Below are 72,089 nucleotides of genomic sequence, written 5' to 3' on the forward strand. Positions count from 1 at the left end.
GTTTCATTTCACTGGCGGCCTGAGCAGCAGGCAACCTTTGAGACCTTGAGGCAGCGATTGTGCAAAGCACCGATTCTGACCCTGACGAAAGGTGTTGAGGATTTTGTGGTATATTGTGATGTGTCGATCACAGGTTTAGGAGCAGTATTGATGCAGAGGGGTCATGAAATCGTTTATGCTTGGATGCATATGAATCCTCATGAGGCGAATTATCCAACGTATGACTTAGATTTGGGGTTGTGGTTTTCACCCTCAAGATTTGGTGGCGTTACCTTTATGGGGTCCTTTATACCATCTACACAGATCACAAGAGCCTGAGGTATCCGATGGATCATCCGAATCTGAATATGAGGTAGCACCGGTGGTTGGATGTGGTGAAGGATTATGATTGTGATATCCATTATCACCCACGGAAGGCCAATGTGGTGGTCGATGCTCTCAGCCGCAAGGCCGTTGCGGCTCCAATCAGAGACATATGTTTGAGGATGACCATGATTACTCCACTGAGTGGGTTCATGGGGCTCAAAATGGGGATATGAAGGAAGAGCACCATAAGAGTGAGATATTGTGGTTCAGTTGGCTTCCTTCGATTATGATATTCGTGGGTTGTTGACTCTGCATCGGCGGGTTTGTGTTCCGAATTAGGATGGTGTGCTTCAGGTTTTGACGGTGGAGGCACACAAGTCTAGGTTCTCCATTCATCCCGGGGCGATGAAGATGTATAGGGATCTTCATCCTGATTCTTAGTAGCCCCGCATGAACCGGGATGTAGCTGGGTATGTGGACTAGTGCTTGACTTAAAGGAAAGTCAACGCCAAGAATCAGAGACCTCACGGCAAGATGCAGTCGTTGGAGATTCCCATGTGGAAATTGGAGGATATTACTATGGATTTCATAACAAAGTTACCCCGGACTGCATGTGGAGTGGTTCCATCTGGGTCATTGTGGATTGGTTGACCTAGAACGTGTATTTCATTCCTATTCAGGAGTGTATTTATGCAGAGAAATTGGTTAAGACTTATATCAGGAAGGTTGTGGCACATACTTTAATTGTATGTTATGTATCTTTGTGAGTATTACATGTGTTTATATGTTTATATGCTTGTCAAGTGGGGCCCGATGACTGACAAATATGTATACCAGAGCGGGCCCGGTGTCGAGCGGGGATCATTACGTGTTTATTTATATATGTATGGTATGTGGTATTTTGGGGAACTCTCTAAGATTTGTGCTTACAGTTTTTAGTTTATGTTTCAGGTACTTCTGGTTTCAAATGGAAGAGTTCGGGATGATTATAGAGAACACACCACTCGATTCTACATTTTGCGATTTACTCTGATAAGTTATGATGATTGATACATTTGCTTTACCTGGATTTTTATGATGATGTATTTGAGATATTTGTTTTATTAATTTAAAAATGAAATTTTTGGGTTTTATTTTTGGGACGTTACATAATCGAATGAAAAGGTAAAATGGTTATGTATGCAATTTTATTAGCTTTGGGATTATGTTCTCTCCATATTTTCCATGTTATTCCAAGTTTGACAATTAAAGTATGTTGATATTTTTTGCATTTATGCCTATTTTGGAAGACTAGAAGTTCCATTGCTTGCTTAACATGTAGGTTGGAATGATGCTTAAGGTTATGGGTTTTGATAATAATATTGCAGTGGTAGAATATAAAACCGGTATTGTTCTTTGTTTTTCCATTTGTTATTATAGATAAAGTTTATTTATGTTTGATATTTAATTACCTACTTCTTAAATTATGCCTTATTTAATTGTATTTTCAATTTTCTTTATTTGTTTTTGAATAGGAAATTGCTAGTATTTGATTCTAGAAAAGACCTAACATGAGATTATTCAAGCTAGCATGAAGTTTATGTAATAAGTTCAAAGAGAAGTTTCAAGTTCTTTTTATTATTTTTGTCAGTTATTTTTATGTTTAGGGTGTATTTTGGTTCCTCGTAAACTTATTCGGCATTTATTTAAACATTTGATTCACTAAATTTTTTATTATTTTCCATGAACTATAATTTAATGAGTTTATAATATTTATATTATAGTTAAAAATGTGTTGATATATATAGCATGAATTCTAGAATCACATGGATTTTTACGGGCACAAAATATGTCATAAAATGTTTTCTTGTACCGTAACAAATAATAAGTGACACTAAAAGTGGCATAAATTCTAGAAGAGAATGAGTTATTACAGACACAAAATATATGCCACAAAATAAATTTCGTCTACTATGGCAACTAAAAAAATGTCACTAAAAACCTATAAAGTTGCAGCAGCAAAACCGGAAAGTGCTACTAAAGGGTTTTAGTGGGAGCGTTTCTAGTGACACTTTTCAATTGTGCCGTTGATTCTCTAAGAGACCGCACATTTTTAGGGATTTAATAGCAATTGTGTATGCCATTAAATGACTTTTTTTTGTAGTGACCGATCGGGATTTTTTTGATAGTTCGTGCTAGGTTGCATTACATCACACATTTATAAACACATGGATTTGATAAGACTATATTAATACTATGGTGGAGTTGCAACGATTTCATTTTTTATATTTGAATGTTATAAGCAAAAGTACAAAGTAGTGTCTAATAAAACAGTTTTTTCATAGAATTATAGAACTTGTGCTTATTTATCCTTTGGCTTCGTAAAATAAAATTTTGTTCTAAAAGAAAAATCTTGTTTAGATATTTTATACTATTATAGAATATTCCATATGCATGTGATTTATATTGTATCACTCAAATGCTATCTTTGGGATATTTATAATAAATTTTGTGGCTTAAACTATTCATACATGATCGACAGACGACACTTAGATTTTGTACTAATATGGACAAACTAATAAATCTATATACATGCAATGACCAAAGAATGTTAATTAACATCTATATCAAGCAAGATTCTGTCAGATTATTTCAAATTCAGTTATTTTCCAATCATAATTATCACATTTAACTTAAATATAAAATTTGAAAGTTGAATTTTGAAGGGACGAGTAGTGTCAAGTCGATGCTAATTCCCTTTTACACATTTCTTTAAGAATTGGTATTGTACTTTTCATTCCTACGTGGATTTTGTTATCACTTTTGTTTTTGGTTGGTGGATGTTAAACCTTATCTTCTTTTTTGGTCTCTTCATTCTCCACACCACATCAACACATGTGTCAAATATAAGGACCCAACAACCTCACATGTAAATAACAAAAAATAAAATCGATAAAAATTTAACATGGTTTTTTAATCTTAGTTCATATTAATTTGAATTACATTTGATCTTGGTGTTAACTCATATTTAACAAAATAAATAACAAAACAAAATGTAAGTACATAACTTTAGAAAGTAGTTGTATCATGTGATTGTTAGCTGAAATTTTATGTGGCTCTATTGTGTATTCTCATTGTCCAACAAAATATTTATTTACTTAATTCAAATATCTAAAGTTCCAATTACTACTTCATTATTAATTAAAGCACAACAAAAAGAAAAAAATAGTTATTGTAATTTTTTAGAGTATTCTTCAATCTATTTTTAAATTCTATATATCTATGTTTTGGACGGGACTTAGACTCCCAATCTCATGAAAAAAGACATGTTAGGATATTATTAGAATTAGATCAAAGAACTTTTGGTCATTGTAAAAATAAATAACGAATAATTCAAACACATTTGAATGGCTAGTATTTGCAATATTACGTGGAAATTCTATTTTATATTGTTAACTTTTCAATTTACTACAAATTGGTCACATCGGTGATGGTTTTCTTGAAAACACACGACACTTTTTCCGAATACTGATAAAATGAATTGTCACATGGTGGGCAGTTCGTCTACTTCGTTCGCCACCATTCGTTCCAAGTCACTTACACCCACATTTTTTATGCTTGGACTTGTGTGTGGCTTTAAATCACTGCAAAAGTTTAGGGTTACGTGGCATGTGTGTAAATTTAAAGGGGTGTATTGTAAAATTTGCTAACATTTCTTTCTCTTCGTGTCTAAAACCGATCTATGAGGTTTAAATTAGGTGTGACTAATTGTCCCAGTCAGATTACGGATAAGCATGACCGAACCGAAAGAACATTATCGGATTTCCGTACTAGCACCAGTACCGACGGTACCGAATCTCGGATTTCATGATTTTATAGTATCTAGATTCTAGTATCATCTCATATTAACATAAATGGTGCCAGTTTGGATCAGGAATTTTTGTAGTCTTGCTCACCTCTAGGTTGGACCGGGCCGAATTGTGACTGGTGCTGAACCGGGACCGCTTTTCCTTAAGAGGACCGGTTTTCAATTTTTAATAGTGTCCTATATCAGTTCCGATATAAACCAGTTTGGCATCACCAGTTCCAAGTAAAAACTCGGGGATGTCCTAGAAGGTGAGCAGACCAAATTTGTCATCTTCTATAAATTTTAATCACTCTATCTGTAACATCCAAAAATACCAATTAAATTTTCATTTTTAAATCATTAAATTCATTCAAACATTTGTTCCAAAACCAATCAGAGAAAAATATATCTTTTAAACATCAGAGTAAAACAATAGTGATCAGTACGGAAAATCAGGGGATGTTGTGCAATCAAGTTGGGCCCTTCCCTTTGGAACTGAAAGTATCTGAAAATGTTAAACCACAAAACCGTAAACACAAAGCTTAGTAAGTTCCCCAACATACCACATATCATACAAATGGGTCCAACCCAACATGCAAATATGCCCAACCTAACATACATACAAATAGGCACAACCCAACATGCAGATGAGCCCAACCCAACATACATACAAATGGGTCCATCCCAACATACATACAAATGGGCCAAGTCCAACATGCAAATAGGCCTAACCCAACATACATACTAATCCAACATAATATAGTGAATAGACTCACCTCAACCCTGAAGACAAGATAAACCACCCACTCGATCCGATGATATCAAGTCTCCTTTTGCTAACATATACATAATAAAAATCTAATTAACAATTAAGGTAATAACTAACTCACGAAAGGTCTAAGCTCACAATTAAACCTCCTTTGGGCAAAAAACCATTTTGCCATTCCAATAGTAAGTATCAACATGGTTGACCAAAAGTCAAACCGTACAAAAGTCAATGGTCAACCTTCAATTGACTTACGCTCAGCGTAGCACACTAATCTATGCCCAGCATATAGCTACGTTTAGCGTACATAAGTCTATGCCCAGCATAGAGCTACGCTTAGTGTACAAAATGCTACGCCCAGCATAGAGCCCTTGTTTTCCAAAAACTTATATTAAGCTCTTAATACAGCATACCACACTCTGAAACTTCCATATCTAATCTAAATGAATGTGTTAATGGATAAAGTCTCTAGCTTTATCCCTTTGCATAGCCAAGAAGAGCACAAAACCAAACTCTATGTTCGTATTGTCACTTTTTACTCAAGAGCACATGCATGGATGGATGAGAATGCGCAAGCTCTCATTTTTATGACTCTATGACCTCAAAAACATCATAAAGAGACATTCAAATGGTCTGAAGTAACCCATACTCACAAGGACCACAATTATGGGGAAAAAGCATAAAACTATACGCTAAACATACAGGCTGCATGACTTCTACGCTGCGCGTACTGGCTGGTACGCTCAGTGTACCCACACATTAAGCGATATCCCAACAAACTCTTAAATCCTTAAGACCTAGGGTTCCAAATAGATATTTGAGTCATATGAAACGTCTTAAACCATAAAGTCGACAACTTGATGGCTTACATACCCCCAAATGAACCCAAACTCGAATTATGACAATCTACCTCCACAAAATTGACTAAAACTATAACACCACTCCCATGTATAAAAATTTAAAGCTTATAGTCATATTCTTGGACCTACTCGACGAGTTGAATGCACCAACTCGTCGTGTAGAAGCGGATCGGGCCACGTGATTTAGGAGGTCTACTCGACGAGTTGGATGACCCAACTCAACGAGTAGGAGTTGGGGAATAAAACTCTAATTTCCATGGTTTTACACCCTATTTAAAGGGTTATTATCCTCCCTCTGCCTCCCTTAACGTCCCTCTTGAGCTCAGAAAACCCTAATCACGCCTACTCTCAATTTTGTATGTTAAGAAGCTAGGAAAGTGGATTTTGTAAAGAGAGCTTGAAGTCTAAGGAGCTTGGAGCAAAGAGAAGCTTATGGATCTGATTTCTACTTCATCTTGGCATCATCTTGAAGGTAACAAGTCGTTACCTTGACTTCTCTCTAGCTAGGTCTCTTCATGCAAAGGTTTAGGGCCATTTCTAGTTGGTTGTGAGTTATTTCGGGTATTCGGCATGATCTGAAATTGTAACTTCAGATCTGGACTCCTCTAAGTCCTTATAGTCATAAAGTTCTAGTCTTTAGCAAGTTATAGCCATCTCCTTACCTAGAACTTCTTCTTTGGCTTGGTTTTGGCCTTTAAGACCTTGCATGCACGTAAAGTTTGCAACTTTACGTGGTAACTATGACTTAGGAAGCTGGATCTACAATTTGGAGCTTTGGGGTAACTTAAAAACGTCTGAATGAGAAGTGGACTGAAGGGACTCGACGAGTTGCATGGTAAACTTTACGAGTCAAATGATGATTGGCTATTTTTGGTTTCTGCATGGACTCGATGATTCAGTAAGATTACTCGACTAGTCAGTTAGGGTTTTTCCCGACATTTGGACACCGCATGGACCCAATGAGTTGTTTGGAAACTTGGCAAGTCAACTAGGGTTTTCACGATTTCTCGAGTGCTGGAAGAACTCGACGAGTTAATGGGCTACACTCGACGAGTTGGGTCAACATGAGTTGTTGACCTTGACCATTGATTTTGACTTTAACCAAGGGTTGACCAATTTGACTTCTGGGGATATTTTATTAATTTAGGAATTTATGAAAGTGGATCATTGGTGGATGTAAGTGATTGAGTTTGGAGCTGTATTTGGGGAGTTTGACATTTATCATCCGGAGCACTTGTGAGGTGAGTTGTCCTCACTATACTAACAGGGTCGAAGGCACCAATATTGGCCCTTTTTGGATTTGTATATGCGTTTATTGCATGATATGCTTATTGATTTGCATCCTGGTAGTTAGGACGGTGACATGCTCAGTGACCTGGTAGGTTGGTATCCTGGTATATAGGATAATGTTATGTCAATGACCGGTTAGGTTGGTATCCTAGTTATGGGATGTTGCTATGATCAGTGATATGTTAGATCGGTTTGACTGTTATATATGCTAGCATATGATATTTATTTGCACATGATTGTTTGATTGGGGGTTAGGTTGAGGGGGACCTGCTTTGTGCTGAAGGCCAACATACCCAGGGCGGACCGGATAGAGTGTAGGCCCGGGAGGGCATACTAATCAGGCCGAAGGCCCGGTGAGCGGTCCGGATACGCTAAAGGCCCTAAGAGGTGGTCCAGACGTGTCGATGGCTCGGAGAGCGGTCCAGATAGACTTAAGGCCCTACGAGGTGGTCCGACTAGGCTGATGGCTCATTATGCATGTTGTTTGTTTATATGATATGATTATGATTCTATGGTGTTGGTATTTTAGGCAAACTCACTAAGCTTCAGGCTTACAGTTGTTGATTTTGTTTCAGGTACTTCTGATGATCACGGGAAGTCGAAGGCGTGATCGTGCACCTCCTTATATTTTTATAATTTGATTATGGTATACTCTGACATCAAAACATTTTGAAAACAAATTTCTAATAATTATTGGCTTCTGAATGTTTTAAAAAAATTTAAATTCGCTCAAATTTTATGGATGTTACAAAAACTCATGCATGGATGATTCAAAGCCTCAAAGATGGCAACTTTATGACTCAAGGACCAAATGAACACCAAGGGTGGCAACTCTAAGCTCCAGAAATGACAACAGCTCATCAGATCTCATTTGTGGGACCAAAAAGACCCAAAACTCAAAGAAAGAAGATCTAAGCATTAGCAAGGCAAGTTCTGAGATTTATACCTCAAATGAGTGCCAAAAAGATGAAGATAACCAGGATCTTCAAGCTCAACTCCAGACACTCTCCTTCCCCAACTTCTTCTTCTTCTTCTTCCCAAGGATCCAAACTACCAAAAATGCATTCCACAATGTCAAGAACACACCAAGATAACAATGGGGTTAATTTTAGGGTTTCTAAACGAGAAAGGCTGATAAGGGACTAACCCATGGGACTTAAGGACATTATATAAGGCTCGAACCCTAAAAATTAGGGTTTCTTGATCCTGAGCACGTACATTGCACGTACCTCCTCTTACGCTACGCGTACGTGAAATGCCTTTGCACTCCATAATTGGTCATTACGCCCAGCGTACACCAGGATTACGCCCCAACATACGGCCTTATCAAGCCCAATCAAATAAGGCCCAACACCACTAAGCCCATGCAACTTGTTTTAATTAAATAATTTGATAATGAAATAATTAAATAATACCTTGGAACCAACAAGCGTTGCAATTCTCCCCTACTTGGATCAGACTTTGTCCTCAAAGTCCGTTGTCTCAAATAACTCGGGATAATGCTCCCTCATCTCCTCCTCCGGCTCCCAAGTCCACTCAAATCTCTTATGGTGCAGCCATTACACCTTAGCCAACTTCACAACCTTATTCTTCAAGTTTTTCATCTTCTGATCTAAAATTATCATTGGTCTCTTAATGTAATTCAGGAGGTCATCCACCTGAACATCCTCCAAAGGCACAACTACGTTATCATCCACTAAACACTTCCGCAACTGAGAGACATGAAAAGTGCTATGAATCTGACTGAGCTCGGATGGAAGATCAAGACGATAAGCTACCCAGCCCACTCGAGCCAAAACCCTGAAGGGACCAATATACCTGGGACCCAGCTTTCCCCGCTTCCTGAACTGGAAGACACTTTTCCAAGGTGAAACCTTCAGGAGAACCATATACCCCACCTGGAACTCTAGATCTAAAAGGCACTTGTCAGCATAGCTCTTCTACCGACTCTGCATTGTCTGAAGTATGCTTCAAACCTGCTAAATCAGCTTAGTGATCTTAAGCACCACCTCAATACTCCCCATGACCCGTGACCGACCTCGCCCCAACAAATCGGGGTCCTGCACTTCCTCCCGTAGATCATCTCAAAAGGAGGTCGATCGATGTTGGACTGATAACTATTGTTATATGAAAATTTTGCCAATGGAAAATAGTATACCAACTCCCACCGAAATCCAACATGCATGCTCGCAGCTTGTCCTCAAGAGTCTCAATAGTCCACTCACTCTAACCATCGGTCTACGGATGAAATGTCGTACTGAAACAGATATGAGTGCCCATCTCGTCATGAAACCGCTTCCAAAATCTGGAAGTAAATTGAACATCTCGGTCTAAAACCACTGATATCGCACCCCATGACGTCCCATCACCTCCTAAACATAAATCTTTACTAACTTCTCTGCAGAGATACTCTCCTGGATCGGGATGAAATGCGTGCTCTTGGTCAATCGATCTACGAAGACCCAGATAGAATCGATGGTGATGTCTTCCCATTTCCATATAGGAATATGCAACGGCTGCATCTTACCATGAGATCGTTGATGCTCGGTCTTAACTTTCCTGCAAGTCAAGCACCACTGCACAAACCATGCTATATCTCGCTTCATGCAGGGCCACCAATAATCAGGGCAAAGATCCTTATACATCTTTGTCGCCCCGGGATGAATGGAGAATCTCGACTTGTGAGCCTCCTCCATCAGAACTTGGTGCACACCGCCCGAATACGGAACCCATACTCTCATATGCAGAGTCAACAGTCCACGGCTATCATAATCAAAGGAAGCCACCTGACCTACAATCCTCTCACACTTTCGGTGCTCTACCTTCATAGCCTCGACCTATGCCTCCCGAATCCGCTCCAACAACGGAGTAATCAATATCAACCTTAAGCATATATCTTGGATCATAACTGCGACCGCCTTGTGGCTGAGAGCATCGACCACCACATTGGCCTTCCCTGGGTGGTACAGGATCTCACAATCATAATCATTCATCACATCCAACCATCGACGTTGCCGCATATTCAGATTCGGTTGGTCCATCAAGTGCCTCGGGCTCTTGTGATCCATGTAAATGGTACATCAGACCCCATAGAGATAATGTCGCCAAATCTTGAGGGCAAAAACCACAGCCCCCAGCTCCAAATCATGCGTCATATAATTCGCTTCATGAGGCTTCAGTTGCCTCAAAGCGTAAGCGATCATGCGACCCCGCTGCATCAACACTACCCCCAAAACTGTGATCGATGCATCACAATAAACCACAAATCGTCAACACCCTCTGGCAGGGTCAGAATCAATGCCTCACGCCACCGCTGCCTAAGAGTCTCAAAAGTTGCCTGCTGCTAAGGCCCCGGGCGAAAAGTCGTCGATTTCTTGGTCAGTAGGGTCAACGGAACAACGATCTTGGAGAAATCTTGAATAAATATCTAATAATAACCAGCCAACCCAAGAAAGCTCTGAATCTCAGATGAAGACCTCATAACCTCCAGCTGAATCATGGCCTCAACCTTGGCCAGATCGACCAAAATACCCTTCTGGTTGACGAGATGGCCTAGAAATTGCACCACACGCAACCAGAACTCGCACTTGGAGAAATTTTCAAAGAGTTTCTCTCTCCTCAAAGTCTCTAACACCTCTCTTAAATGCTCCTCATGCTGCTCCTGAGTCTTGGAATAAATCAAGATATTATTAATGCTTATATAATAGTAATAATAGCTAGACTATTAAATTAGTCTCGTCAAGCGTTAGACTAAACTCTAACGAAGTGATGTCCGAGTATCGACTCACCACCTATCAAGTGAGTGCATGGTCCCTTTCATCTTACACATAGATATGAAGTATTTTAATATAAATTACGTGCTATGTGGGCATATTGTTTGAATATTTGTTGTCTATGCTGATGAAAGATTTTTATACATGTTTTAAATGATGTAAGTTGTATAAAGTATTTTATATCTACAAAATATGTTGGGTAAAACATGGCTAGATGAATGATGAGGGATAAAAGCTTAAATAGAGGAACATTAGTAGTACGGACCTCGTGCCCTATAGGTATACATTGGCAGCAGTGGACCTAGTACCCTATATATGAGCACTGGCAGCTGCGCCACAACCCGTAGATGATTTAGATCTACGGTAAACGTCCTAGCAGCTGTGCTCTAAGGACAGTATCGGCAACTGCGCCTAATAGGGAGCCTTATGACCATGACAGTAGCGTTTAAAGGTCAATACCGGCAAAAGCGCCTCATAGAAAATGTCCTAATTCTAGCAGCTGCGCCGAAGTGACAATATTAGCAGCTGCACTTGACCAATGTATCATTGGCAACAATGGACTTCATGTTGTTTCCTTAGGATGATCCTTAGGAATGAATGAATGAGAAATAGTTGATTCTTAGGGTAGATCCTTAAGAATAAAGAAGATAATGGGGATGGGTAATTGGGTTGATTGTTTGATTATTTAAACAAAATAATTATATTATTGTGGGTTGAAAACCCTATGTACTCACCAGGTTTCCCAACCTGACCCACTCAGTTTATTTATATCACAGGTGTTGATATGAAGTCACATTGCACTAAGAGATTTAAAAGAGATGTAGATCACTAGTGTAAATGAATGTAAGTTCTGTTTATACATATGTTTTTGTATTGACGATGACATCCCAAATGCTTTAAATGTGAATAAAAATATATTTCTTTAGAAATTCTTTGATAACGCGATTATCATGTTTTTCTGGGAACAAATTCCGCAACATTTTTTGTTAAAAGAGATACTCTGATTTTTATAAAGCATAAACAAAATCGGTCTTTTCTGTCTGTAAAAATGGGGATGTCACACATACAACCCTGAGAGTGTGCCCTAATCACACAAACCAAGGCTTTGATACCAACTTGTAACAACCAAAAACTATGATCCAAAAAGTTCGTTTTTGATTCAAGTAAAAACAGTATTCCAAACATTGTTTATACATCCTAAACAAATAAAAGTGTCAACATCATGAAAATCAGAGTGTGTCCCATAAAAAGAATCTTTATGGTGTGTGCGATGCAGTTAGCCTGAGCCCTTCCCCTTGGAACCGGAAGTACCTGAAACATAAACTAAAGACCGTAATCACAAAGCTTAGTGAGTTCTATAAGATACCAGATACCAGACATATTACATAACGGACCCCGCCCACACTCGGAGAATAGGCGCCACCTAATGACATACGGGCCTCGCGTACACTCGCATAACAGGCCCGCCCAATGAATCATACATATACAAAAACATACTAGTATCACACCGACAACAAATATATCAACTTAATCAAGTAAGGTCCGGCCTTGGTACCTTAGACTCATTAAACCCGGTGAGGAAACTCACCTCGAATAAGTTGAATGAGACCAATGATCCCTGACTGTTGGTCCTATAGCTCCCCGAGTCTTTTTACCCCTAACATAACTCGGTCCAAGAATGAAACCCTAAACCATAATTCAATTGCCCAAAAGATATAAAAATCCAACAAGGCCCAACATATGGCCCAATTTCCAGTTAGGCCCAATCCCTTTGCATGGGCCTTAGCCCCAAGGCCCAATAATTCTTCCCTATCCCAAAGATTCGATTCCAAATGGCCCACTAAGTCCCAAGACACAAAGTCCAAGAAAATAGCCCAAAAGACGCGAAGCCCAAATTCATTGAGTACGTTGGGCATACTCAATTGTACGCTAAGTGTACAGGTTGCATGTCTTGTACGTTGCGCGTACTGACTAGTACGCTCAGCGTACCCTTCTATTAAGCTATAATCCCAACAAACTCTTAAATCCTTAAGACCTAGGGTTCCAAATACAGATCTGAGTCATATGAAACGTCTTAAACCATAAAGTCGACAGCTTGATGGCTTACATGCCCCCCAAATGAACCCAAACTTGAATTATGACAATCTACTTCCACAAAAATGACTAAAACTCATTCATGGATGATTCAAAGCCTCAAAGATGGCAACTTTATGACTCAAGGACCAAATGAACACCAAGAGTGACAACTCTAAGCTCCAGAAATGACAATAGCTCATAAGATCTCATTTATGGGACCAAAAAGACACAAAACTCAAACAAAGAAGATCTAAGCATTATCAAGGCAAGTTCTAAGCTTTATACCTCAAATGAGTGCCAAAAGATGAAGATAACCCGGATCTTCAAGCTTAACTCCAACCACTCTCATTCCCCAACTTCTTCTTTTTCTTATTCCCAAGGCTCCAAACTACCAAAGATGCACTCCACAAGGTCAAGAACACACCAAGATAACAATGGGGGTCGATTTTAGGGTTTCTGGATGTGAGATGCTGATAAGGGACTAACCCATGGTACTTAAGGACATTATATAAGGTTGGAACGCTAAAAATTAGGGTATCTTGGTTCTGACCACGTACGTTGCGCGTACCTCCTCGTACGCGTGAAATGCCTTCACGCTCCATAATGGGCCATTACGCCCAACGTACGGCCTCAGCAAGCCCAATCAAATAAGGCCCAACACCACTAAGCCCACGTAACTTGTTTTAGTTAAACAATTAGATAATGAAAAGCTCGACATATAAGTTTTCCCATTTTACCCTTATGTTCCAATACACAAATCAAGGGCTTAAATCTCATAACCAATATTTATCAACATTCAATAAGGTCTAAACTTTATTCTCTTGAATCCCAAAGCCTTTACTTGATCGAATTACGGACCACAATCATGAATTAAGAAACATCCTGAAACTAGGTGTTACACTATCCTTTGAAGTTGGAATGACATTTAATTTTCCCCAACATATAGTTTAAAAACATGTTATTTTGGTACATATTGATTGAGTTATAGTCCCAAGATCATTGGGTATTGAAGCTGAATTGTTTTGTTTCGACATTTTCTACTTGTACCAATTGCATAAGCATATGTACCGGTTCCAACTGGATATTGATTGTGAAAACCAAGATCGGCATCGGTGTAGGCTAACCATTCTGGTTATCAGTCCTCTCGAATTATCAGTTTTTGTTCCGAATCCAAACTGATCGGTCGTATGCTCACCCCTAGTTTAAATGATGGAGTGTGAAGCCAAAAATCCATTTAAAGCTGACGGGTAATAATTTTTATAAAATTACATGGTTTGAGTAGATGTAGAATTTTTTTAAAAAATATTGGAGACTTTAATAAACTTCTAAATTAGCAATTACTAAATAAAAAAAATCTTTATAAACCCGATTCGAGAGCATCAAGTTATTTGAAACGATAACCAAAAAAAAATCTTTTTCTATTTTTTTATGAGACATTCAAAATATAAAAATATTGCAATATTTATAAAGCAACAATATTATTATTTTAGTTTTTCTTTTTTTTGACTTGGATATTAGTACGTTTCTCAGAATTTAAATTCTGTGGTTGAGAATTAAAAATGTTTTATTTTAGGCAAAATAACAAACATATAATGTTGTGAGCAAAGATAAAGTATATAATTGCCAAAATAAAATTGACATAATTATGTAGGTCGATAACTTGATATTGTCAGTATTTAATTCAAATACTTGCTTAACAAGTCTTATACCGTGTCGATATGTTTCTTTTTTTAATTTTAACTTTACTGGAAAACATGCTAGCCAAGTATATATTACACATGAATAATAATGACAAGAAAACGGTGACAATTTTATGACTAGACGCTTTTTTTTTTTTTTGGAAAATTTGACACCCTAAGGAAATATATATTTTTGTCGATCGTAATACTAATGGTCCCCAAAATCGGCATCTACCATTCTGACTTCACTTTTTTTCTTTTTTTTATATATAAATTGTGGTTATCTCTCGACGGAAACGTAAACACTTTATGTTCCACATAAATTATCTTTTCAAGATATTTTATTTTCACTCAGGTCCTGCAAAAAGGCTATGATACCAGATGTTGGAGCTATATATTATGAATGAAGATTAGAAAGAAAGCGGATCCGGAATATATACTTTATTGAATGAAAGAAATGTTACATAGCAACCAATCAGTAAAATAAGAAGGAAGATTTTAAAGATTTTAAATGAAATCGAAGATCAAATCAGCTAAAAATCCTTGAATAATAGGGAATTATTGAAGCTATGAAATATTCAAACGACATAACAATTAAAACATATAATTATAACCTGTATGTACTTATAGCTGTAATTAAGAAAAACGAAAGTAAAAAAGTAAATATGTATTCGGATAGAAATTGTAACGTTTTAAAGCATAAGGGCGAACAATGTATCTTGGTGGCGAGAAATCAATTTTTAGGTTTAGGTTGCGTTTGGCACGTTACAGTTAGCCGAAAAGCTAGCTTATTTTTTAATATTTTTAAGTTGTCATGTTTGACAAATTAAAATGTAACTTATAAGCTAGCTTTTTATAAAACTATTTAGACTATCTTTTTATGAGTTTTTCTAAAATTTTCCAAATATACTTATAATTACTTATAAAAACACATTCTTTTAAATGTCCGTCATTTCATATTTTTCAGCTTGTTTTACCAAACGTTATTTTTTATCAGCTAGTATGCCAAACATAACCCCTTAATTATATTTTCATCAGCATCCTAAATTGCTTTAGTTGGAAAAACTAGTTTGCACAAAAATATTTTGTTTACAAAAATTTTAAAAATAAATAAATATATAGATTAATATAGTATCCATCACATGATCAGTTCCAAAGCACACTGAGGTAACGTCGATGGTGGGGTTTTGGGTAGGGGGCATGAAAATATCTCCATGTTTTGTAAAAATCTAAAGAAATAAACTCAAAAGTCGAAAAGATGAAAATATCTACAGATATTTGTACGTCCTAGGTCCCTATTGTCGCTTTCATTTGTAAAGTGCTGAGAGCTGAGATGATATTTTCCAATTGTTTATGCTCATTTTAGCATCGAGGTTTGAGGAACACGATTAGATTAGTTTTTGAGAAAGCGTATATAGGATTTGTATCTTTCCAAAGTAAAATGATTTTTTTTGGTGTATGTATAGCAATAAGCAATGTGTCGACCATCTTTGGCAAAACCAAATTATTGCAAAATATGGAGTAGGTTCCTCATGAGGTCACCTCGTGAAATCCTATTTATGGCAATAATAGGAACTAAACACGGACACCTACTTAAAGGCTAAATGCATATACATTTGATAGTTTTAACTGAAAATGCATGTATCCATTTTACTCACTCACGAGGTTTGTTTATGTGCATATCTGTTGCTCGATCATCTTTATCTTTATTTCTTTTATGTACCAAACCAAAATTCAAAACGGAAACAGAAACTCAAGTTTTTGTACATTCTGTACAGAGTGCAATCAATATTGTTTTAGTTTTACATCAACAAGATGACGATGAAGCTTCTGACACGGATACTGATTCATCAATAACTCTCATAGCCTTCCATTCGGCTTCCTCTTTTGGTTGACGTAAGGCTACAAAATGAAGAGCCGGACTACGCACTTGATAAACACAACATGTCCATGGATACGACTCTGGTGCAGACCAAACCTGTTGTTCTTCAAATGTCGTCTCCTCAGCAATCGATTCCGCCGCACAGTACACAACATCAGCTTCTGGCTCTGTGAAACTCGACATAACAACACAACCACACGAAACATAACCTTCTGGGGCACGTGGTCGCCATATTGATACTGGACTTGCATAATCCTCAGCACAGTTTCTCCAAACCTAAATCCAAACAACCACTTCTTTATATATATAAAAAAAAAAAAAAGACGGGTGGATGTATGATAAAATGAATTGGTATTTGTTAGTACCAAATCGTAGCCCAATGGAAGTGCGAATAGTCTATCTGTGTTTTGATACACTGCAGCAACATTTGGAGGATGGGTCCCAATGCGAGCTATATCCCCAACTGAAATATACCCGGGTGGGCAGATTGGGCGCCAGAAGCTACATATTGTGTTGTCCTCTACAACCTGAGTTAAAAACAAAAACAGCATACAATGTTACATTTTTTAATTGGGAAACAAAAGTAGTAAAGATAAGGTTGAGATGGGGGGTGCTAACATTCTTTTTGGAAAAAGGATGTCGGGCTTTGGAATCTTGATCGCTGGTCCAGAGTTTGGAAAAATTGATAACATGTTTAACGAAACTGGTCTTGTCGGTGGCTGTGGACAGAACATCTCTTGATTTTATAATGGACTTATTTTGGTTACGGGTGTTGTTTCTGTAATCCGTCTCGTTCCAAGCAAAGGATACATGTTTCTGGCTGGAAGGGACCTTTAAAACTAGGCTTTTTAAGCTGGATTGATGAGTTTTCCACATTTTACGAACTGCCAAGCATATTTTAACAGCTTGGGGGTCGCTTTCATCCGATTCATCTTCGGTGCTACATTTGATGACTCTCACAAAGCTTTCGGATCTTTTGAAGTTTATGAGATGGAGGATTAGATGTGAAGGTTTTGGATTACCAGCTTTTGCTAACTCCAGTGCCATCAGATCTTCCCATGGGACATCCCACATGATTTTACATGGTTTTTTATCCATTTTATCAGGAGACAGACACTGTGTAATTAATGTATATGTTATATATATATTATATTGCGTTTCGAATTGGGGATAGGAGTTGGAATTAGGAAAGGGGAAGGTGTACCTGAAGCAGCATGACTCGTTTGCTGGTTACCAAAACAATCCTGTGGTATGGAACAAGGAAATGGTCTTCATAAAGATCAGACCATGCAAACTTTGATGGCTCCTTGAATATGTCGGTGCATCCGAATCGCCGGCTGGCTTCTGCTAGGTAAAGTATCATCTGGCCAACAGCTTCTCTCTCGCAATATTCTCTGAGGACATTGTCTGCGCGAATGGCACGTGGATTTCGAATCCTTTGTATGATGGTTTTGTTGTTTATAACTTCTAGACACCTGGAAAAACTTGCACCAATTCCATCCACAGTTAATGAGAAGAAATCCAGTGCTCCACTCACCGGTTGTACCACAAATCCAAGAAAGGCTCTCCCAAGTCCATGAGCAAGTCCAAGAATACCATTCTCTCTCGCACTTTCAACAGGTTTCCTCACTACGCCAGACACCCCAAAAGCAAAACCTTGTGCAAGAGCTTCTGTCCCTTGTAAAAATCCGTCCCCTACCCCTGTTATTCTTCTTGACCATACCTGCCAACATAATTTATTACTTAGGTATGCTGTCATTTCACTTCTACTATAATGTGTTTTCACTAGGGAAAAAGAAAAAAGTTAAACCTGTTTTGAGCGCAGTTGTAGAAACTGTCCATCTGTGGAGAGCTCAGCAAATCCTTTACTTAGAGAAGCCAATGTGGAGCTTGTCATACCCAACACATCCACGGAGAAAATTAAGTGTAAAGGATTATGGATAAGATCTCTCCAGATGCGGTTACCAATGGCAGGAATAACAGAACTTTTTCTCATATATCTGTCTTTGTGCATTACTTTCCTAAGGTGGAGCTGCACATAAAATACATTTTTATGAGTTCCAGTGGTATTCAGCTATAGACAATGCCACCAGAAAACAGAGTGGCTGAATCCATAAGAGTTAACCTGAAGTTTGAACGCATTCCCAATCGCTGATAGTATAGGACTCCATACACCTAGAACACCATGAGGTCTTTGAGCTGGTGCAGTCTCCAAGGATAATTTTAGCCGGACTTCTGAAACGTCTATCAGACTGTAAAAAAGAAAATCAAAATATGGTTTTACCATTTTGTTTGCACAACATGTATTGTTAACAAGTAAGTCATTATAGAAGATTTATTACTTGACACGTATCTCTGGATCAACTTGTGCCACACTAGATGTTTGGGGGAGACGATCAAGTTGAACATGTCTGAAGAACTCTACCGAAGCCCAGATTATTGGCTCATGAATGTTTATCCTCCAAATTTTGTCAGTTACCTACAATATTAACACCAAAACATGAAGTATTAATATATATTATATATTAGGGAAGTTTTAAAGACAACAAGGGAGCCGCTGATTACCCGTATGTAGACATATGGGTAGACCTGAATACCATCAGGGGTCTCATTGCATGTTGTAATTGTCATTTTGAAAACTGGGTGGTTCATATCAGAGGCTTCTTCAGGTGCCAAAAGCACAGGCATATATGTCAAAGGAAGTTGGTTGTCAAGCTGCAGATGGCCTAGTATCAGCTTGAACCTGCTTGTGGTCCCACTATCATAGCCAGTTGAATAAGATACAAAAACCCTCTCCAGGTAAAAGTAGGCAAGCTCTTTTGGTCTATGGTCCACAAGAGAAACCCCAACGACTCCCAGTTCAACAATGAGCTCCAAAGGAGCTGCAGTTTCCTTTTCTGTGGTTGGCATGTTGGCACTCTTCCAATTTTCAAAACTTGCCATAGATCTACTAAGTCCATCTGAATGTGAACCTGTTGCCACGTCATCCACAAACCTAGCAACCTTGATGTTACCCATTTCTACAACATGAAAGAGTAATCCCGTTCCTTCACAACATTCTGAACTAACTCCCAATTTATCCATATCAAGCTTACATACTGTAACCTCATTATTGTTGTGCACCTCAGTATCTATAAACTTTTCACCATACGGGTCCACCCATGAGAATTTGGTACTTGCACGAGGCTCTAACCGGATCCAATCATCAGTATTCAAACCAGACTGGCGAATTCTAACAACTTTACCAGCTGTTCTGTTTTCAATCCTGTCAAACATAATTTTTCCACAAGTAAGTAAGGCAGAAGCATGGAAATAAGTACAAGTGGGCTTGAATTATTCTTCCTGTTGATAAAGTTATACGATGTGTGTGTACCTAATAGGGCCATCTCTTGGTCCACGACGGAGTACAACAATGAAACGTGATCCCTCTTCATAACCTCGAATTTCAGTTCTTAAAATTTCCTGACTGCCATCTTCCTTCTTCAAAACAAGAAATATGGTGTCTTCCTTCTCAATTTGAACAGGAAATGACCATTCTGTGCCTTCAGCACGGATCTACCAGATAAACAATATGTAAGGAATGTATCACTATAATAAATAGATAAAAACTGCATAATTAAAGAAACACACACACACACACAAAGGACCCCTACTCACCTGTAGCTTGCTAGGTTGGTCAGTCTCACGGTAAACAAAGGAGACTCGTACATCAGATGCTCGCAACAATTTCGGTTCATCCTCGCTGCTTAGCTTCAAATATATATCTTGACCAAGTCTATTGGTGAATGTCATAAACGGACGCACACTGATTACCTAATGTGGACAATGAAAAAAGTTTTTAAGTTCTGGACAAAATGTAAACCAACTAAATTTTTTAAAAAGCTGTTGGTAACGAACCTTTGTTGGAACAGACTGATAGGGGGTTGCTTTTGATGATACGAACAGGCGCATGCAGTTCTTGTCGGCATCATAAGCAGAGACACCCAACGAACCATCCTAAGAAACCACATAGAAGATAAATGAATTCATAGAGTTCACAGAAAAAAAAAAAAAAAAAAAAAAAAAAAGCAAAATCATTGGTAAGTAGATAAAAATTAGTACCATGTCAGCAAGTGGAGAAAGATCTGTAACATCCCCAAAATGATCATTCCCATTGTCGCTAATGGAAGCAGAGAGGCCCAACAGTTTGAAGTTGAGAGCTGAAGCAATGGTATAGCCTTCGTGAAATTCCTCCTCAGTTATCTCCTCTAAGATTACCTCATTTGTCTTTTTTGACTTGAAAGGGTTTCGTTTTGCTTTTTTTGCAGACATATCTACAAGCCTGAATGTAAGTGGCGGACATCTAGCAATCGTCAACCAATATGGAGAATAAACTCTTAGAGCCTTGGGTGCCAAAGGCCTTTCCATTTCATAGTTCTGTTCAAGAACTACATGAACAACCCTGCATATACCAACAACAAATGCATATGAAAATAAGCATAAATAAATAAATAAATATGAACGAATGTGTTCGAACCTCCCAGAAACTGAACTTCTTAAACCTAATGTTTTTGCTGGATCAAGAGAATGATGAGATATGAGCACAGCCTCCTACAAAAGACAAATCATGTCAATTGGAGAAAAAATGTTTTAAGGGTTGAATGGGAAAAAGGAAATGTGAATGTAATATCTCACGTGTATTGGGAGCCACCCCCGTTGTGGAAACAGAGAAAAGTACAAGGGGTTTCTAATGTCGGCATTTAGGACCTTCACTGTTTCACCTGGAGTAAATACACCTCTAGAGCATGCTTTAAAATGGCCACTTCTTTGCATTTCAAGAACAGAAAATTCAGCTGTTAGAGGAAGATTATTGGTGATAGATAGAGGGGACTTCACCACAATATTCCAATCCTGAATAGGATCAGAACGGATGTCCTTAGAGATCTCTGATGCTTGAATGGCCAAACAAAGCCACATTCCATGTGACGGATTTGATGATGTTCCACTTATCTCAGAGCAGTATAGAAGTTCCTCAGACTCATTCAGATTTGAAACATGTATTCCAGAAGTTTCTTTGGGCCTACTATCATCTTCTGACACTGCATGCTTATCCATTACAGAGCTCCATGAATATTCCTTGTGATCATCATCTAGAGTAGGTCTTAATTGGAGAACATATAATCCAGAATGGACAAGTCCAAAAAGTGGAAGTGGAAGACTTTCTCCAGGTTTCAGTTCTCCAATGACAATCTGTTTCTGTACATCTGTCTCTATGGCATCTTTTGGGGAATCCGTTCTGGAATCTTCTAAGGTATCCAAATTCTCTTTAGAAGCATCAAGCTGGAGGCACAATTCGAGTACTAAATCTGTGTTGTTGGTAACTGAAACCAAAGATCTGATATTCACATATCTATTTCCATCCTCTACAAGGACTTCACTTGCAACTACAGCATTTCCTAATGGCCAGCAGGCAGCGTGTGCAACATAGTTTAGTCTCACTGTGGTCCAGGGGCCATCCTTGGTAGGCCCAACTTGTAGAGACCCAGAATTTCGGTCCCTAATGAAGCCTTTATCTGTGTTGGCTACCACTGATCTTGGTGAAAGAAGGACGGAACACTTTATTCTTCCACATGAGACTGAGGATGTGTCTGCTTGAGTTGTCTTCTGCAATATTAAGAATCAACAAAAGAGAGTTGAGTGGAGCTATTAACCAAAATATGGACAGAGATACTTGTAAAGATTACTACAAAGAATCTCACAGTGGAATCAGCTGGTGACAACTCGAGCCACTCAGATTCATTCCCTTCTAAATCACCTTGGGCTCCTAGTAGCTCCTTCAAAGAAGAAGAGTAGTATCCAACAGGAACACCTATAAGAACAATAAATGTAAGCTTAGAGCTGTGAGTGAATCAATAGATTAGTAGTCTTAATTGGCTAAAACATAGAGGACACCATAGACAGGAGAAGTATACAACTCTGTACAATTATTTCAGTGCACAGTGAAGTGAGCCAGTGTATGGTAGAACCACAAAAGATGGTTTGTATGCTACTCAAAGAACACTGGAAACAGATAAACTAAAAGGATACAGTATGCGTATGACGCACAATTCTGTTAGCATCATCCATAAACACTCAAAAATATTACGAGACTTTGAACAAAATAAAGCATGGCTGAGGTTAAATGATCTACCTTTCCCCATGTCTGTTGCTACTAACTCCAGCATATAGCCATCCTGCCCAAAATAAGTAGATAGTGATTAAAAGATTGATTTCATGTGTAAAATCTTGGTTAGTTGTCTATATTGGAATAAGAAATAAAACTGAACCCCGAACAGTGCACCTCTGCAATAATCAAAAGTTTATCCAAAGGCGAAAAAGCAACACAATTTTACAGAGTACAAATTTAAAGGACTGATACAGCCTACAGGGAAGATGGACATCATAGAAGTAGTAGATTAAAATAAGAAAGCACCCAGAGCCCAAAAACTACAAAAATTGGTCAATGATGTGTCGGTAATCTGCACTAAAATCAGAAACCATCATCTAGGGAAGATGGATATTATAAACGTTCATTCCATCATAAACCAGGTTGCTTTCAGTTAAGGACAAACATAAAGAAAAAATGTAAATTACTAACCAGTGAATCTGCTTTGAAGAAAAAAATCTCATTCCATGTAACCAATTCAAGATCAGAAGATTTGTCACTACTGGAGCTGGCACCACATGTACGTGCACTTTGCCGACCAAGAAGGATGCCATTGGAGGAGCTTTGGCCAGGAGTTAAACAGACGGCAATGCCATATTGGTGAGAACCCAGTCCTTCTACTTTAGGAAACTGATATGAAAGAGAATATAAGATCATGGAAACATTTAATATGTGGAACATTAAACTTGTACGAAAAATAACCCAACAACAAGTTTAGTAACAGCCCAGTTAACTAGTTTTTTTGTACAAAAAGGGAGAATGATTTGCTAATGAAGCCCAACAGTTAATGTAAATCAGGTTGGCTAATGAAAGCTCTGGTACCATTAATAAAGAAAGCAAAGATTGACAAGGGAGCACACCTGTGCCTGTGAGATGATGATTGTCACCATTGATCGTAGTTTCTTGTAAAGATTTCCTTTCAAGTGAGAATCCAACATGTTCTTGGAAACTGGTACTTTCAAAGACTTCTTTTCTCCAGATGGCATCTTGATTACATGTGGAAGTCCCCTGATTTCAGTAGCTCTAACAAAGATATCCTGCCCAAGTTTATTTTGCGGGATCACGAAATAATTTTTCTTGTGATGAACATCGATGATAGGCCCCTCATATGATGGAGAGATTGCTTCCTGTTATAAGGACCACATGAGAGAAAGAATCACTCACTAATCCAGGAATACTAAAAATTTGTTATGCACCAAGGAAACCAGAAAATTACCCTAACACTAGAGGGTTCATGAACTTGGCTAAGATTATTCCAGCTTGCATAAGCTTGAATAAGCATATTAGCATTAGACACTGTTATATTTATGTTGAGATCCCTTGTAGTGGTGAGCCGTAATTGAGATGCAGCACTTGGAGCATTGACATCATTTTGATACCTGTATATTGAAACCAAACAAGGAGAGAGAAAGAGAAAAGGGATCCCTTCAGAAATTTATCACTAAAATCTATTTGCAAAATTCTAGAGAAATAGATAACCTACCTTAAGACACCATCAACAGGTTCAACAAGAGGCTCCCAAGCTTCAAGTTTATCATTATATGATCTGGCGGCCAATGAGAAGCAAACAGTGGCGTTGAGGTAATCAGGCCTGCTATGGAGACTAAATCCTATACTGCTCAATGATATGTTAGACAATGGTGTCATCTGCAATTCAAAACATATGAAACAATTCAGATCCCAGTTATCAATGTGGAGGATAACACTAAACCATTTATAAATGCATAAAAATGTACTTTAATACAATAGGACAAGCAGTTTAAGGTTTAAAGGTTATCAAGAAGGAAAGGAAGTTCAGCAATGAAAAGTATAACGCTTACCATGCCACCATAATCGTCAAAAAGCGCGAGAGAGAAGGTTCTTATTTCTGCATCAACGACCGTGTCATCTGAACCAGTGGGTGTATCAGAATCCACAAGCTTTACAGCAAACCTCCTGGGAGGTTTTTTAAAGCCACTGCGGACCATGAAGGTTCCAAGCTCATTACCAACTCCCCATATGCTAAATGATTCTTTGGAGAACCGTATATCAGAGGTATCCCATATACTCTCCTCCAAAAACTCATCCCCGGTGACCATATCACTGCGCATGCATCTCAAACAGTCAAAATCAGATTGCTTTGGTGAGCCCTTAAAGGCTACACACCCCAAGGAAACATAGCCAGGGGGAGCCTGAGGCAGCCACAAAGATATACTTTCAGCCCCTTTATGTTTCTTTATTTGACCGACAATTTGAAAACCGATAGGAGCTTTAAAAGGCTCATCATCTTCAGGAAGAACAATGCATGTGTTTGGAGGCTCATAGCCTGTAACAGCAATATCACCAAAATACACCATCCCTTGAGGAATAATAGGGCGCCATATGGATAACTTCTTTCTAGATTTTGAACCTTGATTCCACCATACCAAACGAAAACTAGCAACCGCCTGAAACCGCCTGCCAGAAGTTGCAGTTGATGACCTCTCTGATTGAGTATTATCACGATTAGAAGGAAGTGCTGGGGAGTCTGAACCCTTTGATGATTTTGAAGATACTCCACGGAAACCAAAAAGTATATGATGCAACTCATAGGCTCTACCGGACATGTTCAAAGTCCCTGGATCTGCTGGAAGGAAGGTGCCAAGAGAATTATCCACACGCCAAAATCCCAATCCAGGAGAACTTCTGCAAAGTAAAGAATAAGTCAATAGAATACTCGATATCTAGGTTTACTGAATTGAGAATTTCACATACATGTCACCAAAGTTAATTGTGATACAGTCCCTTAGCGCACATGGAGATACCAAAGAAGCATGTATGCAGAAGGCGGAGGAGAGCGAAGGCTGTGTCTTTCCAGGAGAAACCACACATCCCAAGGCAACATATCCTTTTGGTGCAACCGGAAACCAAATGGAACAGCTTTCTTCCCCATCTTCAGGGACAAGCTCAAGGTCGCCAGCACCTTCGGAATCAGAAGGGGGCCAAACTAGTGTGAAGGCCTCGGGCTTCTTGATCTTTACATAGCGAGTATTCACAGCAAGAACTCCCTTTGATGGTGGCTTGTCACTGTAACAAAGAGGCAAATGATGATAATAAGAAAGAACAGTACACATACACAACTGTAATATGGAAAACCCTAAATCTTAAAAGATTCACCAACGTTGCTGTCATGTAGTCGCCAAGAATAGCAAAGCCAGGTGGTGCATGCGGTCTCCAAAATGCATATGTTTGGTTGTTGTGGGCACCTGGAACACTCGGAATTTTTAATTTAATTGACTGATAAACAAGTATTCTTCTCAGAATCAACAAAAAGTAGACAAGATCTTTACTTTGAAATGTGCCAAGCTTGTCAAACTCGGAGCAGGAAACCGTCATTTTCCTGGATGTCATCCTTAGGAACTTTAATATATCCTCCTCAACTGCTAAAAATAGCCGTAATGTGCTGAAAGAAAAATTCATGAATATATCTGAAACTGCAACATGGATATTTGTCTTCCCAGAGGCATTTGAGAACTTGACAGAAGTATCAAAAGGCTCTAAAATTCTGATCCCATTGCTCTCCATAGTTAAACCAAGAGCATTTGCACTCATTTCTATTGTATCGCCCTTCAGCACGAGCCTATAGACAGCAGATAAACATGAAAGCTTTTTTTAATACGTTGATCGTTTAAAAAGTAAATCATAAACCTAGAACAAAACCCTCAACCTCCAGCTTATAAACATGAACCAGAACAAAAAGTTATTCATAAAAGAATCATTCTATCTCTCTCTCAAAATATGCAGCGATTCCTCTCACCCAACCATAAGAATTAACCTACTCCTTTCAGATTTCTCTCAGAAAGTACTGGCCACTTTCCTTCAGTTTAGAATATATTGGATATAGGTTTCAAGGGAGCCAGGTTTTGGACCCATCCACCACATACAAACTAACACACACAAAATGGAATGAGAAAATAGTGCTTATTCATTTTATTAAACAAAAAGTGAAGATTGGTTAATCAAAAAGAGAAGATTTATGTTTAACCGTATTTAGAAGACAGACATTCATTTAGGGATAGAAAATAAGAAGAAAAATGATAAATAGACGATTGCAAAATCATGTTTGAGTTTCAGTACCTATATGCCATAGAAAGGAACAAATTTATAAGCATTTTTCTGATAAGCCCCAAGTAATCCTAGAGGGCTTTTAGTTGATCTGCTTTATAATTGTTATTCTGCTATCTTTTTGGCTTTAGGAATAGAATGGTCTTTTTAGGAGTTATGGTTGTTATTGGTTGTTTTGTTTGTGGGAGCACTGACATTGTCCTAGGTCTGTTTGGGGACCGCTCCCCTGAGTCTTGTTTTCTATTTATTTGCTTCTTGAGGTTTTTGTTGAGCAGTTAAGAATTATATTGTTAAGAACTTTGTTCTTCTTGGAGAGTCCATTTCTCTCGAATGAATGAGAAAACCCTAATCTATCTTATCAGTTCATAGTTTGATTATCAATGAAATCTGTGTCTTATTCAAGAAAGAATCAGGATTCAGGGCCTATCATTTTCCAATACCCAAATCATCCAGTAACATGCAACACTAGCTTTAGTATGAAAAGGACCAAATACAAATTTAGGGCACCCATGAAATTTAATCAACAAAATTCATGAAGGCAAGAAAGAGAGACCTGCAGAAGGCATCCAATCTTGCATGCAAAAACTTGTTTGTGAAGAGAGGAGACTCTCCTACATATTTTGATGAATTATAGAATGTAAGCTCGGGGCTTATAACCTGCAAAAAAAAATTATGTATAAGAACAGACATACTAGCAAATAAGACAGCAGAGAAGTAAGATGAGAAATATTGGCATGTCACAGCAGCAACCCTGCTGTTAGTAGCTTCATGAACAAGGTTATCATGAGTGTCTAAACAGAATAACAAAACTGGTTTAGTACTACAGTAGTCAGTCCTATTATTAAGGGTCAATCTAGAAATTGCAGTGGTGAGGGCACAAAAATGATTTTAGACTATTTAGCTTAGAAGCTTTGAAGTTTTTAAGAAAAAATGCTAAGGATATAAAAGTACTTACTACATAAATGAAATGAACTAACGTCAGAAAAGTAAATGATTACAGTTAAATTTCTTGATAGTATTTGTTTGTGCTAATGTAGTATAAATTTGCATCAATAGCCATTTAATGGCAATAAGGGAAGACCATCCACATATGGTAGAAAATAATATTATTGAAGAAACAAATAGGAGTTGACTGTAAGATATTAAGCCACATTATCACAACCCAAGGTGTACACAAATAATATCATACTCCTTCCTCCCAAGATAATGTAATGTTCAACATGACACATGGTTGAATAAGAGAGACTTTGTGGGACGAAAATAAATGTAATAGATATCTTCTCAAGATTGCACATGAGTTAAGATGTAAATTTAAACTGAAATAAGAGAGAAAATGTTGCATTTTTGGGACTGGGGGAAAAGTAAAGTGATCTTTGTACATCTTTTAGAGCCAATGTCTATGGATTAAGTGATATGTTGTAATGACAGATTATACAAGAGAAAAAGGATAACTCTAAATCGGCGTCATAATAGGAAACTTGGAGGGAAGAACATTAACATTGATGGAAGTATTGTCTTAAGTTCTCTCTTATTTTTCGATGGCCTACAATTCACTAACTGAGATGAGTTTTTTCTTTAGATGATACGAAAAAATTGATGTTAGAAGGAAGAACGAATGTAATGTCAAGTTCAAGTGGTGTTTGCTCGGGAAGCAAAAGGTTTATAGACCCAGGTTTGGTAATGATATAATCATTGAAAAATTAACCTTACGCTATGCTATGGACTGCTATCAGAAAAATACATTCACCTGCAACTCGATGGAAGTTTCCGTGGGTCTGCTCATTGTATTGTTTGGAGAAGGCAAATCTTTTGTAGTTTCCTCTTGAGTATTTGGTGAGCTACTTTCCTCCTCTTCCAAAAAGACTTGATCATCTTCCAAAGCTGAGAAACTGCTGTTGGACCCTAGGGAAACACATAAGTCCAGATATTCTCCATTCTGCATGAATAAATTTGATTTTCATAAGTTCGGAAGAAGAAAAACAATCAAACCAGCATCAAAAGCGAAAACATACCTTGATGGTGACATTTTTGAATTGCAATCGTTTACCACTGTCAACATGTATAATAGTTTCTATGCTTCTAGAAGAGATCATTTGTCCTTCTCTGTCTTGTAACAACAAAGTTCCACCTCTACCATCATAAATATAATGGTCAAAATCTTCACCATCAACCACCAAAGGCCTCTGAGGAGAGAGTATCAACACCTCATCGCTTTGACTAAAAACTGGTTTATCCAAAACAAGTGCATCAACTACATATAATGATGTTTCATCCACTTCATTTGACAGCATGCCACGTACAGTAGGTACAAAAAACTCAGCAACCGCCATTAGGAAGTCAAGTGCAACAAGCAATTGTGGCCTTTGGATACATAATGACAATGAGGTTGAATACTGACTAAATTTAGCATCAAGGATTAACATTGTGGGAACTCCTAATATCTGGTCATATTTCACATCGTCTGCCTTCACCATTTGGTTCTCCTCATTGTGAACCTCATAATCTGGACTGTATCTCAGACTCTTGGGCTGCCCCACAGCTAGCCTAAGCTCTTCTTCTGTCCCCTCACGGTCATCATTCACAGTGAATCCCTTCAGGCTCGCTGACAGAAGACCTTCTCCCCGTGTATTAGCTTTGTATAGCATCCATAGCCCACTCACCTGAGACAAAGAGCCACATAAGCGAACAAGTAAGAGTTTGTTTCTTTTTTTCTCCATTAAGTCATCAAGTGGCTTAATGAGTAATGATGTTTGTCACTCTGGATCAACTGCTGTATACATAAGGTTTTTTTCTTTTCTAGACTTAATAAACCTTCTGAATGAGATTAAATGATCAGTTTACCCTTACATTCCAATAAACAAACTTCACAATATTCATCAAGTTTAACATGAGAGGAGTTGGGTGAAAAAAACAAGAAGCGCAGATAGGCATGGGTTGGTGTCTTAGTACATTAAGCATGTTTTTTTTTTGGCTTAGCTCATCTAAGGATAGAAATAGAATAGGGTTTTATTGTGTCTTAAGTTGCTTTTAAACATTTCCTGTTTTGGTATTCCCTTTGTATATATATTGAGGCTTAAACCTCACTATCAAATGCAAGCTTTCATTTCCAGATTTCTAGTTCAATCACAGCTCTTTAAGTCAGCAAGAAACAACCCCTAAAATGCAGTGCAACACTGAATCTGCACAAGATTGACGAAAATGAAATTTTAAAGAAAAACTTTAAGTGTCAAGGAGTACCTGCAGTGTCGCGAGAGCTGCATCCGAAGCCATCCCATAATGAAGAGATAATTCAACAAGACCAACAACAACAGAAAGCTTCATAGAAATCCAAGTCTGTTCATTTTCAGCTCCATGTTCACGACCTTCAGAATCTTGAAGAACTAAAGATTCAACAACATCAGCAGAAGCCGACACAGCACTGTTGTTGTTCAAAGAGGGAATAGCATTCGGAGTCTCTGAGATGTTGGACAGTGCACATTCTGAAATAATTTGATACTCTTTATTGGAGAGAGCCGCTTTCAGTTCACCTATCTGAATAAGTGATAAAACACACATCATATAAGTTGAAAAATGACACCTTCAAGAATATTACAGCAGTGAATTTGAATTTTGAAGCTTTCGCAGACATGAGACAGTAACAGTGTCACCAGCATCTCTCTTAAATCATATTACATATTTACATACGAAGATGAGTTGTAATACCTCAATGGCAACTTCTATACTTGGAACTTGATGCAACAAATCACGAAGTGACCTCCGAATAACAATGGAAACGCCCTTCACATCGTGTATTATGCTTTCACCCAATTCAGTTCCCATGCCAACATTTAAGTTGATGTCCTCAAACTACCAAAAGAAAGCTCTCATTAGGGAAACCTTAAAGATCATTCAGATTCCATTCTATGTTAAGCAATTAGATTACTTCCTCTAGTACCAGATTCGTTAACAACACAGATTTTACCATGCCAACTTTTTTAGTACTTAACCCAAAGTCGAATCGTAGGACTCACCTTGACCGACATTATATCCAAATGAACAGCATTCATCTCTCTTTTGGTACCCCCAAACCACTGGAAAGTGTTCTGAACAGTAATATGAACAATATCTAGCTTCAGATAACTGCAACAACAAAACAAGGACGATATATGTGACAACCCTCAAAGACTAGTAGGCCATTTTACATATAGACAACATGATCAGGCACAAAACATGATTAATTAGTTACAGAATTCAACTCTTACTCGGGGCTGTCTGTTCTACGAGGCATTAGAATTATTGGTTTCCTCAACGAAAGGTCCAACTTTATAGCAGGTGAGCCTTCAATTTCACTTGTTTTAACCCACTTCTCTGAATCTGTTACTTGATCTTTTACTTTTACAACAGCCACTGAGTTGTTAGGAACAAGGCCCATGAAGTAACTGATAATCTACAGGCAAACAAAACACCAACCTAAGCAATAGCAAAATACATCAGATATAACAAGAAGAAGAGAAAACTTGCCTCCTGAATAAATCGACTCAAGAACACCACTCGTACTTCAGAAAGCTGTCCAGTAAAGCTATAATCAAACCCACCATAGTCCTCATCATCAGCACTAAACGAACTGAAAACCAACTGTAGATTTGACAAATAAGAAAAATGTGATCAATTTGACATGTGTACGGGTGTAAATGGCAGAAACCAACAACAAGAAGCAATTAGAAGAAATACATTAACTAATATTATCATATACTCATTGTTTCAAAACACCAATCTGCATAGTGCTTAAATGTTGCAGGGAGTACAGTATGCCCCATGCATGCATTACAAACATGGACACAAGCAATTCATTCTATTGTGGGTCAATAAATAACTAGATGAAGATTAAAGCAAGAAAGGAAAGCTACGAGCTAAGTTGTGTCGATTCGGGACAAAACTGACACTCAATGCACTTATGCACCAAACCAACCAATCAAAACAGATCGGAACTACACAACAAGATGGCATGTGAGCTATGGAACTTTCATAGTACAAAAATTATACCTCAAAGAAGAGGGTATCAGACATTCAGACCCTTCACATACCTCACTACAGCCATTTTTTGAAGATAAATAAAAAAAAAAAAAAAAAAAATCAAATTACATTACCTCCACAAATGAACTACCACCAGGATTTCTCATATCACATGCCCAGAAATACATATGACTGCTCTGAAGACTATCATCACTTATTCTCAGGTTCCCAAGAGATGCCTTTATGCTAAAAGAAGATGGGAAGACCTGAGGAAGAAAAGATAATTACACAAATTAAATTATTTTAGAAGGACACCGTTTTAATACGTAGATTCACTGGTATTTTAAAGAAAGAAGTCAAATGAACCTTTATATCAGTTGTGAAATTATCTTGAGACATAGTAGCAAGCTTAGTTCCATCTTCTTTCATCAACAATATTTGAGCACGTGCCATCTCCAGTGTCAAAAGGAATACCACTCTAGACCTACCCTTTCCCAGCAGACCTGTGACTTTCAACTCATCAACAGCAGGTGACCGATTATTGACTTCAACCTCCCGAGAACTATCATTCACATCATCTGTTGAAGAATGATCACTGAAAGATTCCAGATTGTCATCCTCAACAGTGATAGCACTAACAAATTCCATAATTGCTACAAGTATAGGCCTTCTACAATAAAACGATAAGGTTGCTAGAGTAACCATCACCTGAAGTTAAAAAAAAAAAACAAGGACCTTGAGTTCCAACAATTGCTTACAAAGAAAGAACCAATGAAAGCAGGGAAAGAAACTCACACGTTTATCAACGTTATCATAGAAAGCAGAGTTGGAATCAATGAAAACAATTTGAGCTTTCACAAAACTGTCTAATGTGTCGGTAACTTCCAAATTATTTTCCCCATCTTGATTAACATCATCAGGTAACAAACCAGCAATGCGGGTAAAACTTGGGGTCTTCAAAATTGTTCCTTTTGATGGCCCTGGGCTATCTCCTGGATCATTTAGGCTATCAGATACCTCATAAAACCTATCATCTCCTTCGGTTTGATTTTTATCGCTGCCACCATAACTCTGATCTTCGATAGTATCAAACACAGAAGGAGCATCTGCATGACGTATAAATGACCGTGCCAAGTAAACAGGTTTGCGGGACCCCTTGCATGATACTAAATCTTCTACCTCCAATGCTTTCAGGACAGTTCCAATGAACATATCACTTGCTCTCATTGAAATCTCAACCTGTTCAGAAACATGAACTCAAATGAGAAATAAAATTTACAGACTTGTAAAAAGTAATGCAAATAAATCTCACCCGACCACCTATTGCCCGCAGTTCAAACAAACGAATCTCCTCAGCCAGAAGCACCTTTATAAGATTCCGGTCGGTCTACACAAGTCAAAGGAAATGTCAGGTTTACCTGTGCCAGTGCAAATTCGACTAACTACTTCAAAAGCACTTTTACCTGTGTACTATAATTGAAGCACAGTTTCAGCTCATCTAGAACACCGGTTATAAACAGTTTCTCTGTATTTGAAACATCCTTCATATCAAGCTTCTGAACCTCTTCAATTTCTGAATCTTCTGACTCTGACGAAGTTTCCAATAGACCAGTGATGGGAGCGGAACCCTGCATGGAAACAGGTAAAGGATCCTGTAATTTCTTCCAGACATTCACATTAAAATATATGAAAGGAAAACAATACTGGTATATTTGTAAAGACATCGTAGTGCAAGGTAAACTTAGCAAGTGCAATCACACAAATAGCTATAAATCAAAGAGAGCCAAAAATGGTTACCGATGCCCGATAAATAGCCCCCTGCAATAAGTGTTTCCAGTTTGTCTTTGATTCCTCTGATTCGCATCGTAATATCAGAGCATTTGCATCTTCCACAACCTACAGATGAACGTATGCAAATGAGAAACAGACCATCAAACCAATTAAATAGATTGATTACACATAAGAATATTGTTTCTTTTGGTTAACCAAAATGCTCTGTGAGAGAATAGCTAAACAACCTTGCTGATGGATCGTTCTGTACGACAGACAGCCAACACATTTTCTACATCGCCAATAGTTTCAGATGGGACGCCATATACTTGTTTTCCAAGCAAGCTGCAAATAAGACAAGTAATCAACATCAAAACAGCCAATCCGGAAGTATGCTAAGTACAAACATGGAAACACAAAAAAAAAAAACACCCAGAAGTTAAAAATATAAGCACCTGAAAGATTGTTTGTATGACCTAGAGCCAGGCGCTTCAAGCACGTACAGGAAAGGGCCCACCAAACAGAAATATCTCCTCTGCCAGACAGCTTCCCTATTTCCCACACCCTACAACAAAATAACGATATATAAAAAAATTCCAAAAGTTTAAGATTGGATTGGATGAAAGCAGGAGTGGTTCTAACCTTCCAATTAAGAACATCTAACCAGCCCTCAAAGTCAGCTTGATCCCAAGGGCGGACAAGACCTTCGTTATCACTATCCTCTCCCTGAAAGATCTTTGCAACTTGCATCAGTCGATGATAACGCGCCGGAGAAAAGTGAAATCCTAGGAAAGGAAGCCGCACGGCCAATCTTGTTGTGGGGAAAGATGGATTCTCTGACTGGATCTAGATACAGAGATGAAGTGTTATCAACTGACAACATACAATAACAATCATGTTTAAAACTTGAAATGAATTTACCTGTTGAAGCTTACAAGTCACACCGCACTTATCAATAATAGGCAAGAAACTAACGATACTAGACTGTGAAGAACCGCCGGATCCTCCTGTCAGCGAACGTTGACTCCAGTGATAGTCACCATCAACAAAAAAAGCAGATACATCACTCAATACTACACCGAATTGGAGATAAATATCCTTCTCATGAGAAACGTCATCATCATCATCCTGTGCATGTTTGAGAAATTTTATGAAAAAGTTATCATTTAAGGATATTTGGGCTGATCAAAGAGAAATCACTATGGACCAACCTGAGTACGGATTATCAAGTTTCCCAGGTCAAGCAAGAGTTTTGTGGGATGAAGATTGTCCGGACAATATTCAGTTGGAATGGTGATCTTGGGGGCTGCTATATCCAAGTCCAAGAAGAACCTAGTAGCAAGTTAAACCAAGTGTCACAATTTGCTTAGTAAATGAAGCATTCTTAATCATCAACACATAACCATTCAAAAAAGCAAATGGTATAATTAGAAAGAGAAACGGACAAGCCTATGATCATACACTTGACTAATGAAATCGGAAAGGGTCAAGGAAGGCAAATAGAATTCCAAAGAAATATGAAAGTTATTTTGGAGAAATGTCCACCCCCAGGCACACAACTTAAAAGATGGAGACAAAATTCACATCTAGTGAACAACTAACTATAATCAAGTAATATGATGTTCTCCTTAATGGCCAAAGGTATTATCACCACATGAAGTAAGTTACACACCTGGCATGCTCCTTCAAGGCCCTGTTTACTTGTTGTTGTGCAGAGCGCTTAACCTCATCGATTGTAAGCTAAACAAATAATATGGCTGTCAGCAACGTACAATGAAAAGAGCACACAGAGATAGTGGAAAGCACGTTATTGAGTTATTCTAGAAACAAAACCTGCATGGCAGCAGCAGTTTCCAACGCTATCTTCTGACTCACAGCATTGCTTTCAAAAAAGTTTGTAATTTGATCGATGGAGTTCTTCAGATACTGAGAAAAGACATCTTATCAGATCAAAACCTATTTCCTTAAAGAGTACATACATAATGAAAATAAAAACATACTGTAACATAACAAGGAGATGCCTTAGCAACCATACTCCAGTCCACTTTAGCATCAAATGGTTTATAGTTGAAGACCCCAACTAATGAATCAGAGGATGTCGCACTCTGCATCAAAAAATCAGAACCCAAGTATTTAAACAATCATATATACTATAGCAGTCAGACACACATACACAAATGTATTAAGAGCCTAACCTCAGCAAGGAGACCATCAGGAGATGACAACCGGTAAGATCCCAATTTCATGTCAATAATTTTTGCATCTTTGTAAAACTTCATCAAACAATCGAGGTTCTCACATGACAACTCAGCAACAAACTCATGAGCTTCAGTAAGTTTTGAAGCATTATGTTTCATGTGAACCTCTATCAATGTTCGAAGGACATCCCCCTGCTCGTCTTTATTCCCCGACTGCTCATCATTATCACCTTCCTTGTATCCAATAATGTCATTCAATTGTTTCCAGTCCTCATCCGTGAATTGCAAAGGTTGATTATCATCTTCAGCAGTTCCGTTGCCCCTAAAACCACACAATGCAATCAATTAAATATACAAAAGTCTTGCCACGTGATATAGAGAAAAGAAAAGAGAGTAAAGGTACTACCATCCAAATGAAAACCATGATTTCTTTGTTTTCTCTTTCTTCATGGCAATATCAGACTGCGACTTCTCATAGAACTTGTGTGCAAGCATCCTACGCATATCATAAGGGATTAGATTTAATGCAGTGAAAAAGGAGTCCTTTTCTACTTTCAACAGTCTGGTCAACTTGACTAATATAGAAATAATGACATGCTAAAAGATCTATAACTAAAACCTCGGAAAGAAAATTATACCTCCATTGAACTATGAGCTCAATATCGAGTTCACGGTCTAGTTCCTCTATGTCTTTATCATCATCAATGACATCTCGACCAGGGTCAGCTTTTAGCAGTGAAGCATACAAAGATATGTATCTTTTACGTAAGGTTGCATATTTCAAGACCTGCTCCCAAGACATTCTCCCGCTACCACCACAAATAGTATTATATAAATATATAATGGAAAATTCCCAGGCATAAGATAGTAGTTTGATATGAAACTACAAGAATGATGGTTAGAAAACTCATTTTCTCAAAACAAAATATTTTCTTAACAAGTAGAGAAAAAAAAAAAGTAACCAAATAACTAAGAAAGTGAGATGCTAGAGGGGAGGTCAATACCTTGCCTTCTTTATCTGGTCTGAAACGACTCGGTAGGCATACTTCCACCATGCTTTTGGATCTGATTTCACCGGGACAAGAGGCCGAAAATGAGCATATTTCAATCGCTGATTGAACGCAGAAAAGTTATCAGCTAACTTCAGCACATCTCTATAACCACTCTGTAATTTTGTGAAAGGAATGCTTATTAGAGCAACATAATTAAAATAATCATCAGACTCACTCACTCGCATAATGAAGTCACCAGATAGAATAAAGACTTGCTGACCTTTGGCAAACAAATTGTGACATCATCCAGGTTCACTACTGCTTTCTGTAAAGGTTGATCTCGAATAGATGAATTTGAACGTGGTTTTGAGTACTGAGCATTTCCGGTTACAGGTTGTAGAATGTATGTGTGCTTCTGAGCAAGAGCACTGGCTGGTTTTCCATTTTTTGTGCCAAAACTGAAGACCTGAAGTAGATCTTAGTACAATGACATGGCAGATGAAATCTAAAAGATCAATTTACACCGGTGAATATATACCTGATCCCATTCAGAGGGTTTCATATCCTCCCATGGTTTCTTAATGTGCCATGGAGTGATATCAGAATCCAAATAAACAGCCAGCCTTTCAAGTTCTACAGACTGGAAAAAGTTATGACAGCAAAACCGATAATCAATATGACAATTCACTATATCAGCTAATATCAATAATAATGTTTGGTAATATAATAATAGAACCCCACTAGATCATGGCCCTGTTACAAGGAACAATAACCCTATCACCAACTTGGAGAATAGATAAATACTAGAAGACCAAAATACCCATAAGAGAAATAAAGTAACTAACTAAAGAATCTCAAAACATGATACCCAAGTTTTTTTTTTTAAAAAAAAACATCAATTCAAACAAGTTAGATTAGTTCCAAATAATATCAAAACAGTATATAAAGCATATTAAAAAGAAAAGTGGACATGTGAATGACATTAAGTAATTGCATCCAACAATGTAAAGCTTGTAGAAAAAGACCTTGTGGAGGAGCTCTAATGCACCACCAGTGACAAAAGCCTCCTTCCCACTATCATCAACTGTCGAAGCTGAGAGCTTCTCCAAGGTCACGCCAGCTGCAAATGGGTGGCCAGGATTGCTAAAATAGAAAAGGAATTAGCTGGAAACACAGTGACAAGACAACAAAGAGCATTTGAAGTTAATTACCTTTCAGTGTCCTCATATCTGATATGAATACTTGATATCGACAGCTTTAAATTCCCAATTATTGTTTCGATGAAGGATCCAAGCCACGATTTATTCTTAAAGAAAATAAAATGAACATGTTACTTGATTGAATGGGCAAGTCAGCATGCATTATTTTAACATGTTATCCTTGTTAAAACAGATATAAATACTTCTTCAATAGTTTCATGTAGCAAAGTAGCAAACAAGGAGACAAATTATCTGCAGATTGCTAGAGCTTCTTCTATAAAGGGGAAAACTATATGGTACCAGATAGGTGAGGTTTTAAATTTAGGCGCATACCATCTCTGTGGTCAATATCTGCCTACTCTCCAGCATCTTCATTTCCATGTCCTATTTCAATAATAATAAAAAGTTATTTGGAGGATCATCAAATCAGACATCTTACAACAGTATACTAATGTCTTACATGTATTCGGGACTTCTTAGTTTTCTGAACAGCATCCTCACTATGCCCTTCAACTTGGGTCTCAGGTTCAGCTAGCAAATATATACGATCCAAGTATACCAAAACTGGTTCTTGACCAATCCTGCTCCAAGGAACCTGAGAAATATAAATACCATAAAGATACTTAAATAATTACAGATAATAAGCAGATAAGAAGTCCCCATTAATTAATATGCTTTCAGACATCTTCCAACGTTCTCTATGTGATTAAGAGAAGACTTATCAACCCCCACCTTGAGCTTCACTGATCCGAGGAACCCTGCCTTAACCTTCACAGGCAACTTCAGCGCATTTAGTGCCTCCGGCTTCAGTTGCATATTTGTTAATTCTACATCGCCTGTCACAAACCAAACAATTGAATTTCAAAATATAGCGTATGAGATAAATTTGACATGGAGGAGTCAAATTTTGGAAACTTTATATGCATATACCAAAAAAGATAGGCAACAAAGGTTTCAAACTAGACCAACATTTGATTCAAGATACAATCATACAAGGATCTTCATTAAGATATAGCATGAAATTTGTGACATCCTAAGTAGTGGGCTACTGATAACTAGACTACATCATTTTAATTTGATTTGAAGGTTATTATGCAAGACTCTGAGTTCGGCTTGGGATGTTAAATAACTGACATATAAACAATAATCTACACCATAACCATTAACTAGTATTAATACATAACTCCAATGCACCAACACCTCCTGAACCACCTAAGCCTAAAAGCACATTCATCTCACACATCTGACCACATTACTGTAATTACTGATGAATGAATTACAAAATGCCCACTCTATCCATTTCAAGGCTATTATCCTAGGCCAAAGTTGGTTACTAGCTTTACATACCTACAGTGGCCTTCTTGGAACTCAACTTAGTTATGGGAAACTGAAAATGAATAGGGCACACACTTAGCAGGTTACAACATTCAGTATTTCACAGTACACAAATGTTGCTGTTTTATTGGCCCTAAACCATTAAACCAACAGGCGGCAGGCTCTCATCAGTTCAGTTATCACTCGCCCCCACTGTCATCCACTTACCCCTACTGGAAGAACTACATACCACCCTAAAGTGCAAGCCAGAAGCCGTCTGAAGTCAGTAAACCAATTGAGCAATTCTAATGGACTGTCACACAGAGCTGTAACATTCCTAATTTCTATTCCCAGTTTCATGCCATAATAAGTATGTGCACACCACCGCCAGCAACGCAACCATCATTTCAAATTCAGAAACTAATAGCATTGTTCATATTACCAAACAACCATCCATTCTATATTCCTTTTACATAACACGAACACTAGTAACATTGAGGCCGGCTGCACAAACCTATAAACCCTAAAGCAAACAATACACACACGAAACATGAAAAAAAAAAAAAACGACCACAGGAAATTTTAAAAAAGTCCGTCAGTAAAGTGATCATAGCGAAAAAAGTATATCAAGAAAAAGTAGAAGAATGATGATGACGATGATTTTATACCCTGCCAGACGCTGATTTTGAGAGCTTCTTTACTGAGGCCACGGACATAGTTGCCGAGATACCTCTGCAACAAATGCGCTACTTGATCCTCCAACATCTTAGAGGCTGATTCTGACTTTGATTTTGATTTTGATGTTGATTATTCCATATCCTGGTAACGGTATCAACGGGAGAAATGGGAGGAAGAAATTGGGGGGAAAAGGAATCAGGATGGATTCGTTCGGTGCAAGTGAAGTATCGAGTATCGAGTCGAGAGAGAGAGAGAGAGAGAGAGAGAGGGTTTACGAATTACGAGAGCTATGAAAGACACGTCTGAATTAACGCCTCCAACGGGACTAGAACGTGACAGAGTTGGCCCACGTATTCGACTTGGGACAGGAGGAAGCAAAAAAGGAATGAAATAAAATATCCTTTAATCAGATCCCGTGGATATCACGAGTTCAGCTGACTACTGACTATTTTCAACGATTAAATAGAGTCGGTTAGGTACCAAACCCGGTTTTTTGAAGGGGTTATATGCTGTCGACATTGCGCAAGACTCGGTTAGTTAATAAACCCGGTGTTTATGTCTATTGTCGACGTTGCCATAAAGACATCTTACATTTAAAAGTAATGTTTTATTAAATAAATGTTAGAGTTAATTACGAGAATAGTATATGTTGATGTATGATTATTGCATTAGCAGTCTTTTTTTAGTGTGGTATCATTCTAGTGTTAATGATTTATATGGGTAATAAGTTTTATTTCGTGTATATATTTAATTAAAAAAAATGATCATATGTCATATTTTTTCCAATTTATAATTTATAATTTTAAAAACATATAAAGCCACATGCACTCCCTACCCCTACTTTTGAGAATCCACAAGGGACACACATTGACTTCCTAGCTACCATCTCAGTAACACACCTCGTCTCCTTGGAATAGATTACTACTAACACATCCGACAGGCTCTTTAATTGAATCTTGATCAGACAATCTATTGTTTGTTATGTTTAGGTGGTAGTATTTTGGAGGAACTCACTAAGTTTTGTTTGTTATGTTTAAGTTGTGGTAGTTTGGGAAAACTCACTAAATGATGGCTTACAACTTTAGTTTTGGTTCAGGTACTTCTGAGGACCGTGGCAAGACGAAGGCGAAACCGTACACATCCTTCGTTTTAAGATCTTAGGAGACTCTAGTTTTAAATAATGTTTTTTAGAACAATGATTATGTAAACACAATTGAGTAATGGGCTGTTTTTTATAGTTTAAATTTGTTGTGATTTCCGAAAGATACATATGAATCATATAGTAAAATATAATTGATAATCGATATTTACTAGGTTGGATTCAAATGAATAGGATAAAAGATACGTAACCATTTATTTATTTTGAAACTTGGATCGTAGACTGTGATAGTTGATGTTTTTTGGAAACTAAAACGATATTATATATATATAGAGAGAGAGAGAGAGGGAGGGAGAGACAGACAGACAGACAGAGAAAGAGGGGGGGGGGGGGGGGGAGATACGTTTAAATGTTTCTAGCAATTAATATGTTCCTAAATGCACCAATCACAATTTAGCAAATAATTCAATAATTAATTAAATCAAAAAGGGTACTTCTAGTTTTTTGCACTTGCAATTAAGAAAACAAAATAAATATATGTTGACCTAATATCTCTTATTTATAACCATCGTAGCTACTCAATTATATTCCATGCATGTATGATATGTACTCAAAATCCTAGGTGAGTGCTCCAATCATTAATTCGTTGATATCGTTAGGTCGCGGGTAGTGAAGATCAAAGAAAGCTTGGCGAATCAACTTGAAGAGGTTGCTTTGTCCGATAAATCTTCCTAAAGCCTTTAGGAAGCTTCGTATGTTGGTTTCTCTTAAGATATCCCCGAATCAACTTCAAGTTAGTCTAATAATTTCATCACCAGATCATGTTTTTTTCATTTAATTGATTTATGTACTTCAATCATCTACAAAAAGAATTTCAACCCCGAAAACAAGCATCGTAGAGGACAAACATAAATTAGGGCTTGATTCTAGATATTCATGTTGTTTATGCTGTTGTTCCACGGATATGTGTTTGATAAATAATAATCATTAACATTGCCATCATCTTCAACTGCTCCCGATTTGAATTGAAAATCATAACCAATCGTATGGAACCATTTAGGTTATTTCTCCCATTGCCTTTCTCTTAGCTTGCTTAAAATAGTGGAGTTGGAAATTCATCTCAGGTGGTGATGGTGAAATTAGCAAATTCCAGGAAATAATTTGTTTCTATAAGTCCTTTATATGTAACAACCATAAAATTCAAGCCAATTTAAAACTTGTTAAAACATTTAAAACCATTAGGTTTGTACAATTTGTTTTCAAAATAGTTTAAGCATCAGGGTATCCCCATAATCAAATCATGAAAATATGAGGAGGTGCACGATCACGCATTCGCTTTCTCGCGATCATTAGAAGTACCTGAAACATAACCAATAACTGTAAGCCTGAAGCTTAGTGAGTTTCCCCAAAATACCAACGCCATGCAAATATAACCATATCATATAAAAAATACATAACAACATGCATAATGAGCCTTCAGCCTGACTGGACCGCCTCACAAGCCTTCAATCTATCTGGACCGCTCTTCAAGCCTTCAGCACGTCTGGACCACTCTTAGGGCCTTCAGCCTATCCGCACCGCTCTTCGAGCCTTCGGTCTGACCAGCATACCCTCCTAAATCTATAGTCTATCCAGACCGCCCTGGGTATGTTAGCCTACAGCATAAAGCAGGACTGCCTCAACCCAACCCCCAATCAAACAAACATGTACACATAAATATCATACGCTAGCTCATATCATATAACAGTCAAACCGATCTAACAAATCACTAATCATAGCAACATCCCATAACAGGGATACAGACCTAACCGGTCACTAACATAGTATCATCCTATATACTAGGATACCGACCTAACCAGGTCACTAAGCATATCGCCATCCTAATTACCAGGATGTAAATCAATAATATATCATGTAAATAAACCGAATACAAATCCAAAAAGGGTCTGTAGTGGTGCCTTCGACCCTGTCAATATAGTGAGGACAACTCATCGGCCACTGCTGAAGTCCCGCGGATGAAACTACAGCTGCTAATTGACAAATTCCCAAACTGCTAACATTAAACAATACACAATTAATAATTGGGTTCCAAGCCCAATGTCCAACTCACACTCCAAAGGCCGAATAAGTAATGGGACAAAGCCTAACAACATATGGCCTAATTTTTTAAATTGATCCCAGGCCTCTACATGGTCTTTCCTTAAGGCCCATCCATTAATTCTAGTCCAAGCTATTGGTATACCAATGGCCCAATATCTCATAATCATAAAGGCCTAGTTATGGCCCATCTATGACCTAATTTTCCAAATTAGGCCCAAGATTCTCACATGGGCCTTATCCTAAAACCCATACAATTATTTAGCCCATTTACTTATTCTTGGAAACCCATTAATAGTCCAATCACCAAAACCCAATAGAATGGCCCACTCACTCCCAAGTGAAAATTAGGGTTTCCACATGAAATGACGATTAGAGTTAAGTGTTTCTTACTTAACACGTCAAAAACTTAATTCATTAAGTCCAGTATTGTCTTAGGTTAATTTGCCAATGATTATTAATTATTATTTTAGGGTTATTAAATAATTTTCGTGTGTGTCCCGATCAATTCCCAAAATTAGGGTTTTATGCTATTAGGGTTTTCCAAACCTTAATTAGGGTTTTCCAAACCCTAATTAGGGTTTCCAACCCAATACTAGCCCAGTAGTCAATTGGTTGGGAGTTTGGGCCACTTAGGGCTTCATTGGGCCCATTAAGGTTTCATCAGGCCCATCTTGTCCAAGCATCCCAAATGAGTCAGCACGTAAACTAAGCACACCGCCGCCAAACATGACGGCTGGTAACGGCAGGAGGCGGCAGCCACCACCTTACGGTGATGGTTTAGAGTTTTCTTACTATTCCGATCGATTACAATGTTACAACACCATATCCAAACACACACAAACACACACTAAGATACATACACATAAATAACACACACAACCACATTGTGACGACAAGTAGTGGTTGAAGGTGCTAGCCACCACCTCACGGTGGTGGTGGTGGTGGCCTTTTTTGTGAAATTCGGTCAACTAGCCACACACTAATAGTAGAACACACCCACACATCTTCCGCTTGTAAACGGAACCCAGCCACCCTCCTGGTAGTGATGGTGACACGAGAAAGCGGCCAGCAACAGTAACAGCTTTGTCATCGGCGGCAGCCGCCATGGTGGTCCTTCGCAACTTGCCTTCATCAGAAACTCACATGCCCCGTTTTCACTTTGTTACAACAACACACATGCCACAACTTCACGAATCCACGAGCTCAACCACCATTTTACGGTGGCATAAAGGCGTTCATGGCGACAGCTTAGCCTTCAACGGAAAATGGGTAGTGGCGGGTAACAGTAGAGCAAGGAAATAAAAAGAGTGAGGTGAATAGATAAGGGGCGACGCCATTAACGGAAAAATGATGTAATAGTGGCGCCTTGCTCCTGGTGGATTTTTTTCCGGCCATTCATGATGTCAGAGCCAGCATAGGTTGTGGTGGCGGTGCTCGACGACTTTAGCGAAGACAGTTTGACTCGACAGGAAAGGGAGTTACGATGCTGGATATCGGAGGAAGAATGGGGGTTTAGTGGCGACTGGAGGGAAAAGGGTGGAGAGGGTGGCAGCTAACACCCTATTAAGGTTAGGGTTTAGTGGGTGACGAGTTTTAGGTTATATTCCCATCCCATATAAGGATTGTCCCAGAATGACGCAAATAGCCCCTCATTCTCTTCTTTTCTTACAAGTCAAGTCCAAATGTTACCAAATGACCCCTCTTCTACAAAATTGCTTTCAAATGAAGTCTGTAATTTACCCTTTATACCCAAGTTCCCATAAATCCTTCCAGAATGAGTCCAAAGGTTACCCATTACACCCTGCCTTCTAAAATCCTTACAAAATAAGTCTCGAACTTACACTTTTAACCCCCGAAAATCAAAATTATATCATTTGGCACCCCAAAACAACACCCGCTAATTATTATTTGATTTTGGGCTATAATAATATAAAATAATAATAATAATAATTACTTCTAGGGTTACGAGTTTATTATTTAATTATTCTATTTTAAACGGGATGTTACATTATACCTCTATCTCCTTTTGCAATTTTAATTCTTATGATTAAATAATTACCATAAATTTTTTATTATGGGTGTATCTGACAGCAATCATGTCGGAATGGAAGATGATGTTCTAATTATGTCATAATGAAATCTCGATTTTATGAAATGGATTCTCAAATTACTCGTTAGTATTTAAAGGTATACACTTTTTTATTGTAAATTTAGTCACATTCATGTATTTATTAATTACATATGTTGTATGTTTCATCAAATGGAGTATAAATATATGATCATCCGATTTTGCCCGCCAATTGTTTGCTAAAATGATTGAATCAAATATTCTAGCCAATATTTTTGTAATATTTGAACTATCATATCCCTCTCATACTAGCTTGGAATGATTTGAAATTTTTTTTATGCATGTTCTCCTTTATAGGCTGAAATATGGCTCAACTTGGTGCCACATGTCACCACCTAGTGGTAAGACTTGGGGAGAAAGCAATGACCCAAATTTAGCCACGTCACCCCCTTCGCAACAGCACCCTGCCGACTTCTAAACCCTGTAACTTTCGCATACGAGCTCCATTTTCGACACTCTTTATATCCACGCATAGGTGGATACATAATATACAATTTTCTTTTAGACCCCGTTGACTAATTCTCAACTTATTTTAAATTTAGCAGTATGAGAATATTACAATGTTAACGATCGTCTAAAATTCATAACTTCTACATACGGACTCCGTTTTCGACTGTCTTTTTATCTGTAACATCCCAAAAATACGGGCCAAAATTTTCATTTTTTAGTTAAGCGATTAAAAAAAAGCGTTTGTAACAAAATATCACACGATCATAATATTTGATAATACATGTCTCGTGACCGTAAACCAAAACATAAAACATGAAAATGTCAGAGTACAAAATCCCAGAATGACTCTCGGTGCGGAAATAAAAAGAGCGTGTGTGATGCGCCGCTACCGCGCCAGCTCCTTCCCCTTGATAGAAGAGGTACCTGAAACAACAACTGAAAACCGTAAGCACGAAGCTTAGTGAGTTTCCCCCCACTGTACACATAGCATACATACTGCCAGACAATTCTGGGGTGCCCGACCTACCCGGTACGACCATTCTAGGGTGCCGACCTACCCGTGTTAAGCCATTTTGGGGTGCTGACTACCCATGTCAAGCCATTATGGGGTGCTGGCCACCCTTCGGTCCTAACAACCGAACCTCGGGGACTATTTCACCCCCTACTACTACTATCACATATAACATAACATAACATATTACCAAACATATCTGGGGTGCCTGAGCTGCCCTGCGGTCCTAACAACCGAACTCGGGGACTGGTCCCCTCCTACTACCTCTATCGCATATAACATAACAAGCCAACATGCAAACATATCATCACATACTATCAGACGTACCTGGGGTGTCTAACTACCCTTCGGTCCTAACAACCGAACTCTACTACTATCACATACAACATATCATGCTAGCATATAACATATAAGGTAGTAGCAAACCTAGATGATATCACAAAGACAATCATCTATCATACGTCTCCTACTGGTGGGTCGGCATTGTGGTCTTAGACCCACCGCTACTAGAAGGTAACTCACCTCGAAAGTAGCTGCTGAAATCTGCTTGCTGAGCGCCTGACTGCTGAATCGCAAATCCTCCGGCTGAATGGAAGCTTCTCCCTGAGTAGAGTTCGGATCTACTCATTTCCTTGCACTCTTCAACACTTCTTTCTTTTTCTAAGCTCCAAATCTCCTTCACAAAGCCAACAACACTCTCAAGAACAATATGGGGGCTAGGGTCTCGCTCTACTACTCTCTGGAAGTGTTAGGGACAAAGGAGGCCAAGTTGGAGCGTTTAAATAGGGTGCAAACACTCGGATTAGGGTTTTTGCCCAAACAGGACCTACTCGTCGAGTCCGGGGACCGACTCGCCGAGTCCAAGGTCCAATTCCCGCGCGTTATCCCACTCCTACTCGGCGAGTTGGCCCATCAACTTGCCAAGTCCAAGGCAAAATGCATTATTTTAAAAAATGTAAATAGCAAGGAGTACGTACCAGGAACCAGGTGCTACAAATCTTCCCCACTTATCTTAGACTTCGTCCTCGAAGTCTGCTGCTCGACCCTGAAACAGCTCGGGGTAGTACTCCGTCATCTCTTCTACCGGCTCCCAAGTCCACTTTGAACCCTTCCGGTGCTGCCATTGCACCTTCACTAGTTCCACCCTTTTGTTCCTCAGATCCTTCGACTTCATGTCGAGGATTGCCATAGGGCGCTCGATGTAATTCAGGTAGTCGTCAACCTGAATATCCTCCAAATGCACCACTGTCGAGTCGTCCACCAAACACTTCCGCAACTCAGAGACGCGGAAAGCGTTGTGGATCTGGCTGACTTTGGCTAGTAGATCCAACCTATACACCACCTTGCACACTCGGGCTACAACCCTGAATGGCCCGATGTACCTTGGGCCTAACTTACCCCACTTTTTTAATCGGACGATGCCTTTCCATGGCGACACTTTTAGAAGAAACATATCCCCGACTTGGAATTCCAAGTCTGAACGACGCTTGTCGGTGTAACTTTTCTGCCGACTCTGAGCAGTCTGAAGCCTGCTCTGGATCTGCTGAATCTTCTTTGTCATCTGGAGCACCACTTCGGTGCTTCCCATGACCCTCTGGCCAACCTCTCCCCAACATATTGGGGTCCTGCATCTCTGTCCGTACAACATCTCGAAGGGAGGACGGTCAATACTCGTGTAGTAGTTGTTGTTGTATGAGAACTCAGCTAAAGGAAGATAGGTATCCCAACTATCACCGAAGTCTAGCACGCATGCCCACAACATATCCTCAAGAGTCTGGATGGTCCGCTCACTCTGACCATCCGTCTGCGGGTGGAAGGCAGTGTTAAAATGCAAACGAGTGCCCAACTCATCATCAAACTTCTTCCAAAATCTGGAAGTAAAACTCACATCTCTATCTGAAATCACTGATACTGGCACCCCGTGCCGCACCACTATCTCCCTGATATATAGATATCGGCCAACTTCTTGGCCGATATGCTCTCCTGAATCGGAATAAAATGGGCGCTCTTGGTCAATCGATCCACGATGACCCATATAGAATCCACTCCTCGCGTGGTCCTCGGAAGCTTTGTGATAAAATCTATCATAATATCTTCCCATTTCCACAACGGGATATCCAACGGCTGCATCTTGTCGTGCGGTCTCTGGTGCTCGGCCTTGACCTTCTTGCAGGCCAAGCACCGTTCAACGTACCACGCCACATCCTGCTTCATGCAGGGCCACCAATAGTCCATACGAAGATCCCTATACATCTTTGTCGCCCCGGGATGAATGGAGAATCAGGATTTGTGCGCCTCCTCCATCAAGATCTGGCGCATGCCTCCGAGGTATGGCACCCATACCCTACGGTGTAATGTCAATAATCCCCTGCTATCATAGTCGAAGGAGGAAACCTGACCCACTATGCGCTCACTCTTCCGATGTTCCTCCTTGAGGGCCTCCTGTTGGGCCTCCCGAATCCGCTCCAAAAGCGGAGTCACCATTGTCATCCGCATGCAAATATCCCTAATCGGCACCGCCTTGCGGCTAAGCGCATCAGCCACCACATTGGCCTTCCCCGGGTGGTAAAGGATCTCACAATCATAATCCTTCACCACATCAAGCCATCGACGCTGCCTCATGTTCAAATTCGACTGATCCATGAGGTACCTCAAACTCTTGTGGTCAGTGTAAATGGTACATCGAACCACGTAGAGGTAATGTCGCCAAATCTTGAGGGCGAAGACCACCGCCTCCAACTCTAAAGCATGCATCGGGTAGTTCGCCTTATGAGGCTTCAGCTGCCTCGAAGCATAGGCAATGACATACCCCCTTTGCATCAGTACTGCGCCCAACCCCGAAATGGACACGTCATAGTATACCACAAAATCCTCTACGCCCTCGGGCAGGGCTAAGATTGGCGCCTCGCACAATCTCTGTCTCAGAATCTCGAATGCTGCCTATTGCTCAGGCCCCCATCGAAAAACTACGGCTTTCTTGGTCAACCATGTCAGGGGTACGACTATCTTGGAGAAATCCTGGATGAATCTCCGATAGTAGCCTGCTAATCCTAGGAAACTCCGAATCTCAGATGGAAACTTAGGAACCTCCCATCTCATCACGGCCTCCACCTTGGCCGGATCTACTGAAATCCCGTCCTGGTTGACTAGGAGCCCCAAAAATTGCACCTCGCGCAACCAGAACTCACACTTGGAGAACTTGACATACAAGCTCTCCCTCTTCAAAGTCTCCATCATCTCTCGCATGTGCTCCTCCTGCGTCTTGGAGTAAACCAAGATATCATCGATGAAAACTATCACAGACCGATCCAACATCGGTATGCACACGCGGTTCATGAGGTCCATGAACGCAACAAGAGCATTGGTGAGACCAAACGGCATCACCACAAACTCATAATGGCCATAACGTGTCTGAAACGCGGTCTTCTGCACATCCTCCTCTCTGACCCTCATCTGATGATAACCTGAACAAAAATCGATCTAGGAGAACCAGGATGCTCCCTGCAACTGATCAAAGAGGTTGTTAATCCTCGGGAGTGGGTAATGGTTCTTCACCGTTACCTTGTTCAGCTCCCGGTAATCTATACACATCCGATACGAGCCGTCCTTTTTCACAAACAGGATCGGGGCTCCCTAGGGTGAACTGCTCGGTCTAATGAATCCCTTGTCTAACAGCTCCTGTAGCTGTGTAGACAGCTCCTGCATCTCAGGAGGAGCCAACCGATACGGTGCATTGGCTATCAGAGCCGCACCAGGAACTAGGTCGATCCTAAACTCCACCTGTCGCTCCGGAGGTATTCTAGGAAGCTCCTCCGGGAACACATCAACGTAGTCTCGCACCACTGGAACCTCATTCACCGTCGCCTTACCCGCCTCTCGGGTATCCACAACATACGCGACATATCTTCCACAACCCTACTAAAGGTAGCGCATGGCTCTTGCTGCTGAACATATTGTGGGTCCACGTTGTGGCCTCTCGCCGTGGATCACCAACTCTCCCCCACTTGGGGTCTTGATTTGCACTAGTGTTGTGCGCAATCTATCACCGCCCCATTAGGGCTCAACCAATCCATGCCAATAATCACCTTGTTCCCACGCAACGGAATGGGAACCAAATCCACCAAGTAGCGCTCCTCGAATAATCTAAGAACACAATCTCTTAACACCGCTGATGCCTGCACCGATCGATCATCGGCGATCTCTACCTCTAAAGGGCAATCCAACATTCCTGAAGACTCAGTAAACTTCTTGCTAAGCGCAAGAGAAACAAACGATCGGGTAGCACCCGAGTCAAACAACACTTGAACAGGGATACCGTTCACATGGAACGATCCCGTCACCACATCGGGTGCGGTGCATGCCTCCTCGGTAGTCAACTGAAATGCCCGGCTCCTCACCACTAGAGCCTCTGCATTGCCCTGTCGGCCATCATTGATCTGCAGGGTCGCTGGAGCTGGCGCTTTCACTGGCGCAATTGCTATCAACTGAGGGCAATTGGCCTTCTTGTGGCCCCTCTAGTTGCAGTGAAAACACAACAATTCAGATGTCTATATCACAGGTGCAGGGGAGGTACAACCCTGCTGAAATGCCCCGTCTTGCCGCACTTATAGCAGCCCAACGATCCCAGTCTACATGCCCCCTCATGAGGCATGCCGCATTTCCTGTAGCGGCTCGGTCCTGACTGGCCTTTTGGCCTACCATCTGATCCCTTGGTCTTCTTCCCCGAAGCCCCTCCTGTCTATCCCTCCTCTGTCTTCCTCTTCCGTATGTGCTCCAGATCTATCTCCCTCTCCCTCGCCCTAGCAATCATAGAGTCCAGGGTAGGGCAAGCTGAAAAACTAACATGCTCTCAAATATCAGCTCGTAGCATGTCATGATAGCGGGTCCTCCTCATATCCTCATCACCCGCGTACTAGGGCACCAACAACGCCCTCTCCCGGAACTTGGCGGTGATCTCCGCCACGGTCTCCGTCGTCTGCCTCATATCTAAAAACTCTCTGGCCAGCTGCTGAAGCTCGACAGCTGGTGCAAACTCTGCCCTGAACCTGATCACAAAGTCCGACTAGGTCATAGCCTCGACAGCCGAGGCTCCCAACGAGTCACCAACGGACTCCCACCAATCCCTAGCTCGATCTCATAAACACCCTGCTGCAAACCTCACCTTCGACCCCTCAGGGCAGAAGCTAATCAATTGTGCAGACTCAATGTCTGGAATCTATCGCCTGGCAGCTATGGGGTCCTTTGCCCCATGAAAATCTGGCGTACCACTGCCCCTAAAGTCCTTAAAGGACAGTGTGCGAGATCCCGACTGGACAAATGCCATGTCGCTCCTGAACGCCCTGAGGCGATCCTCCATCAACTCAACTATCCCCTCCTTGATCGACCCGACGATGATGGGGGTCGACTCAAGTATGCCTGTGGTGATCTCCGACACGATGAACTCACGTAGCCTCTCATCTACTGGCTCGGAACCTGATCCTGAACCCGATCTCTCTCCTGAACTACCAACTGTTGGCCTCGGACGTAGTGCCACCATTTTGCAATACATAAATAACACCCGTTAGTGATACTGATACCTCTTGAGGGATCACCTCCACTACAAGTTCCCTGGTCTTATCATGGCCTTCCTTGGTTCGGGTACGGATCCTCTGCTTCCAGTAGTACGGGTTCATACTACCTTCCACATCTATCCGTACCTTCTTCAAGGACTGCCTTGACTCCACCAGATCCCTTTCACTACTGTTGATCACTGCTATACTCATCCTAGGCTTGCACTAGGGAAATCTCTGACTCCACCCTACCCGGTCCTCAGCTGCTGAAGGCCTCCGAGTAATGCCACTTAGCCATTACCTGAATACCATCACATGTGATGAGGCTCAGATAATCCTTCGAGTAACAAACTCTTCCCTACAACGGTTAGATTCAAACAAGAGCTGCGCAATAGTGCCAAATCCAGCACTCTAAGATTATTCAACCCTGATCACATGTGACGTGACGTATTCATCTAATGGCTAACTCCCATCGCTCAGAGTCCCATGAAGCACAAAGCAAGCAACATTCAGACAAAAGGAAACAATCTCAAGCAACTCCGCTCTCATAGAGAGAAACTGAACTAGCATACAGTGCTAAACTCATACTATCAGGCATAACCCTAACAGGCTATCCTACTGCTGTCTACTCAATTCTAGCATGCAATTTTCATACACTGAAGCACATAAAGTAGGCACATAAGGCATCATTCCTAGATTCTTAGTCCTATTCTAACATGATGTTCTACTGAAATTGATAAACATAACATAAGCTTGTATGGGTACTTTGGGGGATACTTACTTGAGCTCGGCCGATCGTGTACATCACACACTTCGTTCCTTCTTAAAAACTCTTAGAAAACATTTTCTTTTTCAAAATATTTTATTCCCTCGATTTGAGTCCAGACACCCCTGAAGGTCTGTTCGAATCCCTCAAACCAGGGCTCTGATACCAACTTGTAACATCCCAAAAATACGGGCCAAAAAATTCGTTTTTTAATTAAGCGATTTAAAAAAAAGTGTTTGTAGCAAAATATCACACAATCATAATATTTGATAAAACATGTCTCGTGACAGTAAACCAAAACATAAAACATGAAAATGTCAAAGTATAAAATCCCAGAATGACTCTCGGTGCGGAAATCAAAAGAGCGTGTGTGATGTGCCGCTACCGCGCCAGCTCCTTCCCCTTGACAGAAGAGGTACCTGAAACAACAACTGAAAACCGTAAGCACGAAGCTTAGTGAGTTTCCCCCCACTGTACCACATACCATATAATCACATAGCATACATACTGCCAGGCAATTATGGGGTGCCCGACCTACCCGGTACCGCCATTCTAGGGTGCTGACCTACCCATGTCAAGCCATTCTGGGGTGCTGACTACCCATGTCAAGCCATTATGGGGGTGCTGACTACCCTTCGGTCCTAACAACCGAACCTCGGGGACTATTTCACCCCCTACTACTACTATCACATATAACATAACATAACATATTACCAGACATATCTTGGGTGCCTGAGCTGCCCTTCGGTCCTAACAACCGAACTCGGGGACTGGTCCCCTCCTACTACCTCTATCGCATATAACATAACAAGTCAACATGCAAACATATCATCACATAGTGTCAGACTAACCCGGGGTGTCTGACTACCCTTCGGTTCTAACAACCGAACTCTACTACTATCACATACAACATATCATGCTAGCATATAACATATCAGGTAGTAGCAACCCTAGATGATATCTCAAAGACTATCATCTATCATACGTCTCCTACTGGTGGGCTGACATTGTGGCCTTAGACCCACCACTACTGGAAGGTAACTCACCTCGAAAGTAGCTGCTAAAATCTGCTTGCTGAGCGCCTGACTGCTGAATCGCAAATCCTCCGGCTGAATGGAAGCTTCTCCCTGAGTAGAGTTTGGATCTACTCTTTTCCTTGCACTCTTCATCCACCTCTTTCTTCTTCTAAGCTCCAAAACTCCTTCACAAAGCCAACAACACTCTCAATAACAATCTGGGGGCTAGGGTCTCGCTCTACTACTCTCTAGAAGTGTTAGGGACAAAGGAGGCCAAGTTAGAGCGTTTAAATAGGATGCAAACACCCGGATTAGGGTTTTTGCCCAAACAGGACCTACTCGTCGAGTCCGGGGACCGACTCGCCGAGTCCAAGGTCCAATTCCCGCGCCTTATCCCACTCATACTCGGCGAGTTGGCCCATCAACTCGCCGAGTCCAAGGCAAAATGCATTATTTTAAAAAATGTAAATTGCAAGGAATACGTACTGGGAACTAGGTGCTACATTATCGTTGAGCTCCTATTAATGAGATATTCATTTCTAATTAGGTTGTGTTGGCTAAAAATTGGTCGATCTAAAATTCGAATTCCGGGTTGTATACTACTATGCAAAATCTTAGAAAAATCATAACTTCCTCATATGAAATCAGATTTTGACGTTCTTTTTATGCACGATCTCGGTTTAACGTATACTACAACTTTTATTTAGCTATCTAAGGATAACAAGAAAATTTCACTTTTTACGGTTCCCGGTAATGTAACGCCTGTGTTTCCGGGCTTGCCGTTTTTAGCAATGTAATGGTCTAGGTTAACTTTTGTAACCCGTTTTGAAATAATAGAAGTGTATTATTTGAGTATTATGTGTTTTGTGCTTAATTGCTTAATTATGTGGTTTGATTAATTAAGAATCAAAATAAGCGTCAAAATTTAAGTGTATAATGTAACAGCTCAAATTTTCAAATAAATTTTTCATTTAAAATAAAACATCATTATTCGACAAAAGAGTTTATTCCAAGTTTATCTCAAACATATAAATAATAAATCCTCAAGATCTTCATCGATGGCAGTGTGTACGTGTCACGCCGGCGCCTTCCCACGGTCATCGCTAGTACCTGAAAAACATAAACACAACTAGTAAGCATAAATGCTTAGTGAGTTCCCCAGTATACGACTTACCCACATACGCCTTCCGGCCCAGACCTTTCGGTCCACATAACATTGCCTTCCGGCCCGTAACATAATCGCCTTCTGGCCCATAACATATCGCCTTCCGGCCCGTATTACATTGCCTTCCGGCCCATAGTATTTTGCCTTCCGGCCCATAACAGTATAAACATAACACATATAGCATATCACACATAACACATAAGTCATACATCATACCGTTCTTTCTTTCACATAAGTCACGCCTTCCGGCCCGTGTAAGCTTACATCACATATAAGCATACATCACATACAAAGCATCTACCTCCCTAGTCATAGCATAAATATAACACATACAACCTTCCGGTCACACAGTCAAACCCTTACGGGTGAAGTATAGTGAGAAGACTCACCTCGTAGTATGCTAGTTATAAACCCTTCGAGCTACTCGCACTCGATCCGCTAATCTGCAGGTTCCCTATAATACCACATACCTTTATTAATGATCTTATCAAACAAGACAACTGACCCTACTAAATTACATACAGGTCAACGGTCAACTTGACCGGACTCGTCGAGTGCAAAGGGCAACTCGGCGAGTCTAGACACCCCGACTCCACTCGCCGAGTCTAAAGAACGACTCGACGAGTTCCAGTAGATCTTCAAGCTACTCGCCGAGTCTGAAGAACAACTCGGCGAGTCCTAGTGAATCTTCAAGCTACTCGCCGAGTCTGATCATTAGACTCGGCGAGTCCTCGCCATGCAGTCAATTCGCTGCCTCCTGTATCTCGCATGTTTCCGTAGTATATAGATATGGGGCTTCCTGGACTTTCACATATACTATTACAGGGGTTTAAACACTTGTAACAACACTATAATCTACCAATTCCTTAAATGGGTTTCCTAACCCTAAATTCGCATACAACGTAAAAGCTACAGATTATGATCCGAAGATTACCTGGAAACGTGTTCCCTGTGTCCCCAACCTTCAGAACTCGACCCCTTGAACCTCCTTTGATCACCACCTTGCTTCTCCTTGTCTAACAATCTCTTCAAGCTTCCACTAGCCCTCACCCTTGCTCCAGATGCCCACAGACTCCTAAGATATCTTCAATCGGCCAAAAGACGAGACATGACGGCCATAAGATCATTATATACGATTCAGAATCAAAACGGCTAGGGTTTCAGCTGAACAGCGTCGACTCGCCGAGTCCCTATTGGACTCGTCGAGTCCAGTCGCGAATCTGTGACCAAGACCGTGGTCCTACTCGGCGAGTCATGCACCAACTCGCCGAGTCCCCTCCTAAATGTGCCCCAAAAATAATTTAAAGAAATACCTGAAATTCCGGGCTGTTACATATAATAAACTTGATATCTTTAGATAATGTTGTAGTAGTTGAAACAAGGTTTCCGAAGATATAAAGAATGCCGAAATCCGAGTTATAACGAGGAAGTTATGACCTGTCGAAGTTTCGCGACAGAACCAGCACCGCTGAATAACGTAAAAAGTGAAATTTACGTTAGAGCGATATTTAGCCTTAGTGATCTAAACGAGAATTGAAGACCTCGTTATTAGTATCAAAGCGATAAAAATTTAGGCGAGAACGGACGTCAAACGAAGAAGTTATGAATTTATAACGAAATTTTCTATCCCGGCCTATTAAAAATAAATAATAAAAATAAAGTCAAAATTAGCCAACAGAGTCTAAACGAAAGCTGTAGAGCGTAGTCTCACCTTCGCGTGGATATAAAGAACGTCGAAAACGGAGTTCGTATGAAGAAGATATGATTTTTCGAAGTTTATTAAATAATTAATAATTAAATTTAATTATTTAATTTCGGTATTATCCGAAGGCAAGTCACAAATCTGATCCGAGGTACGCCCCGCGTACAGCCAGAGTGTTGACACTTCGGATGACGCATGCAGTGACGCATTTCGGAGCCTGTACGCCCCGCGTACGAGGGAGTTCCAGCCTCTTATAAATAGGATGCGAGGGGTCCGGGTTTAATTGCTAATTTCCTCTCGTTTTTGTGCCGAAGCTCTGCGTTTTTACCCCCGAAGCCATCCCGAAGCCCCGGTAATATTCCCGAGTCCCGAAGCGAGTCCCGAGATCCCGAAGATCTCGAGAAGTGCGGTTTCCGAGCCGAAGCTCTGCCCGCGAGAAGTTCGATTTTCGTAGAGATCTTCCAGATCTGTTGAGGATTACGACTTCTGCAAGCCGTAGTGCTGTCCGATCATCTTCTGATCAAGTGAGTGTATACGACCTTTCATAAACGCAATAATAATACAAGTATGGTTTGAGTGTATTAAGTTTATTGTCGTTTATACGTGTGAATGCGTTGTTACTTTCTCCTAATGTATAACTATGAAGTATTTTATACGAGATACGTGTTATGTGTATATTTTGTTGTTATGTGTGTGAATGTATATTCACTTTCTTCTATCTTACAGATCTGATTATTTCTATACGAAATACGTGTTATGTGTGTGTGCCTCATCTGTTATATGGAAAAAGTATTGATCAAGCATGTTATACAGGTTTTGAAAATATGTATAAAAATGTATGTTTTTATCTACTAATATGTTGGGTAGAACATGGGTAGATAGTTGGTGTGTAATAAACAGATGAGAGGCCTCGTTGTTGTTTTGATCCAGTCATATAGCGGAATTTAGATGACGACCACGGACTTTTCTAGACAGTCCAGTGGAACGCTAGCTGGCTCATAACCTGTAGGTGTTAATGAACTTGGGTGTTCATTCGCTGTATTCCATCCCCCTCATGGTTGCCTTATTTGACTTATATTGCTGAGGAACCCCCGCAACATGTGTTGTCACCCCGATGAAAATATTCTTAGATTAGGTCCCTTGTGTTAGTTATTTTAGGGACATAAAGTGAGAATAACGGGAATGGGTAATCTGGGTTATTGTTGTTTGATAATAATTAATTTAATTATTTATTGTGGGTTGAAAACCCTATATGCTCACCAGGCTCCCAAGCATGACCCACTCAGTTTTATTTGTATTACAGGAAGTGGCGCAAGGGCGTAAGATGGATGAACCATCCAGTTGTTTTGTTTACAAGTCTGTATATGTAAATATTCGTTGAATGACTTGTAATGTTATCGTTTATGCTTGTTGGTCTATATCGGAACATGACACCCCGAGTTTTGATTATATAATGAAAAATACATTTCTTTTATGAAATGCTTTGGTAAACATTGTTTTATCATGTTTTGTTTTTGGGAACAAATTCCGCAACTCTTTCAAATCAAAAGTATTTACTCTGAAAATATTTAAAGCATAAATGAAAATCGGTCTTTTCTGGCCGAGATTTTGGGGATGTCACAGTTGGTATCAGAGCATTAGTTTAAGCGAACTAGGAATTTTTAGGATTTCTAGACTTAAACTTAGAATGCTAAGTGAAATTTTGAGATGTGTGTCTGTTATATTTTAGACACAAGCACTAGTTTATTTTAGGAAAGTTGCCTAAAATGCTTTATGTGCTAAATGTTATATGTTGCCATATATGATATTAGTTGTTCGGATCTATGGTCTGTTGCCGACCGGATCTAGAAACCTTATGTGTGTAGGATTCTAAGCGTACGTCTACGATATTAGAACTAGCATGTAAACGTTTCGGAGTGATAAGGAATGATGGAATGAGATGCAAGTACAAGGACTTTCTAACTTGCAAACCATCGACCTTCAATGGAAAGGAGGATCCGATTGGGGTTATGGATTGGATCTCCGAAATGGAGCTAGCCTTCATGACGTGTGGCTGCAGAGGTAAGTTGCAAACTATCTATGCCGTGCGTCAATTCCGAGGTGGAGCCGTTCGTTGGTGGAACACTCTAGGGAAGACTTTGAGCCCTAATGAGCCACTGCAATTGTCATGGGCAGAGTTCTTGGTGCAGTTTAAGCGCAAGTTCTGCTCGGCTCAAAATCTGTTGGAGTTGGAGAACAAGTTCCTGACATTGACTAAGGGCAGCATGTCAGTTGATGAATACACCAATAACTTCACCGATAAGATGGAGTTTGCCTTGCGTATCGTTCCAGACAAGCTGACTAAGGTGGATCGGTATGCGAAGGGACTTCCATGGGAGTACGAGGTGCCAGTAAGTCAGACACTTACTCTAGAGGCAGCTATCTGGGCTGCCAAGTCTGTGGAGAACATGATCAAGGGGAGAACCACCGACAATGGTGATGTTGGTGAGAAAAGAAAGTTTGAGGGAACATCTGGTTCTGGTAAGAAGGGAAAATTTTCGAAATCTGATTCGAAAAAGTTTGGAGGAAAAGGAGGCGAAGCAAAGTGGTGTGATAAGTGTAAGAAAAAGCACTTTGGGAAATGTAGCGAGGATGTAACTTGCTACAAGTGTGGAAAGGTTGGACATTTTGCCAATGAATGTCCGAACAACAAAAGGATGTGTTTTGGTTGTAATGAAGAGGGGCACATTTTGAAAGACTGTCCGAAGAAAAAGGAGGCAGCTAAGCCCAACATTCCACCAAAGCCGAAGGCGAGAGCATTCCAGATGACACTGGAAGCTGCGAAGGATGAAGTTGATGTCGCTTCAGGTACCTTTCTCGTAAACGAATTACTTGCTCAAATTTTATTTGATTCTGGAGCCAACTACTCCTTTATATCGCATGAATTTGGTAGAAAACTAGCTTTGCCTGTTGATAGACTAGATAATGCTTTATTAGTCGAAGTTGCTAGTGGCAAGTTTGTACCTGTTAGCCATCGTATGAAAAACATCTTAATCGACCTTAATGGGAATAAGTTTCAAGAAGAATTATTGCCTATCGAACTTAATGGTTTCGACATCATGTTGGGAATGGATTGGCTCAGCGCCAATGATGCCGAAATTTTATGCAAGAAGAAGATAGTTAAAGTAAACCCGCCTGGAAAAGATTCGTTTATGGTGTATGGGGACAAACGCCGAGTGAATTCTGGAATCATTTCCCTAATGAAAGCCAAAAAGTGTTTGACCAAGGGATGTACATCATATTTAGCATTCGTAATTGATGCTAAGAAGGAGAAGAAGGTGCTGCAGAGTATTCCTGTGGTGTGTGATTATCCGGAAGTATTTCCCGAAGATCTTCCTGGATTACCACCTGATAGACAAGTAGAGTTCAGAATAGACTTGTTACCAGGAACCACGCCAATAGCAAAACCACCTTATCGATTAGCACCGACGGAGATGAAGGAGCTGATGATGCAACTTCAGGAGTTGTTGGACAAAGGTTTCATTAGACATAGTTCATCACCCTGGGGAGCTCCGGTGTTATTCGTGAAGAAGAAAGATGGAAGTATGAGAATGTGCATTGATTACAGAGAGCTGAACAAGGCAACAATAAAGAATAGATATCCGTTGCCAAGGATTGATGACCTATTTGATCAATTGCAAGGTTCGAGCTATTTCTCGAAGATCGATCTTAGGTCGGGATATCATCAGCTGAAAGTAAGAGAGCATGATATAGAGAAGACTGTGTTTAGAACTAGATATGGGCACTACGAGTTCTTGGTTATGTCGTTTGGACTAACCAATGCTCCGGCAGCATTCATGGATTTAATGAACAGAGTTGTAATCCGTTCCTTAATAAATCTGTGATAGTGTTCATAGACGACATTCTGATTTACTCAAAAAGCCAGGAGGAGCATGGCAGACACTTGCGAGAAGTGTTAGAAGTCTTGAAGAAGGAGAAGTTGTATGCTAAATTCTCCAAATGTGATTTTTGGATTCGTGAAGTCCAATTCTTGGGTCACGTGGTCAACCAAGAAGGGATAATGGTTGATCCAGCAAAGATCGAAGCTGTGATGAAGTGGGAACAACCGAAAAGTCCCACGGAGATCCGAAGCTTTTTAGGATTAGTCGGATATTACCGAAGGTTTATCCAAGGCTTTTCTTCGATCGCTACTCCATTGACAGCTTTGACCCACAAAGGAGCTGCTTATGCTTGGAGTGAGAAGCATAAAGAAGCATTCGAGAAGCTAAAGAAGAAACTATGTGAGGCACCGATACTTTCTCTACCCGATGGAGTTGAAGACTTCGCTGTTTATAGCGATGCGTCTGGGGTTGGATTGGGTTGTGTTTTAACCCAAAGAGAAAATGTGATAGCATATGCGTCTCGACAGCTGAAGGAGCATGAAAAGAATTACCCGACTCATGATTTGGAGTTGGCAGCGGTAGTTTTCGCTCTGAAAATATGGAGGCATTACCTCTATGCCACGAAGTGCAAACTTTTCACTGATCATAAGAGTCTCCAATATCTCTTTAATCAGAAGGAATTGAATATGAGGCAATGACGTTGGCTAGAGTTACTCAAGGACTACGACTGTGAGATACTTTACCATCCCGGTAAAGCTAATGTAGTTGCTGATGCTCTCAGTCGGAAAGTCAATCTTGAAAGGAAAAGGCCAAGAGCGTTGAGAATTGAAGTTGTCTCGACCATTGTGGAAAGTATAAAGAAAGCTCAAGAGGAAGCTTCTGAGAAAAATGACCGAAAGGAGGAACGTTTGGGCAAAACGTTAGTGTTTGGTGTAAATAATCATGGACTGAAGGTGTTCCAAGATCGGATTTGGATACCTAAGACAGGAGGAATCAGAGATCTTTTGATGGAAGAAGCTCACAAGACCATGTACTCGATTCATCCCGGTAGCACTAAAATGTATAGGGACCTGAAACCCTACTACTGGTGGCCGACGATGAAGCTTGATGTTGCAAGGTATGTGGCCGAGTGTGTGACTTGTGCGAGAGTCAAGACACAACATCAGAAACCGTATGGGAGTTTAGAACCTTTGCCTGTGCCTATGGGTAAATGGGAAGACATTGCTATGGATTTTGTCACTAAACTGCCCAGAACAAAGAATGGTCACGACATGATTTGGGTGGTCGTTGATCGATTCACTAAGAGTGCGCATTTCATAGCAGCCAGGGAGAAATGGTCTATGGAAAAGCTTGCGAATTCTTATGTGAAGGAAATTGTGAGACTTCACGGTGTTCCGCTAACAATTGTGTCGGATCGTGATAGTCGTTTCACCTCAAGGTTTTGGAAATGTCTACAAGAGGAAATGGGTACCAAGTTATGTTTAAGTACAGCTTACCATCCGCAGACTGATGGTCAGAGTGAAAGAACGATACAAACACTTGAAGATATGCTGAGAGCATGTACCTTGGAATTCCTAGGTAATTGGGATGAACAATTACCATTGGTAGAATTTTCCTATAACAATAGTTTTCACTCGAGCATTAAGATGGCACCTTACCAAGCTTTGTATGGACAAAAGTGTCGTACGCCGTCTTGTTGGCTTGAGGCTGGGGAAAAGCAGTTTATGGGACCGGAGATGGTTCATCAAATTGCTGAAAAGTTGAAAATAATTAGGGAAAGAATGTTAGCGGCTCAGGATCGTCAAAAGAGCTATGCTGACAAAAAGCGAAGACTGATGAATTTTGAAGTTGGGGATTCGGTTTTGCTTAAAGTCTCGCCGTGGAAGGGACTTATAAGATTTGGTAAAAGGGGAAAGTTGAGTCCAAGGTTTATTGGACCGTTTAAAGTTCTTCAGAGGATTGGGAACCAAGCTTACAAGCTCGAACTACCAGAAGAACTGAATGGAATTCATAACACTTTTCATGTGTGTTATTTACGAAAGTTCACGGGGGAAGTTCCCGACATGATTCCAATTTCGGAGTTGAGAATCGATGAGAACAAAAGGTTGATTGAAGAACCAGAGGCAATTGTTGACCGAAAGACTAAGAAGTTGCGACGCAAGATGGTCGAGTTAGTGCTTGTCCGATGGAAACACACGAATGGGCCGAATCTCACCTGGGAGACGGAGAGTGATATGATGGGTCGCTATCCGCATTTGTTTGTTGATGTGTGATTCCGGGGACGGAATCATTCTAAGGTGGAGAGAATTGTAACGCCTGTGTTTCCGGGCTTGCCATTTTTAGCAATGTAATGGTCTAGGTTAACCTTTGTAACCCGTTTTGAAATAATAGAAGTGTATTATTTGAGTATTATGTGTTTTGTGCTTAATTGCTTAATTATGTGGTTTGATTAATTAAGAATAAAAATAGGCGTCAAAATTTAAGTGTATAATAAACTTGATATCTTTAGATAATGTTGTAGTAGTTGAAACAAGGTTTCCGAAGATATAAAGAATGCCGAAATCCGATTTATAACGAGGAAGTTATGACCTGTTGAAGTTTCGCAACAGAACCAGCACCGCTGAATAACGTAAAAAGTGAAATTTACGTTAGAGCGATATTTAGCCTTAGTGATCTAAACGAGAATTGAAGACCTCGTTGTTAGTATCAAAGCGATAAAAAGTTAGGCGAGAACGGACGTGAAACGAAGAAGTTATGAATTTATAACGAAATTTTCTGTCCCGGCTTATTAAAAATAGATAATAAAAATAAAGTGAAAATTAGCCAACGGAGTCTTGAAGCAATTAGCATCTAATAGCTCGATCTCTTGCTCTTTATAAAAAGTAATGTTATTTGTCAATCTTGTCAACTTGGCAAACATACTAGATTACCTTCTTATTTATCAAATTCTACTGTGTATAAACCTTTTGAATTAATTCATTCTGATTTGTGGACATATCATATTACTAATAATGGTGGTTTATGTTATTATGCTTTATTTCTAGATCATTATACTCATTATCTTTGGGTGTACCCACTCATACACAAATCTCAAGTATTTGACAAATAACATTACTTTTTATAAAGAGCAAGAGATCGAGCTATTAGATGCTAATTGCTTCAAGACTCCGTTGGTTAATTTTCACTTTATTTTTATTATCTATTTTTAATAAGCCGGGACATAAAAAGTTAGGCGAGAACGGACGTCAAACGAAGAAGTTATGAATTTATAACGAAATTTTCTGTCCCGGCTTATTAAAAATAGATAATAAAAATAAAGTGAAAATTAGCCAACGGAGTTTTGAAGCAATTAGCATCTAATAGCTCGATCTCTTGCTCTTTATAAAAAGTAATGTTATTTGTCAATCTTGTCAACTTGGCAAACATACTAGATTACCTTCTTATTTATCAAATTCTACTGTGTATAAACCTTTTGAATTAATTCATTCTGATTTGTGGACATATCATATTACTAATAATGGTGGTTTATGTTATTATGCTTTATTTCTAGATCATTATACTCATTATCTTTGGGTGTACCCACTCATACACAAATCTCAAGTATTTGACAAATAACATTACTTTTTATAAAGAGCAAGAGATCGAGCTATTAGATGCTAATTGCTTCAAGACTCCGTTGGTTAATTTTCACTTTATTTTTATTATCTATTTTTAATAAGCCGGGACATAAAAAGTTAGGCGAGAACGGACGTCAAACGAAGAAGTTATGAATTTATAACGAAATTTTTTGTCCCGGCTTATTAAAAATAGATAATAAAAATAAAGTGAAAATTAGCCAACGGAGTCTTGAAGCAATTAGCATCTAATAGCTCGATCTCTTGCTCTTTATAAAAAGTAATGTTATTTGTCAATCTTGTCAACTTGGCAAACATACTAGATTACCTTCTTATTTATCAAATTCTACTGTGTATAAACCTTTTGAATTAATTCATTCTGATTTGTGGACATATCATATTACTAGTAATGGTGGTTTATGTTATTATGCTTTATTTCTAGATCATTATACTCATTATCTTTGGGTGTACCCACTCATACACAAATCTCAAGTATTTGACAAATTTCTTCGTCTCTCCAACATAATCAAAACCCAATTCGGAGGCACCATAAAACAATTTTAATGCGACAACCAGAGGGATACAATAATAAATCCTTTCATGATCATTTCACCTCTCATGGCATTAACTTCCATTTTTCATGCCCTCATACTTCTCGGCAAGATGATCGGTCTGAACATATGATTCATACCAAAAGTAACATGATACGTACGCTATTGTTTCATTCCCCCCCCCCCCCCTTTGGCTTGAAGCCCTTCACATGGCTGCCCATTTACTCAAAATCCTTATATACGCCTCCATATCCAATAACACTCCCCACCATCGACTTTTTCAACGCCTTTCTACCTATGATCACCTTCGTGTCTTTTCTTGTCTCTGTTTTCCTCACCTAAACACTACACATAAACCCCAGCCATGCTCCACACCCTGTATCTTCCTTGGCTACCCCACCTACCATCGTGGTCTCCGCTGTTACGATCTTTCTACTAAACAAATCATTCTTTCTCGTCATGTCACTTTTGACGAGACCATATTCCCTTTTGGTTCGGTTACTCCCTCAAATCCCCCATCCAATTATTTCCTCAATGACTTTGAATTATCTCCCAACCTTCGCCATATTTTATCTCATACCCCTACCTCCTCCCCCATTGTCTTTAATCCTAATCATAACTCACCACCATCACCCCCTCCTACACCACATCCCACCCTACCACCTCCTACCACACCACCCCAACACATCCACCCCTCCAACTCCAACTCATCATATGCATACAAGATCAAAAAGTGGCATTTACAAACCAATTGCTTGCCTCAACCTCCACACTCACTCCATTTCCTCTGTCCCGAGGTCTCACTTACAGGCTTTAAAAGACCCAAACTAGCATAAAGCCATGAACGAGGAGTATAGTGTTCTTATTACAAATGACACTTGGGTCCTTGTTTCGCGACCCCCAGGGGCGAATGTGGTTAGATCTATATGGCTCTTCAAACACAAATTTTATGCTGATGGCTCTTTATCGCGTTATAAAGCGCACCTGGTCGCCAATAGACGTAGTCGAAAACAAGCTGTTGATTGTGATGAGACTGTTTACATGCATCAGCTTCATGGTTTTCGAGATCTGCATCATCCAGATTATGTGTGCCACCATCAGCAGTCCCTCTATGATCTAAAAAAGGTCCCTCGAGCCTGGTATCAGTGTTTTGCTCAACATACTCTTTGCCTGGGGTTTCAACACAGTCTCACCGGCTCATCTCTCTTCATATATCGTCACAGAGCTGACATTGCATACCTCGTTCTTTATGTTGATGATATCATTCTGACAATTTCATCTTCCATTTTTCTATGGTCTATCATTGATTAGCTTAGCAGAAAGTTTGCCATCTCAATTAGTTTTTGAGGATCTCTGCTACTCACTCCTCCTATGGTCTTTTCCTTTCTTAGAGAAAGTACGCCTCTGAGATTCTATATTGGGAGAATATGACTTAGTGCAATCCAGCCCGTATGCCTGCTGAGACTACTCATAAGTTGGATGCTACAGGTTCCCCCGTTTCAGATCCATCACTTTATCGTATTCTTGCTGGTGCACTTCAGTATCTCACATTTACTAGACCAGACATTGCCTATTTTGTTTAATAGATCTGTTTATTCATGCATGATCCCCGAGAACCTCATCTTCATGCTCTCAAGCATATCTTACATTACAGCCATGGTATTTTGGATCATGGTTTGCAACTACATGTCTCCCCTACACTGGATCTGCGTGCCTACTCTGATGCAGACTGGGGTGGGTTTCCAGTCTCCAATCGCTCCACATCTGACTAGTGTGTTTTTCTTGGAGATAATCTGATATCTTGGTCTTCTAAATGCTAAGGGGTTATTTCTCGGTCAAGTGCTAAGGCTGAGTATCGCGGAGTTGCTAACGTCGTTGCCGAGACTTGTTGTGTTCGTAATTTACTTCATGAACTTCAATGTCCTCCCTCAAAAGCTACCATTGTCTACTATGACAACATCAGTTATGTGTACATGATACATAACCCAATGCAACATTAGCGTACGAAACACATAGAGATTGATATTTATTTTGTTTGTGACCTGGTTGCTAGGGGCGTTGTTCGCGTCTTTCACGTCCCCTCATCCGCTCAGTATGCCGACATATTTACAAAAGGCATTCCTTCGCAGCTTTTCAACGAATTTAAGACCAGTTTAATCGTTCTGAATTCTCCTCCTGATCCAATTGCGGGGGGATGTTAGCGGATACCTAGTTGTGTACTCTTCTTGTTGTAATCTAGGTCATTCTACTTAGCCCATTATATTGTGTATTTGGCCCAAAGGGATTGTATTTTGTATATATACACTTTCTTAATGAATGATTGATTACGGGAAAACAACCTTTAGCATAACAAATACATACTTTATGTACGTAGATTTGATGAAAGCTGTAACACCCAAAAATTTCATGCCAATTTAAAGTTTTCAAAACATTTAAAACCAACACTTATTACAGATTTATTTTCAAAATGGTCTATATCAGAGTTTTTCCCATAAAGATAAACAAAACATGAGGAGCTGTACGATCATGCCTTCGCCTTGCCGCGATCCCCTGATGTACCTGAAACAACAAACTGAAACTGTAAGCCTGATAGCTTAGTGAGTTCCCCCAAAATACCGATATAGTGCACATTATACATATACAAATAACAACATGTACTGAGTCCACAACTTTACAGACTGGATTACCCCTGCTCCTACAGTGTGAGTCTGGATTGCCTTCCGGGCCCACAACTCACATCTGGATTGCCATCGAGCCCACAGTACGAGTCTCCTTTAACCCGTAACCGGAATGCTCCCGGGTTTGTTGGATCACCACACGGAGCAGTATCACCTCAAACCTCCCCACATAATATGTCAACATACATCATAAATAATGTGCATACAAATAACCACATAACAACATAGGTAGTCTTACAGACCCACCTAACTGACATAACAACTAGCATGCAACACTACTCATACTATCACTGCTAGGATATCATATCCAATGGGCCGACCTTGCTGCCTTATACCCTTTAGTATAGTGAGGAAACTCACCTCACACTGTCAACTCGAAGATAAACTCAAGCTCTCGGGTTGCCGGCGCAAAATCTACCACCTATATTCATTATATAACCATACTTGTAAATTCATGTTTTCCAAAAAATATCCCCAGAAGTCCACTTGTCAACCCTTGGTCAAATTCAAAGTCATCGGTCAATGTCAACAGTCCATGTTGACCTCAACTCGTCGAGTACCCTCAGCTACTCGCCGAGTTCCTTGCGGTCGTAAACTCCTTAGCCGACTCGTTGAGTTTCCCCTTGCAACTCGCCAAGTTCATACGTGTCCAAAGGTTGGGAAAACCATAGCCGAATCGCCGACTCACTCATTTGACTTGTCGAGCCCACGACAATCTTCATCGGACTCGCCGAGTCGACCATGTGAATCGCCGAGTCCCTTCAGTCCTTCATCCATACAGATGCTTTTTAAGCCATGCTAAGGCTCCAAATTGTAGATCCAGCTTCCCAAGGCATGTATATCACGTAAAGTTGTAAACTTCATGTGCATGCAAAGCTGTAAAGTCTTAAAATGACCAAACTAAGCTTTTAAAGATGTCTCACACTTGAAGGGAGGTTCATGCTTGATAAAGCTAACAACTTTATGGACCTAGAGACACAAGATAGCTTAGATCTGAAGTTGCACCTTCAGATCTTAGCTCAATAAAAAGAAAAGCTTCCAAAAATCCACCCAAATATGATCTAAGATGAAATGAGGCCAAGATAACCAGGTTAATACCTTCAAAAGGGTGTCCACCGAAGTAGATCTTTGATTCGCATGAGTTCCTTGCTTCCAATCACTTATTCCCTAAGCTTTTCTCACCAAAATCCTTCTTCCAAGCTTAAACACACCAAGGAAGCACACACACACACACGAATTAGGGTTTTAGAATGAAAAGAGGTTGTAGAGGGGAGGTTGGGGAGGCCAATAATCCTTTAAATAGGGTGCAAAACCCCGAAAATTAGGGTTTCATCCACCAGCTCCTACTCGTCGAGTCTCCTCTTGGAGTCGGCGAGTAGATCACTTAAACACGTGGACCAACCCGCTGCTACTCGACAAGTAGGGCAACCAACTCGTCGAGTAGACCTTGAAATCAAGAAAAATCTTATATTAAAATCAATACATGAGAATCAGGGCGTTACAAAAGCCAATATTGAAATCCAAATATTCAAATCATATAGTTCAATTTAAAATTATGTATTTAGCAATTCAATTTTATCCAAATAACTGAGAGTCGTAGCTGATAATAGCATAAGTCAGTGACGAAGCCAATATCAAAGTAAAATGTATCTAATTTTTTTTAAGGTAGCCCATTTTTTTTCCTGTGTATTTGGGTTTCCCCGGTTCTGTTTCGGTTTTAAACCCAAACCTTAATTGAATCATTAACTAACCTCAAGTCTTGTTATATAAAAATAAAGTTAAAGTATATTTTGGTACTTAAATCAATGTGAGACTCAAAGTAGATATCAAATGAAGCATGAGGATAACAAATTTATAAAATAGATGAAAATGACCGATATTACATATTTTTGACGATGTGAGATAGAATAATTGGGGTAAAAAAGTAAACAAGGGATATGAAGGAGCAAGTATTAATCATTTCAATAAGTCATCGCCTTAGCTAACAAACACGATGTTTGTTTATGTTTATAAGTGAATGGACTACATAAAACAACATTTTCTAAAAAAATTACGCTACCAAAATTTTTCTAAGGGGTATCCCGGGCTACCCGAGATCCCCTTGGATCCACCCCAGTAAGTGTAAGTTTAATAGTCGTTTACCAATAACGTTTTAGGATATAATATTGATATTACTTCTAACAAATGTTTTCCATTTTGAAATCGATTTACATCATATACTTTGTGATTAAGTAATATATTCATTGTTTATTGTGTATCTTGTTTTTGTGGTGTTTCGAAGTCTACACGTGTGACTCATTGGGGAAGTTGTTGAAACTTGAAAAGCACGATTTCAAGATGCCTTTTGCATCAGATCTTCCTTGTCCTTGTGGGATGAGGATCCTCACAATGTGTTGGCATATATTCTGGTGTTTCCATGGATTCCCAAAAATGAATATGAATAAAGAAATAATATAAAAAAATGGAGGGAAAGTTTTAATAAATGTAACATGCGAAAAGTTCAGATTTTGTTACTTGGGATGTGACCAATGTACATGTAAAGATATTTATTTGCTATTTTATAAATTTTGACTTTCTTTGTAATTTACCCAAATATTAATATGTAAAAAGTTGTATTTTTAAAATATACAAGAGTTATATAGACAAAAAAAAAAAAAATCCAAATTCATATATTCTAATCTATTCATTATTCTAGATAATTTGAATTATTAGTATTTCAAACATATTTAAATAAAACATATCTAGAATTAAAGTAATTAATAAAAACGTCACGTGACAGTAGGATAAGCATGGGCTAAAATGGACTTTTCATAACTCATAACAACCACAGTATCACTTTGATGAAAAATACAACTCATGGTGAAGCTTGGAATCTTTGTGTAATTAAAGATTTTTATGAACATTACTGTAAAGACAAATAAAAGGTATTTGAAAACCACGAGATCCATTCATCCATAACACGATGTTAGAATTAAAAATTTAAGATCCATATTTCGGCCTTTCCAATTTGTTGTGATAAACAGATTAAAGAGCCCTGACCAAATAGCAGTTCGTTTTTGCCCATTAGATGGTCGGGGCCTAGCAATAAGCAGAACCCCAACCCAACCAAATAATTCGCTCCATCATAATTTTAGCACTACCTTTTAAATTTATAAGTTGCATACGAATTTCGTATTTTAGTAAAATATGGAATGTATTGTAGACATTATTTCGAGCAACTAGTTATTCCATCTCAACACGTTATACATTACTATATTGTATGTAGCATCTAATCAGGGACGGACGCAAGATTTCATAGTAGGGGGGTTGCACGGGAAGATTAGGGGTTGCACGGTAGTAAAAAAAATAAAAAAATTTAAAACTTTCGAAAATTTTTCCACTGTGGCCGGAAAATTTAGGGGTTGCCGGTGCCACCCCAGAACCCCCCTGAATCCGCCACTGCATCTAATCAATGTTTTAAAAACCGATTTAAACCGGCTGGTCGAACAAAAAATCGAAGAAGATAGCGGTTCAATTAGTACTGATTTTATATCTATTTTTGAACCGGAATGAACCGACCGTTTTTTTTTTTAACAAACCTGGTTGAACCGGCTAAATTAAACCGGTTGAATTGGTTAAATTAAATAAAAACAAAACTAAATTAATCATTTTGCATAACAAATTTTGGTTAACATCTATTTAGATTTTTTGAATAAAAACACATGGCAAAAGTTATAAAATATTTTAATGCGTTTATATTCATATAAAACTATATTTTGTTTTTATATTATATTTTATTTTCTTTTTAATGTACGTGTATTGATGTAAAATTATGGTTATTATTATTTTTTTTTTTAACTTTTTTTTTTATCGATCTACCACTTGTATTTATGTATAATTTTAATGTTTAAACTTGCCAGTATCAAATTCTTGATTTATGTATGTATGTGTAGGAAAATAGGGAAAAAAAATTATAGAAACCGGTTGGTATGGTTAAACCGATTGAACCGAGAGCCAATCAACATACCAATTCAACTAAAAAACTAGTTTTTAAAACATTACATCTAATCTTGTTGTACGGAACAATAAACGAAATCCGGTTAAAACAGTTTGACAAATCTCAAAACTAACACGAAAGTTTATAATCACAAAGAATAGATAATGAAATTTCGATATTGATTCTTTATTAGTAAAATTCAGCTCCCTAAGAGCAAAAGTAAACAAATATATATATATATATATATATATATATATATATATATATATATATATATATAAAGTAGATAAGTTTTACTTCTACAAATCTTAGAAAATCGAAATTGATTAGGTTGATTCTAATAAGCTTATCTAAACGAACATAAATCAACATAGAATAATAAAAGACTATATGTAAATATGTAAAACCTATATATTGTATGGATTCATTTAAAAGAAAAATTAGATATAAAATTCTTAACATTTGAGAAGTTTGAATATATAAAGAAAATAAGCAAAATATTGAATTATTAAAATGAAAGTATTTTTTTTTTCTTTTAAATTCAAACAAATAATTTAGATAAATAAACAAAGAAAACTAATGAAACTTTAATTTAGAAAATTTAAAGCTAGAAGGAAAGTCAAATAATAAAATTCATATGCATTTATCATTACATTTATTGTAATTAGTATATTTAAATATCATGTAAAATTTAATAAAATAGAAAAAAACCATAAAATGACATCTGAAAAAAAAAAAAACTAATTTAAACTAACCATAAAATGATATATAACAAAATAATTAAGAATATAACATATTGCAAAAAAGACATTTATTTATTAAAATAGAACTTTGACCTCTTCCCTCTCTCCCTTAATCAACCAAAGCCTTAAGGTTAATGAACTTGAATAAAAAAAGGGTCTTGACTTGAAGCAAAAGTCATGTTGGACAATTGATTGAGATGAAAACTCTTCGTTTTTTCATGAGATAATCAAAGGAAACAAGAAAAAATCCAGAATCAACGAAATTTCTATAGAAGGTTCATGGGTAATTGAA

The 72,089-nt window shown here is 39.2% G+C and overlaps 1 protein-coding gene across 1 annotated transcript; it reads right to left on the bottom strand.

Annotated features, from left to right (window-relative positions):
• Nucleotides 1-16,262: 16,262 nt before the first annotated feature.
• On the bottom strand, nt 16,263-40,217 carry LOC145034544 (pleckstrin homology (PH) domain-containing protein). Its single transcript, XM_078982982.1, has 58 exons — nt 39,859-40,217; nt 38,609-38,712; nt 38,337-38,471; nt 38,210-38,260; nt 37,889-37,983; nt 37,703-37,820; nt 37,216-37,317; nt 36,958-37,143; nt 36,690-36,850; nt 36,324-36,494; nt 36,092-36,181; nt 35,683-36,007; nt 35,488-35,592; nt 35,321-35,413; nt 35,160-35,227; nt 34,699-34,819; nt 34,409-34,615; nt 34,130-34,333; nt 33,943-34,052; nt 33,736-33,832; nt 33,515-33,613; nt 33,181-33,345; nt 33,030-33,104; nt 32,513-32,956; nt 32,084-32,425; nt 31,852-31,983; nt 31,226-31,339; nt 30,967-31,151; nt 30,736-30,844; nt 30,428-30,571; nt 29,963-30,256; nt 28,738-29,385; nt 28,473-28,661; nt 27,279-27,382; nt 25,951-26,240; nt 25,782-25,866; nt 25,376-25,687; nt 24,463-25,306; nt 24,126-24,289; nt 23,859-24,021; nt 23,503-23,769; nt 23,075-23,272; nt 22,628-22,670; nt 22,197-22,306; nt 21,133-22,101; nt 20,975-21,048; nt 20,560-20,899; nt 20,356-20,454; nt 20,116-20,271; nt 19,832-20,013; nt 19,024-19,723; nt 18,801-18,937; nt 18,584-18,710; nt 18,269-18,490; nt 17,663-18,181; nt 17,077-17,574; nt 16,824-16,985; nt 16,263-16,734 (listed from the first exon to the last, which is right to left on the bottom strand). The coding sequence occupies exons 1-58, from the start codon at nt 39,953-39,955 to the stop codon at nt 16,384-16,386; spliced, it is 12,696 nt and encodes a 4,231-aa protein (XP_078839108.1). The 5' UTR covers nt 39,956-40,217; the 3' UTR covers nt 16,263-16,383.
• Between the last annotated feature and the right edge of the window lie 31,872 nt (nt 40,218-72,089).

The sequence above is a fragment of the Lactuca saligna genome, chromosome 3 (assembly GCF_052625555.1).
Source record: "Lactuca saligna cultivar CGN05327 chromosome 3, ASM5262555v1, whole genome shotgun sequence".
In the NCBI taxonomy this organism is placed as follows: domain Eukaryota; kingdom Viridiplantae; phylum Streptophyta; class Magnoliopsida; order Asterales; family Asteraceae; genus Lactuca; species Lactuca saligna.

Bases quoted from the DNA above. Each gene is read 5' to 3' on its own strand.
- LOC145034544 (XM_078982982.1), bottom strand. From the start codon at position 39,955: ATGTTGGAGGATCAAGTAGCGCATTTGTTGCAGAGGTATCTCGGCAAC. The intron at 32,426-32,512 runs GTGAGTTTCTTT...TTTTAACTTCAG, and splicing joins ATGATAACGTTGATAAACGT to GTGATGGTTACTCTAGCAAC. The intron at 30,572-30,735 runs GTGAGTCCTACG...TTCTTTTGGTAG, and splicing joins TGGATATAATGTCGGTCAAG to TTTGAGGACATCAACTTAAA.